At 42.7% G+C, this 72089-nt stretch overlaps 2 long non-coding RNA genes across 2 annotated transcripts; one reads left to right on the top strand and one right to left on the bottom strand.

Moving 5' to 3' along the window:
* Nucleotides 1-18053: 18053 nt before the first annotated feature.
* Nucleotides 18054-68603, bottom strand: LOC138760979 (uncharacterized). Its single transcript, XR_011356030.1, has 4 exons — nt 68532-68603; nt 53528-53674; nt 42536-42640; nt 18054-18593 (listed from the first exon to the last, which is right to left on the bottom strand). It is a non-coding gene; the product is annotated as an uncharacterized lncRNA (long non-coding RNA).
* LOC138760978 (uncharacterized) lies at nt 38536-49045 on the top strand. The gene is made up of 3 exons (XR_011356029.1): nt 38536-38718; nt 44651-44844; nt 47890-49045. It is a non-coding gene; the product is annotated as an uncharacterized lncRNA (long non-coding RNA).
* Nucleotides 68604-72089: the final 3486 nt, after the last annotated feature.

The following is a 72089-nucleotide window of genomic DNA, read 5'->3' as shown; positions in this document are numbered from 1 at the left end:
CCACCACCCAGGCCATGCCCTCTTCACTCTGCTACCATCAGGGAAAAGGAACAGGAGCCTAAAGACAAACGACACAAGGACAGCTTCTTCCCCACTGCCATCAGATTCCTGAATAATCAATGAACCAAAGACACGGCCTTACTTTTCATGCTCTATTATTGTTATTATTATATTTATTTCTTGGTTTTTTATAGTTATGTCATAAGATGGTTATAATATGTATGTTTTCCCTATGATTCTGCCAAAAAAAACACATTTCATGACTTGTATATGACATTAAATCCTGATTCTGATGAGGTGAGGTGTATGGGAAATGGAGGTGGTATGATTAAGGGCAGAATTGATGTTGGTAGAGCGGAAGCCTCATTTTTTTGAAGGAGGGCATCTCCATTGATCTGGAATGGAAATCCTCATCATAGGAGCTGATGAGGCGGAGATGGAAGAATTTAGAGAAAGGAATAGAATCCTTACAGGGGATTGTATTGGGACAGAGGTTACCAGTATCTAGCAGGAATGTGGCAATAATCCAAAGAGGCTTTGAACATATGTTTGAAGCTTCATGGTGATGAGCTCCCATGATATAGCATGGGTTTTTGGGGGTACCGTGTCAAATACATGAACAAGCACTGCCCTAGAACCTCAAAAGAAATTCAACAAAAATTCACACTTGTGTGCATTGAACATTCCAAGCCCTCAGAGCATTAAGCCAAACAAGGAAATATCCTTAAACAAAATCTGCTGGAGGAACTCGGTGGGTTGACCAGCATCGGTGGGAGACAAAGAATGGTCAACATTTTGGACTGGAACCCTTAGTGGAGACAGAGGAAATGTTCTGACAGATGACAAAAGCTTTGTCAGTGAGATGTATCTGAAGGGAATAAAAGGGAGACTGAATGATTCAAGGAGCAAATTCTAGAGTCCAGGGTCTTGGTAGCTAGAAGTGCAGTTCAGGAAGAACTGAAAACCTGAGAAGGGGCATCAACAAAATCTGGCACAGAGGAACACTTGGATCAGATGTCATGAAAAGGAAGGGGTGAGGACAGGGAGCAAAAAATACTGTGGTGAAAATGCTTGAAATCAATGTTTGTCAGCACATGGATAGCGGCCAGGAAGCAGAGCAGGAAAAGTACATGCTGGAAGTGTTTAGCAGGTCAGGCCATAGAGTTTTGAATAATATCACTTCCTGATGATAGGCCTCTGGATTTGGATTATTCTGGAAAATCCAACTCCAAGGAAAACATGTGTGTGAGAACTGGATTATATTCTGGAAATGAAAAAGAATAAAATTGATGTTCGTGCAATTGGGTGACTTGAGGTTCATATGATGGAATAGGGGATCACAGCAGTGGACCAGCTAAGGACTCATTGATTGAAGGGCCCACAGAAACCAGCTTCTGGGAACCAGGTATTGAGACCAGTATCCATGAGGATGTCAATGGGGAGTTGGCTCCACAAGGGCCTCGAGTGCCAATGGCTTCCTGATCATATCAGGAGTTCAGAACCAGGAGCTGAGGAGGGTGACTTGGGTGCCTGGAGCTCAGGTTTACCATTGGATCAGACAGGAGACAATCTGGCTATGAAAGTTATGGGGTGTGCACGAGGTGGAGGCATTGGAGAAGGTAGTCGAATCCACGGATGCTTAGTGTCTCTGAAGGGACTCTTTTGTACTTCTCTTTCTCGAATTGAGAGTGGGGCTGGACTAATGACACGTCTTTACGTGATATATCAGGGCAAACAAACTTAGTGTATTTTGTGCACATGACAATAAATGGAATCTTGAACTGGGTGGAAAAAAAGATGTGAAAGGCTCATGCAGTTCAATTTTTAACAGATGCCAGGGATTGAATGGTTCAGGAACAGAGTTTGTTTAGTAACTGAAGAAAATGGTTTCCACTAATCAAATATTTGAAAGAAATCATTGCCTCTCTGCTGTTGTGCGTCAGACAAACCTCTGGAGAGAGATTGAAAACATTCTGGCTCTAAAGCAAGAGAGATGCAAACTGTATTAAAGTTAGTATGCTTCCCATGGTGGTTATTGCTTTGATTGAGGTCTTGTATATCCATGTACAGTACAAGAGAAATTCTGCTTGGACTCACTGAACTTAACCTTTAGAAATAAACTCCCTCAAGGGCAGACGCCTCCGTAACTTCTTCAAACTGCTTTTGCATGGCCTCTCTTTGTTTACAGTCTGTGTGACTGATGTCAATGGTATGGTTCCTGCTAGTCACATGATAGATTGGAGATGATGAGCCCACTGCCTGGAATTTAAGGGGTGAATTTAAAACACAGCAAGTAAAGTTTATGAATCCTGCTTTCCATACTTCCTTCTTCCCCTCTTTTTTAGAGCCCCTTCTGCCCACTTTCACACCACAATCCAAATAATAGCATGACTCAAAGAAAGACAGCTTTTATTAACAATCTGCTCTCTGATTGACCGAACCCATCCCCTCCTAAAACAGGCAAAAATTTTTTAACTCAAGAGCCATTAAAGCAAAATGAGTGCAACGTGGAGTAGTGTTCTTCTGAGGGCACCAGTCAAGATTCGAGGGCTTAATTAACCAGGTATTAGGATTGGAATTTGTGAGGGTCCTGATGGTGATCAGGACTCCCAAAAGGCCTCAGGTGCTGACAACTTCCTGATCGTATCAGGGGTTCAGAACAAGGGGCCAGGGAGGGTGACTTGCACACCTGGAGCTTGAGTTCACTTCTGAACCAGACAGGAGGTCGCACGGCTATGGAGAATACAGGAGCGCAGGAGACGGCGGCACCAGAGGATGTGGTGGGATCCATGGACACTCGGCACTCAGTGTCTCCGAAGAGATTCTCTTTTGTATCTCTTTCTCTTCTCGGTGGGGGCAGTGGACTAGTGATGTCACTTTGCCTTTATAGGCAAAACAGATTTAGTGTATTTATGTACATAAGCAACTTTAAACTTATCCTACAGCAAATTCTCTCTCAAGTAATGCAGACGAGGGTAAGGTGATACATTTTTAAAGGACAAATTAATAAATGACATACACAGCACATTGTAGGTCACTCTGGAGAGTGGCAGAATAGAGGGATCTGGGAATACTGATACATAATTCCCTGAAAGTGGTGTCACAGGCAGATAAGGTTGTAAAGAAAGCTTTTGGCATGTTGGCCTTCATAAAATTTAGGATGTTAAAGTAAAGTTGGTGAGGCCAAATTTGGAGTATTGTGTGCAGTTTTGGTCACCTAACTACAGGAAAGATATCAATAAAGAGAAAATGTTGTCCAGACTTCAGGAACTGAGTTACAGGGAAAGGTTAAATAGGTTAGAACTTTATTCCTTGGAACGTATAAGAATGAGGGTAGCTTTGATCGAGGTATTTAAAATTCTGTGGACAGAATAAATGTAGGTAGGATTTTTCCACTGAGGGTAGATGAGATACAAACCAGAGGACATGGGTTAAGGGTGAAAGGGGAAAAGTTTAGGAGAAACATTGGGGGGAACTTCACTCAGAGAGTGGTGAGAGTGTGGAATGGGCTGCCAACTGAATTGGTGAATGCTGGCTCAATTTTCACATTTAAGAAAAATTTGGTCAGGTAAATGGATGGGAGGGGTATGGAGGGTGTTTGTCAATGGGACTAGATCAGTGGGACAAGAATAATAGTTTGGCACAGGCTAGAAGGGCCAAATGGTTTGTTTCTGTGCTGTCATGTCTGTGGTTATACAGTAATACTTAGTGTCTTTCACATCAGTCAATGGAAGTTCCAACTCACGGTTATATCACATGGTCTGAGAATAAAATTCAGCTGTGGGTAAGATGTGGTTTGAAGCTTTACTTTGGACCAATGGCAGTGCTTCTTCCACCTCAGCTGTCTTGAAATTTCCTTGCAGAAACAAATAAGCAGAAGGAACAAAATTTGAAAAGTCATCAATCATTTCATAATAGTCAACATATGGTTCTTAGTTCAGAAGAATCAATACCAAAGAAAGACATGCAGGTCTAATGGCTCAAAGCACATGTGACTTAATAGAGATTATGAGAGGCATAGATAGGGTGGACAGCCAGCACCTGTTTCTCAGGGCAGGAATAGCAAACACCAGGAAAGGGAGGGACATTTAGGGAAGACATTGGGGTAAGTTTTTTTTTTACACAGAGTTGTGGGTACATGAAAAGCCATGACAGGGATGATGGTGGGGGCAGAAACAATTGGGGGAATTTAAGAGAGTCATAGGCGCATGAATGGAAGAAAAATAGAGGGTTAGGGGATAGGGAAGGTTTAGTATTTTTTAAGTAACATGTGGCTCAGCACACCACCAACAGGTGAAGGACCTGCATTGTGCTGTAGTCTTCTATATTCATGGAGCAACCCTTCTTTAAGTATTTGGGTACTGACCTGGCATGAGATGTCTTGTGCCAAAAAATAAATGTGTTGACAATAAATTATTAAAAAGAAGGATATATTGCATTGGCAACAAGGCTTCATGATTGATTTGCTTCTTTCACTTTTCTTATGCACTCATGCCTCAAGCAACAGAAAGGGTTGAGGCATTTGCTGTGAAGCCATCAGTATCATTCTGAGCAATCTTGTCCAACTCCACCACTTCTCAGCACCCAGCGCTCTCTATATGCATGTAGACACACACACATCCCATATACCTACTCTCCAGCTAGTCTGATCTTTAGCAGAATAGTGCAGGAACTCCAGAGTTCAAATTGTACTTCACGATCCTCCACCTGGTATATAAATAACAGATGGAGTTCAAACCAGACAAGAGTTATTTTCTCTGGAGTGCTGGAAGCTGAAGGGAAACTTGATAGAATGTAATAAAGTCAGAATTTTATTTTCTCTCTCAGGGTAAAAATGTCAAATACAGTTGAGGACATGCATTTCAGGTGTGGAGGAGGGGAGGGTGAAGATTATAATTCAAGATTATTTTATAGTCTTGTAATAAAACAGAAAATATGATATTACATGAAATTTCTTATCGACTGCCATAAGGCAAAGATTCTCTATCAATAGAAATGGCCCAGTGCCCTTTGCTGACAGAGAAATAGAAGCAAAGGAGAGTCCCCCAGAGTCAATAAGAGACCATGGATTTGCCTCCAGTGCTCCCTCAACCTCTAAAGCCACACAGCCTTCAATCCAAACCACCAGCAACCCGAGCCCCAGATGCAAACCTCTGATATGATCAGGAAGTCTCCAGCACGCTCTCACACCAGAGTTCCAATACCTGGTACCCCTTCAGCCAATCTCGAGTCAGACTCCAGCAGTTCGCACACTGGTGTGAGTAAACTGCAGTCACTGGGAGCCTGCAGCCTGAATTGATTCCTTGCCTTGAGTCACCAGCAGCCCACCACCTATGTGTCCTCAGCCTCAGAGCCCCTTGTTGGTCCACTGCTGTGGTCACTGCCCATGAGTCATCTTCTCTGCTTCTCCTTCTCAAATGGTGAGGGGGGGGGGGAGCTCTCCCCTTTTGCTGGTGCCCTGCACCAGTTCTATTCTTCCCTGGAGACTGCAACCCCTTGTGGCCACTGCCGCCATCTTGGACCCAGACCTGTCCAGTTGCAGGATTTTAAAATAAACCACCACCATCTCCTTTAAAGGACCATTTAAAGTTCATATGGAGCCAACAACAGTCAGATTGCGGCAGTTAGACGCTATGGGGAAGCACTGTGTCTCCATTCCCCGCTCTCCTCAGGTCTGCAACAGTGGCAGCACTGTCCTTACAGCAGCTCTACCAGCACTGGCTTGGGTCTGTTAACCATCAGCTTTACAGCTTAAAGAGGATGTGTGGGACATGTTCTTTTTACACAGTGAGTGGTGGGTGCCTGAGTCCTGCTGTCAGGAGGAGTGGCGGAAGCAGACACTAAGCTGTGTCTCAGAAGCTTCTAGACACATATGTATAACAGAGTTAAAATGTATTTTAATAAATTTTATTCTCAATTCTGTATTTGTGAATTTTATCTCAATGAGTTATTTGCATTTACTGTTATTTTAATAATGTTTCCGATGGGAACAAGTTTTGCAGTGCACACCTATTCTGTACCTCCTAAGCTCCTCCTTTCCTGTTCCTCACACTGCTTGTTACTTGCTAAGGGTAAGTGTGAGGGAACTTTGCTGCTGGGCTATTTTAATGTTTTCTTTGGAAAATGAATTGCTTATGTTATCCATCAATGTATATTGATCAATGCTAATATTATTATGTTTTACAGTTGGTTTTGCATTGTTTTAACCATTAATGTAGGTTTTATGGGTGTTTTTATCTTACTGGTGTTTTGGTTCCATTGCCATGTGCTGGTCATGTGATCATTGTAGCTTTGCTGAGATTTCAAGCTGTCAAGTCGTGTTTATTTGTCGATCATACCATAAACTTTGCAGTGTACAGTGAAAACAAGATAGTGGTTCTCCAGACTCTTTGGCTTGGCTTCGCGGACGAAGATTTATGGAGGGGGTAAAAAGTCCACGTCAGCTGCAGGCTCGTTTGTGGCTGACCAGTCCGATGCGGGACAGGCAGACACGATTGCAGCGGTTGCAAGGGAAAATTGGTTGGTTGGGGTTGGGTGTTGGGTTTTTCCTCCTTTGCCTTTTGTCAGTGAGGTGGGCTCTGCGGTCTTCTTCAAAGGAGGCTGCTGCCCGCCAAACTGTGAGGCGCCAAGATGCACGGTTTGAGGCGTTATCAGCCCACTGGCGGTGGTCAATGTGGCAGGCACCAAGAGATTTCTTTAGGCAGTCCTTGTACCTTTTCTTTGGTGCACCTCTGTCACGGTGGCCAGTGGAGAGCTCGCCATATAATACGATCTTGGGAAGGCGATGGTCCTCCATTCTGGAGACTATGGAACTAGTTACTTACATGAATAAATTGCTTAGAAACTTTAAAAAAAAATGAGATATCCCTTATTAAATATCATTTGCATATGCTAGCCCTGTGTCCCCAGAGTTCAGGAGCCTCATAATCTGGTCATGAGGGCCCGAATGCTTCAGTACCTCTTCCCGGATGGCAGGAGGGAGAACAGATTGCAGGAGGCGCGTGTGGAGTCCTTCACAATGTTTATGGGTTTCCACAAACAACGGCCATTATAAATGTCCATCATGGCAGGGAGAGAGACCCCAATGATCTCCTCAGCAGTCCTTACTATCCGCTGCAGGACTTTCATTTTGGGATGGTAGTTTCTGAACCAGGCGGTGATGCAGTTACATCGGATGCTCTGAAAGCATCCCCTGTAGGATGTAGTGAGGGTGGAGGGTGGAAGCTGAACTTTCCTATTTCACAGTGTAAATTTTGTTATTTTGCATGTTTATGAGCCAAGAGGCAGAAAGGATAAAAAATAAGAAGGCAATTGACGTGTTGTATTGGTTTCAGCAGGTACAGATTTTCCTTGTTAAATATAAAATTTCATGTAAAATAGCTATCCCCATGCAGTTTTTAACTCACCCAACGAGTGCCAGTGTTTTTATTTCTGTACATAATTTTCATAGTTTGAGAAGAATTTAACCTTCAAAATGTTTTTTTCTGACATATTTTAATAACTCTCGGCTAATATCGTATACACTGAGTTGAGTACGCATTGAAATGTTGAAATAAAGTATCTGTGTGTAAGTTGAGGAAAAGAATGAAGAGGGACTGCTTGTTACTTGCAAAGGGAGCCAAGAGGGAGTAAGGATGAAAAACAAAAAGATAATTGATGTGTTATATTGCTTATGGCAGAGAGCGAATAAATGCTGGAAAATCATTTCGTCAGTAGTCTCTTCTTCTACGCCCTATGCAAACCCATTACATATGCAGAGAATGGTGGGACATGTATTATGTTGAGGCAGCAGTGTTAGTTTAGTTTGGCCTTGTGTTCGGTGTAGAAGGGGTTAGCTTACGAGGAGAGATTGAGTTATCTGGGACTGTACTCGCTGGAATTTAGAAAAACGAGAGGGGATCTTATAGACACATATAAAATTATGTGTTTTCAATTGTAGGGGAGACAAGAACTAGGGGACATAGCCTCTAGATTCAGGGTGGTAGATTTAGAACAGAGATGAGGAGGAATTGCTTTCCTAGAGGGTGGTGAATATGGAATTCGCTACCCATTGAAGCAGTGGAGGCCACCTCAGTGAATATATTTAAGACAAGATTGGATAGGTTTTTACATAGTAAGGGAATTAAGGAATATGGGGAGAAGTCAGGTAGCTGGAGATGACCCTATTATCAGATCTACCATGATCTACCATGATCACATTGAATAGCAGAACAGACCCGAAGGATTGGATAGTCAACCTCTGCTCCTATTTCTTATGTTATTAAGAACTGAAGGGACTGTTCTGTGATTGGAATGGAAGTAGAGTGAGCATTTTTCAAAACTCTTACGGGAAAAAAAAATCTCCAAAACCATGGAGAACACAGAACATAAATTCAATAGGATAATGCAGCGATGGGATACAACCATTAAAACAAAGTTCAAGGGTGGCAGAACTAATTTTATTGGGAAAGTTCATAGGAGAATTAATGGGCTTAATTTTATACAATCACATTTCAACTGTGAACATGGGGGCACAAGTTTCCACCTTTGGGGTGGCCTTGAATAAAGGATAACAATTTCAAATTTACACTGGCAAAATGAAAGAGGGAGTTGCATGAAATAATATTTGCATAGAGGGCTGTGTGAAAGAAAAGTAGTTGTATGTTGTACTCATGTACAAGACAATAAACTCTCACCTCATCTCAAAGCAGAAGCGGTGCAGAGTAGAGCAATGGAATTCACTCTGCGTTACTCCAAAAGAGTTTGTTCAATTGCAAAGGTATTAACCACAAGAAAGCTATTAATTTAATTGACCTGCAATCTGAAAGCATATCACTGGGGCACTGTTCTAGAGTTAAACAAGAATGTCAGCTGATGCTGGGGTACAGTGCCATACACAAATGTACTGGAGAAACTAAGCAGGTCACATAGCAGCCATAGGAAGTAAATGATAGCCAATGTTTTGAGAAAAGAGATGTCTCAATAAGAAGATGGGGGAAGGGAGAAGAGGAGGGAGGAAGGGACGGGACTTAACAGGTAATAATTTGATACATGTGGGAGAGTAGGATAAAAATGTTGAGAAGTGATATGCAAAGAGGGCATTCAGCTAATATAGCTCTATGCTTGGAAATGGGAGGGAAGAGGTGGGGAACTGGAGGAATGAAGAGAGAGAGACTTGGGGGAGGGGAGTTCAAGGGACATTTCAAGATCAATGTTATTGCCCTCTCTCTGGCTGGAGAATTCCCAGACGGAATATAATGTGTTGTTACTCCAATTTGCAGGTGGCCTCAATTTGACAATTCATTAGGCCTTAGAGAGACATATTGGTAAGGCCATGGTGTATGGAATTAAAATTCTTGCTGTTGCAGTGGAGTGAGTCAAGTTGCTCAACAAATCATTCTCCCAATCTGCAACCAGTCTCCCTGATGTAGAGGAGGCTGCATCTGGAGCACTGGATACAGATCTGCATTTTGAGTGGCTGATAGAAATAGCCTGGAAGTCAGAAAATTAGCGTGGGAGTCCAAAGGTACAGAGGGGCTGTGAGAGGTGGAAGCCACATCAGGAGCACTGGAAGTAGTAAATGACTCTTACAGATTCGCAAGTGAAGTGTTTAAAAATTTAATTTAAAAAAAATTTAGACATACAGGCCCTCTGGCCCACAAGCCCATGCCGCCCAATTACACCCAAATGATCTATACCCTAGTGTGTTTTAAATGGTGGGAGGAAACTGGAGCACTTGAAGGAAACCCATGCAGACACAGGGAGAATGTACAGACTCCTTACAGACAGAGCCAGATTCAAACCCCTTTCTCTGGCTCTGTAACAGCATTGTGCTAACCGCTACATGCCACCCTATGTTGGAAGGCTATTTGGGGCCCAGAATGGCATGCATTCACTAAAATGGCAAACCTTCACTCAGCAAATTAAAATACATCCATCAGACCTTCTGACTCTCCACCAGATTGTTACTTGCTGACAGATGCAGGCAAATTCATCAAGGCACTTGCCCAAAGCAAACTCCACGTGTTTGCTTCTTTTCTGCAGAGGTAATTAAGTAATAGTCTTGAGTTATCTGCTTTGTTAGTTGCAAGCAACAAATTAGAGGAAAGTAAACAACCTAATCCCCATATGCCAGGATAATAAGTGATTGGACATGGTTGCTATTGGAGACAGCCTTGGCTCAAGACCAAACGACTGCAGTCAATAACAGTTGGCAGGATGACACAGAACCTTTATCATATATTGACTATATTTACTAAGGCTTCTTGAAAAAGTCCTTGGTTGCCTTTCCTAAGGAGGTCAAACAAGAAGATCAAACCTTTCACACTGACAAAGTGGAAGTAACCCATATTTCTGCTGCTGCTCTTTTCTCTGTTGTATGAGCTACGCTTGAATTCAGAGGAACCACTTTTTCAAGCTGGCATTTCCACTCATTCCTCAACAACTTCTGCAGAACAGACTTGTTGGATGTATCACAGGGTGGGTCAGGATCTGCTCTGTTCAAGGTCAGAAGAAGCTGCAGAGGTTGGTGAATGCAGCTCAGAACATCGTGGATACATCCTGTAGTGGGCCGAGTGACCACGTGGTTAGATGGGCCAAATCGCCACCCCATTCGTCCGACACAAGATGTCGTGGGCCCCCTTCCTTTTCGAGGAGAAGCCCGTGTTTGACAACAGGCATTGCCTGGGGGACAGTGCCGCTTCCATGTTGTGAGCCGTCGGACAGGGAGTGACGCCGTGAAGCGCTGACGTCGCTTCCTAAGGCCAGCGCACCCCTCACAGGAAGTGGAGTGGTCTCCTCGAGCAGCGTGAGGAATTCAAAATAAAGTTCAGTTGCTGGTTCACCTCCTGCTGTATGGACGTCTCTCATTTCCGTTGCGCTGCTGATAGCAGACGCTTCAATCCTTCCCCTCCATGGTCTTCATCTACATTTCCCACTGTCTAGGAATGGCAGTCAGCATACAGAAGGACCCATAACATCCCGAGCATATTCTCTTCTTCTTCCTCCCATCAGGAAGAAGGCATAAGTGAATAATAGCCTGAATGTCCTCTTTCCTTGCAGCGTGATCTATCGTGCCATTTTGATCTCCAGTATCATCCCAGCTTTCTCCTCTGGATCTGGTGAAATTGAAGAAGGGGGATGCCATTCACTGACTGAAAAACTGTGTGGCCCATGATGAGCAGCTGAGATCCAGCACCGAGAGACTCCAGCACCTGCCGACAATAAGGAGGTTTAGCCTATTGAATAGTGAGTCTTTTGAAGCAGCTTCCTGGAAGAAGTCGTCAGCTTAATCAGATGAACTCCAGCAATAACAGTTGAGGTAAATGTAAAAAGAAATTGTGACAATGTGGGAGCTGCTGCAAAGGCAGTGTCGCTGTTGATGTGGACCTGAGGACAGCGGGGAGTGGAGTCACAGCGCTCCTCCACATATTCTACCGCCCAGTCCAACCATCAGCAGCTCCGTGAAGGTTTTAAATGGCCTGTTAAAAAGCCAATGATGTTTTATTTTAAATTCCTGTGGCTCCGGTGTCTGAGCCCAAGGTGGTGGTGCCTTGCTTGCAGCGGCCTTGAGGGTGGCAGACACCGGGGAGGCAGAGGACTGGTGCTGGGCACCAGAAAACGGGGAGAACACCCCTCATTTGAGAAGGAGGAGCAAGGAGATGACCATGGTGGCGAACCAGTGAGGGGCTCTGTGGCTCAAGAACACATAGGTGGCAGACTGTTGGTAACTCGAGGTAAGGAACTCACACATGCAACAGGCTGCTGGTGATGTGCGGTCAAAGGACTCACACCAGGCAGCGGACTGTGAAGACTGGCCCAAGACTGGCTGAAGTGGTACCAGATATCGGAACCGAGATGTGAGAGGGTGTCAGGGTACTGTAGACTTCCTGATAGTATTGGAGGTTTGGATCTAAAGATGAGGTTGCCATTAGTTTAGACTGGAGTCTGTGTGGCTGCGGAGACTATGGGAGGACTGGAGGTGAATCCACGGTCACTTAGTGATTCTGGGAGATTCTCTTTTGCTTCTCTTTCTCAGACTATAAGGGACGTTGGGCAATTTCTGCTAATGGCAAATCTTTTTCTGCCTTATGCCAGACTAAATGCAATTTCCTGTACAATCACATTTTATATTTTATTACATAAAAATAAAAGAATCTTGAATGCACTGAATCACAAGAAGCTGACAGACAAATAAACATTTCTCTTTCTGGGTACATGACCAACAGAACTGCATCACAAATCTAACCTGTGCTCTTGACTGTCCTTGGCTCCCACTCTTCTGTTGGAGAACACAAGCTTACCACCGCCAGCAATAAGCTGTGCTGGAAAGGTCTGTCCACTGTCATTCAGCTCATAGACCAATGTTGGGTGCACTCTTCTCTCTGAGTCAGTCTGTCTTCTGTTCAAAAAAAAAACACCTTCTGCTGGGGTAGCTCAGCGGATTGAGCAACATTGGAGGGAGAATAATGAATGGGCAGCCTTTCAGATTGGAACCCTTCAAAGAGACTGAGTTCGAGTCTTGTTGGGAGCTGCAAGAGCGCATCTTGGAATAAGAAGAGAATAATTTAAAAAGCACTGGAGAAGACAGGTGCTCGTTTGATTCTCTTTGTGAGCTGTGAGAGTGGAACTTGGAATGGGAAAGGTAGGTGCTTTTTTAAATATCTCCATTGGTTAAAAAGCTGTAGCCAGTAAAGGGAAGGGGAGCTAAAGTGGGGTGAGCAGTGTAAGAGTGGGGTTTTGATGGGCAGGGACAGTCAATGTGATCAGGGAACAAAAGGATTCTTTAAGGAGGGACAGGAAAGGCAGGTTTGTCCAACTTGTTTTTCTACTTCATAGACACTGGGAAAGGCAGCCAAAGTAGAGTTATGCTCCTCTTGCAGAATTTGGGTTGTTAAGGGAAGCCAACAGTATCCCTGACAACCTCATCTGTGAGAAGTACATCCAGAAGTACATCCTTACAAACTGTTTTAGTGAAATGGAGCTGGAATTGGATGAACAGATTATTTGGGAGACTGAGGGGGGTGATAGACAGGAGTTACAGGGATGCAATCATGTATGAGGCAGGAGGAAACTAGCTGGGTGACAGGCAGGAGAGAAGTGTAGGGTGTGTAGGGTACTCCTTTAACTGTTCTCAATAGCACATTTTCTACTTTGGATATTGTTGAAGGGGATTACCTACCAAGGGATAAATTAAGGTGGCCAGGTCTCTGGCAGAGTCTCTCCCTGTGGCAAAGAAAGGGAGGGAGGAAAAGAGGTGAGCTGTAGTGATACGTAGTTAAAGAGATGTTGTCAGAGGGAGGGGTCATTGTGCTTTTTCTTGGAAGGGGGTCCGGAACTGGCAGGAGGGTTTGCATCTGAGCTGGAAGGGGTCTAATATCCCTGTGAGAAGGTTTTCTCGTGCTGCTTTGGTGGTTTAATCTTAATTTGAAGGGGTATGTGAACCAGAGTGCTAAAACAGATAGTAGGATAAGGGAGGAAAAATATAATGCTAAAACTGCATATAAAGACAGAATTCAAAAGGTTATGTCTGGTGCATCTATTTAAATGCAAGGATTGATGTAGGAAAGGCAGACAAGCTTAGACCGTGGATTGGAGCAAGAGAGATCAGGTGACCCGAGGAATAGCAGCAGTTAGAATGTAAAAAGGGGGCGAGGCAGCAACATGACGTTGATTGGAGGAACAAGCTGATTGGAGCAAGAAAGGTCAGGTGACCTGAAGGGCAGCAGCAGTTAGAATTTAAAAAGGGGCAAGGCAACAACTAGAGGCTGATTGGAGGAAGAAGCTGAGTATCGCTATAAAAGTGAGGGACTGTGTAGTGGAGCCCTCATCATCTTTGACTCAACAGGTTTTTGGTGAGAAGAGATAAGAGTTGAAGTAAGAAAGAGTCACTCTACTGAAGGAACAAAAAGGACTCAGCTGGTAGGCACAGGTAAAGGCAGGTATTAGATATCATTTTTTTCCTTTAGTCATAGGCAGTGGGAATGGCAGCCAATGCAGGGGAATGCTCCTCTTGCAGAATGTGGGTTGTCAGGAAAGCCAGCAGTGTCCCTGATGACTTCATCTGCCAGAAGTGCATCCAGCTGCAGCTCCTGACAAATGGAGTTAAGGACTTAGAGGAGGATTTGGATGAATTCTGGATCAGTTGGGAGGCAGAGGAGGTGATAGACAGGAGTTATAGGGACACTATCACACCTAGGAGGCAGGAGGAGGGTAGAAGGGAAATAGTCAGGAGAGGGTAAGGGAACAGGCAGGTGGTATGGGACACCTCTGTGGCTGTTCCCCTCAATTATGTATATCATTTTGGATAATGTTGAGGTGGTGTGGTAGACCTACTAGGGATAAGCCATGCCAATCAGATCTCTGGTATGGAGTCTGGTCTTGTGGTCAACCAAAGGGACAGATAGGAGGTTCTGTGGAAGAGATTGAGTATCCTGGATGGTATGTTGTCTCCTGGTGCTAGGGTCTCAGATCAAGTTCATAGCATTTTGAGGGGGGAGGGTGGGCAGCCAGATGTTATGGTCCAAATAGGGACCAATAATGTGAGTAGGAAAGGTGAGAAGGTCCTGCAAGGAGAGTTGAGGGATTTAGGTATTAGATTGAAGGAGAGGGCCTCCAGGGTTGTGATCTCAGGTTTGCTACCCATGCCATGTGCTAGTGAGGTTAGAAATAGGAAGATAATGCAGCTAAATATGTGGATAAAAGATATGATTCAGGAGGGAGGGCTTCAGGTTTATGGATCATTGGACAGTCTTCCAGGGAAGATGGGACCTGTTGCAATGGGACAGTTTGCATCTGAACTTGAGGGTGATTAATATCCTTGTGGGAAGATTTCCTCTGGTGATTTTTAAACTCGATTTGCAGTAGAATAGGAACCAGAGTGCCAGAGCAGATAGAGGAGTGGAGGAGGGAAAAGATGATAAGATAATTGAATGCAGTGTTAGAAGTGAATGTAGTAAAAATATCCTCAGGTGCATCTATTTCAATAGAAGGAGTATTGTAGGAAAGGCAGAAGAAATTAGAGATTGACTCTTGGAATTATGATATTGTGGCCATTAGTGAAACTTGGTTGCAGGTCTGGAAGTTCAAAGTTCTGGGCTTCTGCTACTTTAGACACGATAGAACAGGAAAGATGAAAGGTGATAAGTGGCATTGCCTATCAGGGAAAATATTGCAGCTGTGCTCAGGCAGGGCAGAGCAGGGAGCTTGTCTACTGAGGTTATATGGGTGGACCTAAGTAATGGGAAAGTTGTGACCACACTCATGGGTTGTATTATAGACCTCCCAATAGTCAACAAGAATTGGAGGATCAAATCTATAGAGACTAAGCAGACAGCTGAAAGAAACATAAGATAGTGTTAGTAGGGGATTTTAATTTTCAACATATTGACTGGGACTCCCCATACTTTAAAAGGGCTAGATGGCTTGGAGTTTGATAAATGTTCAAGAAAGTTTTCTAAATCGATATATAGAGGTACCAACTAGAGAGAGTGCAATTCTGGATTTCCTATTAGGGAATGAGACAAGGCCAATGACAGATGTATGTGTAGAGGAACATTTTTGGTCCAATGATCATAATGCCATTAGTCTCAAGTTAATTATTGGAGAAGGATAGGTCTGGGCTTCAGTTGGGATTCTAAATTGGAGAAAGGCCATTTTGAAGAAATGAGAAAGGATCTAGAATGCTTGGATTGTGATAAATTGTTTTTGGTCACGGATGTTCAAGGTAAGTGGGGAAAGGTGAAATTTTTAGAGTACCTGTCAGGATTAAAGGTAAGGTTAGCAGGCATAGGAAATCTTAGTTTTTTAGGGGCATTGGGAAAAGAGAGAGGTGTATTGCAGGTATAGAAAAAATAAAGCAAATGAGGTATCTGAAGAGTATAAAAATGCAAGGGGTCATGGGAAGTAAGGAAAATAAGCAGTGAGGTCATGGACCAAATCATATTAAAGAAGAGGCAGTTGTTGTTGACTTAAGGCAAATAAGGGTGGATAAATCCACAGGTCTTGACAAGATATTACCTCTGACTGTGAAGAAGATGAGTGTAGAAATTCCAGGGGCTCTGGCAGAAATATTTAATATGCCCTTTGCCACTGGTGGGGTGCCATTGTTTTAAAAAGGCTCCAAAATAACCCTGGAAATTATACACCAGTGAGCCTGATGTCAACAGTAGATAAATTATTGGAAGGTGTTCTAAGATCAGATATACAATTTGGATAGCCAGAAACTGATCAAGGATTGTCAACATGCCTTTGTACATGGCATGTCATGTTTAACTCATCTTTTAGAGTTTTTCAAGGAGATTCCTAAGAATGGTGATGAAAAAATGGCTGTGGATGCTATCTATATGGCCTTTGACAAGATCCCACATGGGAGGTTAGAGAGGATGTTTCAGATGCTAGGTGTTTGTGGTGAAGAAGTGAAATGGATTTGACAATGAGAAGCAGTGTATGAGAAGCAGTCAGACTGGAAGTCTGTAACTAATGGGTGCCTCAGGGATCAGTGCTGAGACCATTGTTGTTTTTCATCTATAATCAATTATCTGGATTATATCTGGTAAATGGAATCAGAAAGTTTGTAAATTACACTAGATTGGAGGCATTGTGGACAGCGAAGAAGGTTTTCAATGCTTGTAGAGGGATCTGAACCAGCTGAAAAAAATGAGATGAAAAATGGCAGATTTAATTTAATGCACAAATGTATCAGGTGCTGTATTTTGGAAGGGCAAACCAAGAAAGGATCTACATGGTAAACATTAGGGCACTGAGGAGTGGGATCTGAGGCTACAAATACATAATTCTGTGAAAGTGGCATCACAGGTGAATAGGGATGTAAAGAGAGGTTTTGTAAAGAGGGGGGGGAAGGGGGGAGGAAGGGGGGAGGAAGGGGGGAGGAAGGGGGGGGAAGGGGGGGAGGGGAAGGGGGGGAGGGGAAGGGAGGGGGGGAGGGGGGGAGGGGGGGAGGGGAGGGGGGGAGGGGAGGGGGGGAGGGGAGGGGGGAGGGGAGGGGGGAGGGGAGGGGGAAAATGTGGCATGTATCAATCTTTATTCTGTTCTGAGCAGGGTGTTTGGCCAATGCTGACACTGAGTCATTTAAATGTGCCAATGGTAAGGTGTGCACTAATTGGTGGCCAGAGTCCAACCTTGATTGGCAAGTGATGTGAACTTCAAATATGTTCTAGACAGGGAGCCATGTGACCCCCCCCCCTTCCTCCCACAATCCACACATAACACGGTGCTCTAGTTTCCTCTCACCATTCAAAATGTACTGTGAGGGTAGGTCAATCGGGTGTAATTGGACAGCACAGCTCATGAGCTGAAAGGACCTGTTAACATGCTGTACCTATATCTAAATTTAAATTTTAAAACTTAAAAAAATGCAACAATTTAAATGTAATTATAAAGAAAGTTGGCTTTGATATTCCATCAAACTGTACAGATGCACAGTTGAAAGTACCATCTGGTTTGGCAATGTTAATCCCCAGGAATGCAGAAGGCTGCAAAAGTTGGCAAACATAGCCAGGTCCATCATAGGGGCCGACCTGTCATCCGTATGTGAGCTGCAGTTCCAGATTAAGGTATTGAGAGGCCTGTAGCATAAATTTTAGAGGCTGTAAATTGTGCCAGTTGGCGCATGTGTGGCGAGGGGGGGGTGGGGGTAAAGCACTAACACGTACATTACACTTGCACTGAAATTCCTCCCCTGTTAAAACTCACTTACACATTTTGTTAAAACAAAACTTATTTACGGCGGTGGCGACTGGCTCAATGTGGGAGTCAGTGCTGACACTGGCAGAGTGGTTCCAGCTGCGTGGAGGATTATGGGTAACAAAGACGGCCATGGCTCTTGCATTGAGCCATCTCTGTAAGCTGCTCCAGTGAAGTCCAGCAGTACTACACCCCTGCTGCTACGTCGGGAGTTAGAGGGAGGGGGTGCATGATGGACAGCTGGAGCTAGGAATGAGGTAGTCAGACAAGGACAATGGTGCCCCCCCCTTCCAAGTGGTATGTTACATCCTTGAAAGGTTATAATAATTTTTGCTACCACCCCTTTAAGCTTTCATATTTTATTTCCCAGTAATTGTGCAGTCTGCAGTGGCTGTGATCTTTGGCTTGGCTTCGCGGACGAAGATTTATGGAGGGGGTAAAAAGTCCACGTCAGCTGCAGGCTCGTTTGTGGCTGACAAGTCCGATGCGGGACAGGCAGACACGGTTGCAGGGGAAAATTGGTTGGTTGGGGTTGGGTGTTGGGTTTTTCCTCCTTTGCCTTTTGTCAGTGAGGTGGGCTCTGCGGTCTTCTTCAAAGGAGGTTGCTGCCCGCCAAACTGTGAGGCGCCAAGATGCACGGTTTGAGGTGTTATCAGCCCACTGGCGGTGGTCAATGTGGCAGGCACCAAGAGATTTCTTTAGGCAGTCCTTGTACCTTTTCTTTGGTGCACCTCTGTCACGGTGGCCAGTGGAGATCTCACCATATAACACGATCTTGGGAAGGCGATGGTCCTCGATTCTGGAGACATGACTGTGATAAGTCTGTGTTAATAACCCTGATTTCAGGTGAACAATTTAGCCAATTAATCGGCATTATTAACACAGATGATCAGTGTGGTAACTCCGTGCCACTACACAAAGAAGAAAATGAAAAGGTTTAAGTTCATAACTTATAGGACAGTCATAAAACATGGGGCCCTTTAAAATGTGGGGCTAGTAGCATGTGCTTCTTTCACTACTACATTAATCCAGCCCTTATGAGCCGGTGCTGCAAGAAGACAGTTAACATCATAAAGGACCCCCATCACTCTGGTCACTACCTCTTCTCACTGCTACCTTCAGGCAGAAGATAGAACAGTTGCTTTCCAATAGCTATCAGACTCTGGAACCTCCTCTTGGTACACTAATCATGGACTGCTGTCACAAAAAAGGATGTACCTTTATTTTTTTCTTTTAATCTTGCACAATGATAATGCCACCTTGTTTGACACTCAGGTAAATGAATATTTATTATTTGTCTTTTGTGTTTATTTTCAATGTAATTTTGTGTACTATCATGAAGTACCTGTTTGGATGAAGAAAGTAAGATTTTTTGGTGTATACATGTATGCTGTATATGACGACAAACTCATTATCATTATTGTCTTGGACTCGGTGACAAATAATTGAGTTATAAAGTAACACAGAACTGAATGAATGTGTGTTACTTCTTTCATGGAGCAATTAATTTGGCTCCACTCGCACGTTTGTTCACTTTGTTCCTGAAATACATTTTAAAATATGTTTTCCCTTGATATATTTGAATCCTTTTAATTTGAAGGTTTTTATTGCACCTGCATCCACTGTCCTCTCATGATAATATTGTGTCACAGGGATCTGTATTCTTGCAGCTTAGCATAATTAAATAGTTAAATAACAACAAAACTGAAACACATTTCATTCTGGTCTGCTTAGTGCCAATGGAATCATGTGACCTCAGTACCCTATTCCTGGTTTCTCTCCATAATCCTATCTTACATCTTACTCCTTTTTGTTCTTTAACAATTGTGGTTTTTTTTCAATTACAAGAAATCACATTGATACAATATTACAGTACCTCAGTTACACACTATTTACAAGTTACAGGGTCATCACCATCCAGATTGCACTTGAGTTTCTGTGGAGCCCACTGGTCTCAGAAATCCCCCTTTGTAACTGTGCACACTATGGGCTCCTTCTCTGGATGTAATCCCAGAAGATGGGGAGGCAGTCTGCCTGGACTGAACCCTCAACTGCCTGCTGCCTTGACCTATGTATGATCAACTTGGCCAGACCTAGCAGCAACCAACCAGGATTGCCTCCCAGTGACCCACCCCCCCCTCCCCCCACCACCACCATCACACCCCTTGGCTGGGTAACAGGAGCCAGAACTCAAGGAGAAGATTTTTTATCTATTCAAACAGAGGCTACCATCTCTCGCTTCATGTATATACAGTACATAATGTCTTCCCGGCCACAGAAATGAAAAGTGAGTCGGTAAATGACTTGGACAGCTGTTTCAGGGTACAGCTGGGTGCAACATTTCCAACCACAGTTCTTCAATGTAAAAGAGAAGGTTTCTGTCATAGAGACATCCACTGAGAACCTCCCTCAGCTCCGGTTGTGGTGAAACAGACCACCAGGGCATGCCTAGACAGAAGATGGGGGCAAGGAGGTGTAGGGTGCAGTGCTGGATTAACTACCACCCAGGCCCCTAGGCTGAGCTTTAGTAAACCCCCCTGGCCTTTCCCTTTCCCCATGGCCCCCACCATTCATAGGGGAGTCAGTAAACAGTGCAATGGGAATGGTTGTAAACACCTCCATCAAATTAAGAATGGGTTTTTCTGTTCAAATGTAGATTTGTCTCTTCCAATTAAATGGTAGGCTATTGAGATGTGCAGAGCAACAAAGGGATTTAGGAGTGGTGGTAAATAATACCCTCCAGGCTGATACTCAGGTAGATGGTGTGGTGAAGAAGGCATTTGGAATGTTGGCCTTCATAAATCGGAGTATTGAATTCAAGAGTAGGGAGGTTATGATGAAATTGTACAAGGCGTTGGTGAGGCCAAATTTGGAGTACTGTGTACAGTTTTGGTCACCAATTTATAGGAAAGATATAAAAAAAATAGAGAGAGTGCAGAGAAGGTTCACGAGAATATTGACAGGATTTCAAGGTTTGAGTTACAGGGAAAGGTTGTGCAGACTGGGGCTTTTTTCTCTGGAGTGTAGAAGATTGAGAGGGGACTTGATAGAGGTGTTTAAGATTTTAAAAGGGACAGACAGAGTAAACGTGGATAGGCTTTTTCAATTAAGAGTGGGGGATATTCAAACTAGAGGGCATGGTTTAAGATTGAAGGGGGAAAATTATAAGGGGAACATGAGGGGAAATTTCTTTACGCAAAGGGTGGTAGGGATGTGGAATGAGCTTCCGACAGACGTGGTCGAGGCGGGATCATTGGTTACATTTAAGGAAAGACTGGATAGTTACATTGATAGGAGAGGACTGGAGGGGTATGGACCGGGTGCTGGTCAGTGGGACTAGGAGGGTGGGGATTTGTTGCGTCACAAACACTTCCAGATCACTCTCTTCTTGCATATTCTTTTAAGTGGAAGAATTTTTCAAATTTTATCAAACCTTTACAAATATTTTGCAACTTTTTAGTCATTCTCCTCCTTGCAAATTTTGGCAGAACTTCCTTGCTGACCTTCCTGCACTTTATTCCAATAATACAGGCAATCCAGCAGTTATTGCTAGTCTCTCACAGCTCAGATGACCAGGTGCAATCCTGTCATAGCTTGATGAAGGGCTCAGGCCTGATATGTTAGTTACAATTGACTTTCTATGGATGTTGTGTGACCTGAGTTTCTCCACACATTTGTGTATTGCACTCGATCCAAGCATCGGCAGACTTTCCTGTTTAACTGGCCATGTGGTGTTTGCATGTTCCCCCATTGCTCTGAATTCCATCTCATCACCCACCAAAAATGAACTGGTCTATAGGTGAATTTGACTGCTACGATTTACTCCAAGTGTAAATTAGAGTTAGCTGATTCAGGGATATTGGTTGGCGATATTGGGAAAGTAGGGATGGAATTGGAATGACATGAGAAACTGCAGATGCTGAAATCTGAAGCAAAAAAGCAATCTGTTGGAGGAACTTAGCAGGTTGAGCAGCACCACTGGGTGAAAAAGAAATGTCAATGTTTCAGGTTGGAACCTTCATCCAAACTGAGAGTGCAGAGGGGAGATGGCCAGTGTAATGAGGACAGGATGGGAGAGGGTTAAGATTGATAGAATTGCACTGAGAGCTAATGGAGGCTGAATGGAATGAATAGCTTCTTTCAATATCATTATTAAGTAAACTCAACAACATTAGAAATTAGAGAGCAAGAAAGGCTTGGGCCTGCTCCTCCATTCAATGAGATCAAGTATAATTCTTTAACTCATTTTCCAACCCAAAGATCTTCTGACGAACTTAATCTCCAACTCAACAAGTTCAAAGTTCATGTTCAAGTTTATTGTCACATGTACCAATCTACAGTGACAGTGGTGGTTTTGCAATCAGATCACTGGGACATCACACTAGCATGAAAAGATTTCTATTCACATCAATCCGAAATGTGTATACTGTTAATCTGAAGTTATTCCCCCAGTTCTAGACTCTCCAATGTGAGAAAACTGCTTCTCTACATCTTCCCTGTTAGTTCATTTTAGAATCTTGTATGTTGATGAGATTATTGATAATTTAAAGAATAGTTAAGTTTTGCCCAATTCCTCTTCACTGGTCAATAATATCTTCTGTTGCCCAGCAAATTCTTTCCCAAGCTTTAGGATCCTTGACTACAAATCTAACAGACCACCATCACACTCCACACCAGCGCTCCTCAAGGATGCATACTCAGTCTCCACCCCCCCTCCCAAATACTCTGTCTTGCACCCATGACTACACAGCAGAATACCATTCTAATTCCATCTTCAAATTCCTCCATAATTCCATAGTGTTGGCATAGGTATCAAATATCGATGAAGCAGAATACAGGAAAGTGATTGAAAGTCCAGTGGCATGGTGCAAAGATAACAACCTCTCTAAATGCCAAAAAGGTGATCATTGACTTTAGGAAAGGGGGCAGAGTCCACACACCTGTCCACATTAATGGTGCTGAATTCGTAAGTGTAGATTATTTCATTCCTAGGACTAAATATCTCCAATAACTTGCTGTGGGATAATTACAGTGAAGTGATTGATAAGAGGTTGATCCAATGTCTCTGCTTTCTTCAAAGACTAGGGAAGCTCCCTGTACCTCAACAACTTCCACAGGTATACCATTGAAAGCACATTTCAAGATGTATCACAGTGCATTTGGGATCTGATCTTCTCAAGCTTAAAAGTTACAGAAGGTAGTGAATGCAGTTTGGAACATAACAAAAACTGATCTCACTTCCAAGGACTCCATCAATATCTGTAGTTTAGAATCAGGATTTATTGTCATGAACAAGTTGTGAAAGTTGGTGTTTGCAGCAGCATCGAAGTGTAAACATTCATATTATAACCATCTTACAACATCACTATATATAAAAAAAAAATAACAATAGTAGAGCATGAAAAGTAAGGCAGTGTCTTTGGTTCATTGATTATTCAGGAATCTGATGGCAGTGGCGAAGAAGCTGTCCTTGTGCCACTGAGTGCTCACCTTTAAGATCCTGTACCTTTCCCTGATGGTAGCAGAGTGAAGAAGGCATGGCCTGGATGGTGGGGGTCTTTGAGGATAGAGGCTGCTTTTTTCAGAAACCACCTCATGTAGATGTCCTCAATGGAGTGGTCTGGTGCCTGTGATGTTGTAGGCTGAGTTAACAACCTTCTGAAGTTTATTCTTGTCCTGAGAGTTGGGACTCCATACCAGGTAGTGATGCAACCAACCAGAATGCTTTCCACAGTACTCCTGTAGAGGTTTACGAGACATACCGAACCATCTCAGGCACCTCAAAGTATGGCCACTGCTGAGCCTTCTTTGTGATTGTATCAGCATGGAGGCTCCAGGATAGATCCTTGGAGACATTGACATCCAGAAATTTGAAGTTCTTGACCTTCTCCACTACTGAGCCCTCAGTGAGGACTGGGTCATGTCCTCCTGAAGTCCATAATTTCCTTCTTGGTTTTGCTGATGTTGAGTGCAAGGTTGTTGGTCATAACGCCATTCAACAAACTGATCTATCTCCCTCCTGTACGCTTCCTCATTGCTGTTTGTGATCCTGCCGACTATCATGGTGTCATCAACAAACCTGTCGATGGGATTGGAATTGTTCCTGGTCACACAGTCATGGGTGTACAATGAGTAGAGCAGTGGGCTAAGCACGCATCCTTGGAGTACACCTGTGTTGATGATCAGTGAGGAGGAGACGTTGTTTCCAATTCGTACTGAAAGTGGTCTTCCAATGAGAATGTCAAGGATCCAGTTGCAGAGTGGGCTACAGAGGCCTAGAGTTTGTAGGTTCTTGACCAGCACTGTGGGAATAATGATATTGAAGGCTGAGCTGTAGTCTATGAAGAGCAGCCATATGTATGAATTGCTGTTTTCAAGGTGTTCCAGAGCTGAGTGGAGAGCCAGCAATGTTGCATCTGCCATGGAGCGATTGTGATGATGGGCAAGTTGCAGTGGGTCCAGATCTATACTTAGGAAAGTGTTAATTCTGGCCATGACCAATCTCTCAAAACATTTTATCACATCCTGGACTCCTCCCTCCCCTCATGGGGAGAAAGCTTAAGAGCATAGAAGTGCACTCCAACAGAATTAAACACACTTTCTTCCCTGCTGCCATTAGATTCCTGAATGAACTCCATAACAGTGCCATCCTGCTGCCCCTGCTTGGTGTTAATTCACCTTCCTTTCCAGTGTAATCCTATACTCTGTAATATGTGCTAGATGGAACCTGTTGGTTTGATTGCAGAAACATCCTTTACACTGTACAAGGCAATTAGTGACAAATAATCTTGCACTTGAAACTTAAAACAAACCATGTTAAGGTTTACTCCCCAAGTCAAGAAGACTTAGTATTTAAAGCAATATATTTACAAATAGTTGGTCAACTGGCAGAAAACAAAGTATAAAGGTAAACAGGTAATTTTCAGCTTGTCAAACTCTTTGGTACAGTGCCATGGCAATCAATGCTGAGGGCTCCTGTTTAGAAGTTATGTTCATAAATCCGATGAAGGTACCAAGTGCATTGTACCTGTGTTTGTGAATGATACAGAAGTGAGGAGAATATCAAGAGTCTGCAGGAAAATGTGGACAGATTAAGAGAATGGGGAACAGAGTAACATGTGGAGTATTGGATGGGGAAATTTGAAGTTGTCCTCTGGTCAGAAAATTGGAGATATGGAGCATGATTGAAGTAATATGAGGATAGTGAAAGTTAGTGACCAGAGAGCTTGGGTGACCTTGGGCAGATGTCACAAAAATATAGCATGCTAGTCTAGGAACAATTCAGAAGGCAAATGGCATGCTGGGGAATCCCCAAGAGGGACATGGGACAGAGAAGGCAGGACTTGCTACTACAGGGTCCCCAAGTTATGACCAATCTGAGTTACAACCAAAGAGTAGAGCAGTGGGTTGCAGGTGTGGTCACACTGGAAGTGATCTCGTTACTCTAGCAAGTAATTCTTGCTTTACAGGCTGTTGAGAGAAAGTTGGTCATCAGGACAGACTGAGTTCACCGAAACAAAGGTTTTCTGCATTTCCAAAGCATGAGAGATGTTATTATTAGAAAACCAAATTTTAATGTTTTCGCCTGTTGGGGGAGTCCGGAGCTTGGAGACATAGTCTTTGAGCAAATACTTCCCCACTTAAGGTAGTGATGAGGAACTCCTTCTGTCAAGAAATTATTTCTCTATAGAGTTGTGGAGGAGGTGAATTCAGAGCTGAAATATATTTTCAGACTTTGTGGTCCAAGAATCATGAAAATTAAGTAGGAAAGTAGGCACAAGGTCCTCATTTTATCATCCCATCTGCAATTGTATGGAAAGGTGGCTCCGAGGCTATACAGCCTACTCTTGCTCTTAGTTCTGTTATGTTTTGAAGGTATCCGGTTTGGTGAGCTCACAGAGAGACGAATCTGGACACAAGTTACAATCACACGTAACTGTACTTGATGACTATATTACTTAAACAATGATATAGAGGTAGTGCCCAATTTACAACTTTAATTGGGACCAATGGATTGGTTGTAACTCAGATTGGTCATAACTTGGGGACTGCAGGCTACCGCTGGGAGCAGGGACCTCTGGCTGCTGCCAGGAGTGAAGACTGCTGTATTACAGTACATTTAATACAAAATATATATTTGTATAGTAGTTTTAATAATTTTTAAAAAAATCTGTTCTATGTGCAGGTGGACATAACTCACGTAGGTTGGAAGTTGAGGACAACTTGTAGACATTCACATCAGACCTAGGTTTGACTTTGATACCAGTGGCCACCGGTACTCAACACACTCGTACATTTGAGTATGCACTCTACAGACAGGGATTTTCACATACGCACTGGGTTCCCTGTACCAACAGGAGTGCGGCTCTCTGCAACTACTGATCTATTGCAGTATTATGGCTCGTGTCCACAATAGCGACCTGGCATGGAGCGATGTCCAGGGCTTGGACTACAAGGCAGTGAGAAATAATATTTTATACAGTTCTGATCTGGGTGTCTGGACAATAATGACCTTGGGTGATTTAAATTAGCCAACAGCAAGATATGCATTTATGGATGGTCAGAGTCCAACCTTGATTGACAGGTGATGTGACTTCAAATAAGTTTCAGACAGGGAGGACACGTGACCACCTGCAATACACAATAATCCAGACAGGCAGGGAGGCCACACTTTCCTCCTCAATCCATATATAACAAGTACTTATTGTCCCAAAAAATCCTTGTATTCAAAATCTCCAAGCAATAATGACCAGCTATCCTTTTCCCTTCCAAATATATCCTCTACCAACATGATTGCCACATGCACCAAAATCCTTATTTGTTGCACTGAACAGGTAAAAGAGTTCAAAGTTCAGATTTATAATTTTTAAAAATTTTAAATTTAGGCATACAGCACAGTAACAGTCCCTTTTGGCCCATGAGACCATGCTGCCCAATTAACCTACAACCTCCCCCCACCCCCCCCCCCGGTACGTTTCTAACAGTTGGAGGAAATCAAAGCCCCGGGGAAAACCCAGACAGACATGGGTAAAATGTGCAAACTCCTTTCAGACAGCGCAAGATTTGAACCCCAGTCCCGATCACTGGTGCTTTAACAGTGTTGGGCTAACTGCTATGCCAACCATGCTGCCCCATTTATTGTCAGAGTATGCATGACATTGTATACAACCCTGAGATTCTATCTGGTGCAGGCCAGACAGAATTCTACTTAGCAGTAGTGCCAAAAATCTGTAGTCAAAACAAGATACATAATTAGAAGATATAAATGTAAACAAACTGACTATGCAGTATAGAATAAAAGATATTTAGTAATAAAATAATGTGCAAAGTAAAAGTTCTTGGATGAATCTCTGATATACTTGTTGTTTAGGAGTCTGATGGTGGAGGGGTAGCAACTGTTCCTGAAACTAATGTGAGTCTTGTGGCACCTAGACCTCTTTCCTGATGGCAGCAGCCAGTACAGAGCATGTTCTGGGTGGTGTGGATACTTGATGATGGCTGCTGCTCTCTAGTGGAAACATTTCATGTAGATTTTCTGGATGGTGGGGAGAGTTTTGCCTGTGATGTCATGGACTGTATTCACCACTTTTTGCAGGCCTTTCTGCACAGAGGTATTGGTGCCCACAAAACAGGTGGTGATGCAGCCAGTCAGCACATTTTCCACTACACATCTGTAAAAATCTGCAAAAGTTTCCAATGTCATAAACAAACCTCCGAAAACTGAGGTGTTGACGTGCTTTCTTCATGGTGACATTAGTGGGTTTTATCCAGGGAATATCCTCTGAAATACTGACTCCCAGGAATGTACACTTGCTCACCTTCTCCACCTCTGATCCCCCAACGATCACTGGATTGTACACCTCTGGGTTTCCCTTTCTGAAGTCTGCAATCAGCTCCTTGGTCTTAGTGACATTGAGTGCCAGGTTGTTGTTGGTACACCATTCAGCCAAGTTTTCAATCTCCCTCCTGTATACTGACTCACTAGCCCATTATATACCACCCACTAACATGGTATTGTCAGCAAATTTGTAGATGGTGTTAATATCATACCATGCCACATAGTAATAGATGTAAAGTGAATAGAGCAGGGAGCAAAGAATGTAGCCCTCTGGTGCTCCAGTACTGTTGTAGATTGAGGAGGAGATGTTCTTACCAATCCTCACTTAGAGGTCTGGAGGTGACGAAATCCAGGATCTAGTGATACAGTTGGGTGTTAAGGCCCAGGTCTTCAAGTTTGGTGATTAATTTTGAGGGGATGATGGTGTTGAATGCTCAACTGTAGTCAGTAAAGAACCAGTGAGATGACATAGAAAATAGGCCATTTGGTCCTTCAAGCCTACACTGCCATTCATTATGATCATGGCTGATCAGTAGCTGGTTCCTGCCATCTCCCCATACCTCCTAATCCCCTTGGTCACAAAGGCCAAATCTTAAATATTGACAGGGAACCGGCCTCAATTACTTCCTGTGGCAAAGAATTCCTCATATTTACCACTCTCCGAGAGAAGAAATTTTTCCTCATCTCTGTCCTAAAAAACTTCCCCCTTATCCTTAAACTATGGCCCCTGGTTCTGGTTTTCCCCAGTATCTGCTGTAGACTTATTGCTGCTGTAGGCAAAATGGAAAAGATCCATGTCGCTACTCAGATAGGACCTGATATGCCTCAGATTCTCACTGTGGATGTGAGTGCTACTTTTTGGCAGTCATTTTGGGCACCAGTATAATTGAGGTTGTTGAAGATATCATTGAACACATTGTCAAGTTGGTCAGCACAGGTTTTCAGTACTCGGCTGGATACTCCTTGGATTTATTCTCCTGAAGGCAGTCCACACACTATCTTTGCATATTTGCATTAGAGTTTCATCAGGGGATATAGGGGTGCACAAAGGTCTTCTTTGTTCTGGTTGTCAAATCGGGCATGGAAGGCATTGAGTTTATCTGTGGGTGTAGCTTACATGAATTAAGGGAAGTTAAAAAGAAAAAAAAAATGTAAATGATAGATAAATAATAAATATTCTCAGTTACCATGGTGCACAGGAAAAAAAAGCAGTGTTACAACACAATGGAGTTTTGTGGTGTTGGAACAGTCATGTAATGAACAGAGGTTCAAATCAGTAATTAAATTTGAACACCAGATACTCTATCCATGATGACATTCCTGTGCGCACGCAGCGACCGCTTCAGTTTTCTTTTCCCCACGTGGCATGTACCTTTAAATAAAAATGAGGGGAAAGAGGACTATTTTGCACCAGCAGTTTTAAGATTTGGAATTGAAAGGTGTGATGATCATGTTATTACTTAAGGCTCTTATTTCCAAGGTTAAGGACTTCTGGCTGATTTGAAGGATGTTTTTATGTCAGGAATAAATTAGATTAAACTTAAAATATTAGCAAATATGTCGCTAACCTAAAGCATAGAGGACTTAAAAAAAGAACAGTGGAGTAAAGGAAGCAATGGAACATGACACAAGTCTGAGTACAAAGCTGATATGTGAAATCAAAGTGGCTTGATTTAATTTCATCAAAGACTTTATAACTGCAACCAATAAAAAATTATTTGTGCCAAGAATTATTTCTATTTGAAACACATGTTGGACTGTTCCTGCTAATGGTGGAGGTGCAACAGGATTACGGCATTGCTTGCTCACCAGTAAAACTTTCATTGAATTTCAATGAACGTTGTGATGAATGAATGGTACAAACGTTTTGGAGTTTCCTGCTGCTGTTCAGTGTGATCCTACATATCAACGTGACAGATTGTGCTAACCAGATCCCCCAACCTAGATTCAGTAGGTGGCCAGAAATGGTCCCATTGGTGGATCCCTCCAGTGTGTTTTATGCCAGGGCACTCTTATCCACCTGGGTGTCTCATTTTGGTCTTCCCTCCCACGTCACCTATAACAGAAGCCCACAGTTTCCCTCAGCTCTATCTTGACTGTTGGGAACATGGCTCTATTGCTCACCAGCCTACCATCAGCAGTCCAAAGGCCTGATCGAAAGATTACACAGGCACCTAAAGTGCACATTGAAGGCCCACCTCCAGAGACTGGACTGGCAGATAGACATTCCTTGGTATACAGACTGCACCCAAGGAGGATCTCCTGTCATCATCGGTAGAATTGGTATACAGGGCTCCGCTCGTCGTGCTTTAAGATTTTGTACCAGCAACCTGAGGACAGGAAGAGCCACCCTCTGAGTCCTAAACAAACTGCTGGAGTTGCTCAGCAAACTGGCCCCAGTTCCCACGACGCAACAGGACATCATGACATCCTTCGTACTGAGAGACCTAAGGCTGAGAATTTGTGTTTGTGCATAGAGGTGCGGCTGGACCACCCCTGCAACAGCCTTATGAAGGTCCATTTAAAGTACTGCGGCATAATGGCACAACCTGTGTGCCGAATATAGGTGGGAGATCAGAGACATTTACAAATGATCACCTTAAACCTGCTCACCTAGACTTGGACAAGCCTGTAGCAGTGCCACCAGTGCCCAAATGAGGGAGACCACCCAAACACAGGAGGAAGGCAGAGACAAGGACACAGGCATTAGTGCCTACAGAAGTTGGTTCTGGGGATGAGGGTGGGAGGAGGAGTGCCATATGGCAGCTCACTTGCCAAAAATTCAAACCGGCTCGGGAAGCCTCAGGCAGCGCGGTGACATCACCTTCAGCTATGTGTGGCGTTGGGGTGGCTGGGATACCGGGGTTTTAAAAAGTGGACTGGTCCAACAGTAAACTGTTGTTTTCTGTTTGAACTCAACTCGACTACAACTCTTCTTTTTGCACTGCAATTCAGCAACCACTTTTTTTTTTAAAGATGGTATAGCTTCCCATGGTTAATGAAGTGTCATGACAATTGGTGCCTAATGTCGCTCATGTATACATAAGTATTCCAACATGTGCTGCACGTACATTTCGTTAAGCCCCATATATTTTACCAGGTTGGCTGCATTATACTGTACTAATAATCCACAAGCGCAGAAAATAAAAACATTTTTATAGATCTTTTCGAATCTTCAAGTTTCTTGCTTCATCCAGCTGACATTTCATGGGGTGTTGAGGTCTGTCGGGGTTTTGATGATGTGTATCTATAGTTTATAGTCCAAGGGAGGCTTGTGTTTGGATCTCCCCACAGCACAGATGAAGCCTGAAAGTCCTAGACAGTTTTGTCCTGTATTAGTAGCAGGCAGCCTGCAGACACGTTTCCCTTCTGTCTTTACACTTGAAAAAATAATCAAGCTGTCTGATGCTTTCACCTGGTCCTGGAAGCATACAGTCCCAGTATTTTGATGTGGACTGATCAAAAGGATGCAAAGAGAATGAGAATCACTCACTTACAGGGGTTCAAACACCATTAAGTCATGGAACTTATCGACCAGTCTGCGGTGGTGAATGGACTGGATCAAATGATGTAAGTTGTTCTACTGCCAGACTGTCAAATATTTCAACTTTTCAAATGTAAACAAAGCGAAAAGGCATTGGGTTTAACCCAGGCATCGTCAGACAAGAACGTATTGGGTGAACCTTGCAGTGTACTTTGAGTGGTAGCAGGTTAGCCACTGTCTCTGGCTTTGTTTTGATTGAGAGAATTGGAAATGAAAGAAATCAAGTGAGATGCCTGCCTCATAACCAGCTGCTTTATTGTATTGTATAAAAGCAAAAGCTCTCACCCAGCCATCATTGATGTGGGGTTCTGGTGAAAGGCAGATGTGTTCTATATGAATGTGTGACCCCTACATACCACAAATGTCAGACAAACCACACATGGAGACAGGAACAGGCCATTCAGCTTCCACAATCCTCCTCTGTAATTCAACAAGATTGTGATTAATCTGTGGGTCAGCTTCATCTTCCCATATCCTGACCATGTCTCTTATCAGACTGTTAATCTCAGTTTGAAAATTTTCATCTGATATATCCACCCCCCTATCTTCCACCACAAGATTTCCAGGGAGCAGGTCAGGCAGGATAGAAGTGATCAATTATTGTTTTGGCCTGGAACCCTTAATTGTGACACAATAAAGCATACCAACCCGAAAGATTGACTGACCATTTCTACCCTACCTGGTCAGCTGAGTTGCTCCTTTCTGGAAATCTTGCTAAGTACCTCCAGATGCTCATTATTCTCTGGAAGGGAGTGTCAGATTTGGACATTGGAGCATGAATGGACAGTGAAGGATAGAAGCCAATTGTTTTTTGCAAGCCAGAAAGGGGAATTCACCTAGTTTCTCCAAAAATGCACAGACCATAGTACTAATTCTCTATCTTCTTGTTCTTGGAAATAGTGTGAGAGTTTTAAAGTCTAAAGAGCAAAGCAAAACAAATGACAGTTATGAAAATTATTGAGATTTACATTTACCAGCAATAATATAGACCTTGGATTTCTCCCACTAGATCAGCTTCAAGCTATAATAGAGCTCTGGCTAGACAGTCTTCCCTTTCTCCAAAGGTGCTCAGCAAGCTCAGGCTATCTCTATGCTGCCTGCTGTCAGGCAGGTCTAAGGTCTATTCTGGTCCACCAATTAAATGCCCCGAACCTTGCAACTGGTGATGAGACTAGAACTAAGGGACATAGGAATGCAGGAGGCTGAAAAAGATAGCATACATAGCGATGTCCATTACTGGTCCTGACCTCCTGTTGCAAACATTTATGCGAGTCGCTGCCTCGAGGAGGTAGCCAACACCATAAAGGACCACCATCACCCTGGTCACAACCACTTCTCAGAAGTCTAAAGACCAGCCCCTTCAGGTTCAAGAACAGTTTCCTCATCAGACTCTTGAACCTTCCATTGTTACAGTATTCAGAGACTGCTCCGACAGCTCAAAAAGACTGCACTATTGCAATTCACTTTTTTAAAACCAGGATCACTGTGAATATTATTATCTATTTATCTTGTGTATTTATATTCTCTTTTAATTCAATTAAATTCACAAGTATAGTATTTTAACAAAGTACTTTTTAGCTGCAGAATTTAACAATGTACATGTGCCCTGTCAATAACAATCAACATGACAGAATCAGAATTTATTGTCATGAACCAATCATGTAATTCGGTGTTTTGCAGCGTTATTATAAATTAAAAAAAAAATAATAATAGTGCATGAAAAGTAAGGGCAGTGTCTTTGGATCATTGATCATTCAGGAATCTGATGGCAGCAGAGAAGAAGCTGTCCTTGTGCTTTTGTGCTCTTGACTTTAGGCTCCTGAACCTTTTGCCCCCATGGTAGCAGAGTTAAGAGGGCGCGGCCTGGGTGGTGGGGGTCTTTGAGGATAGAGGCTGCTTTTTAAGTGCCTGTGATGTCGTAGGCCAAGTTAACAACCTTCTTGAGTTTATTCTTGACCTGTGATTTGACGCCTCCATATCAGGCAGTGATGCAACCAGCCTGAATGCTCTCCACGGTACACCTGTAGAAGTTTTCAAGAGTTTTCAGTGGCATACTGGAGCTCCTCAGACACCCCACAAGGTATAGCCGCTGGCGAATCTTCTTGGTGATTGCATTTCCTCAATTAAAGCTCTTGGGAGAAAGGCAGGTAGGTGCAGCTGAGTTCATGGTCAGTTCAGCTGTGACCTTATTGAAAAGTAAAACCGGCTCGACTGACCAAATGACCTCCTCCTGTTTCTATTTTTTTTGCCAAATTACACCTTCCTATTCAATACAGTAATTGAAGATTTCCAACAATTTATCACATTTCTTTTAATGTGATATAATTTCTCTCCATTGTGAATTAATTTTCCCATTTAGTATGTAGAATGAGGATGAAATAATTAATATCTGTGACATTAAACCTGTTTGGTATGTTCACTGCAGGCAAATTCATCTATTTGGCACTTGGTGGCAATGTAGCATCAGTGCACACAAAGACAGGAGCAGTAGAATTTGTGCTTGGGCTGTACTTCTGCCTCCCTGCCTACCTTATTGCTGTCAGAACGGTTTAAAGCTATATTTATAAAATAATATTGAAATTCTTCCATTTCCAAAGCATAACCAAAGTTCCAACTTAATGTAAGTGATGACAACACTTGACTGGCTTCTGGAAAAAGTTTTTTTTATATAATGCTAGTGAGTTTATTGCCAGATTTTGTATGTTTATTGCACAATGTACACATACTTGAGATTTCTTTCTTGCTCCATCTGAACAGGTACTTTTGTTTTAAAAAAAAACACAGCTCCAAAAGCAAATAAATAGTTGTTATCAATATTTTCAGAGAGAGAAAATAAAAACAAAACGGCGGATGCTTCAAATGTAAGACCTTGCATCAAAAGGTTGAAACTTGAAGTGTTAACTCTGGTCCTCTTACCCCACCAGCACCCTGCTCTGCTCAGTGTTTCCAGTATTCTCCATTTTGGTTTAGGGTGAGTGTGTAACTAGAAGGGAAGCTCGAGTTAAGTTAAGGTGAACATACTCTTTCAAAGAATGCTTGTTAGTGAGGAATTAAAATGGTTGGGATGTGATCAATGAAGCTTCTCAGTGGAATTTCTTTTCCAAATTGTTTGACCAAGATGCCTGCCAAACAAAATACTGGACAAAACAGTCGCTGAAATTTTTACAAAGGACAGAGACAGAAATGCAGCCTCAGATCTCATTCATGTTTGAGACAATTATTAAAATAAATACAATTTGATTCTATTCCAGGTCAGTGAAGACCTGTGATCAGTAAATTTCTACATATTTCATATTCTTCCTTTCCAGAAATGAATACACAGCATAATCTTTTTAAGCCTATTTTCAAAGTGTTCATATCACGCTCCCCCCCACATAATCTTCTCTTTTGTCAGACTTAGCCGTTTGTGTTCGACATCCATTTTATGTTGAAGTTTGTTATTCTACCTCTGTCACCAGTGCCTGGTTCAAATATTTGTGATGGATACTTTTTCCAAGCTAGGTTCTCAACAAGATTCAATAAAAACAAATCCTGCTTTTGCGGTCAATCAAAACAGTTTTGAGATTGTTGTGAGAAATTTTGCTACCCACATAAGGCGACTATATAGTGTAAGCATAATTAGAAAATAGTCTGGATTTGTTCCTTGCTGGGTGAAGCCTCTTGGTGCAAATTAAAAATGTCCTTCTAATCTTGATTGCTTCCATTATAAAAATTTGCTCAGCATAAACCTAAAGGGAAAATACTGGATATACTTAGTAGGTCAGGCCACATCTGTGGGAAGAGAAACAGAGTTGACCTTTCCAGTCAATCAGCTGTGACTTGTCTCTGAAACAATGGGAGATGCATTTGAGAGCACTCCAGATGCACCAGAAGTCTAGGGTGACTAACCAGTACATAAAGCTATAATTTGTAATCAATTCTTAAGTCGATTCACAGACTCACCTGCCACTTGTCACTTCTGCAGCTTGGATGAGACTGTATTTCATGTATATGGAGTGCCCATGGTTGCAGCCCCTCCTCACATACTTAAAGGTGTTGTTCCCAGGGGTGCAGTGCTGCTTGAGCTCACCAGGCTGCCTCTCTGGCACCACATGGGCTGCTTCGGCACATCATCAATCCAGGTGATGGTGGTGACAACCCCCCCTCCCCACCCAGAACTATTCTGGACATACAAAGTAGCGACATGTTTCTTCCATGATTGGTCATCCTCGTTCCTCACCCTACCATTCACCCTCAATTATACAATGCCAAATACGACATTGGCGGTCACCAATGCCAGGACTCGCGAGTCCTCCTTGTCACCGTTTTTTTGTGAACTCAGGCACCTAAAAAATTAGCACTGCACCCCTGAAGGCTCCTCAAGTTCTGTTTCCATTTCAGCCCCACGTGTCTGATCTTGAACACAGAGTACGGGAAGGGTTGGTTGAGGGATGTCCTCATTTGGTCTGAGTCCTGAGCCTGGCTAAGATTTCCATCCATGGGTCCAGACAGTGGGCAGTTGAGGGTTCATTTCCAGCTGACTGCTTGCACCTCTTCCAGGATAACCCATGTGCTGGTGAAGAAAGAGTGCACAATACTCATGGGCACCTTGGAAAGTTTCCAGGAATGGTGGGCTCCCCAGGAGTTTGACAGTGTCATTGAGAGAGATAATCATGCTTTACCTTATAATTTTTGTTCCGTGTGCATAATCTGAATTGAAGAATAATGCCGTACTTATAGTGTTTGAATACAAAAGATACTAATTAAAAATCAGGTTAAAAAAGACATGCCAGTGTAGTACACCATGGTTGGAAGTGCTATCCATTGCAAAGTATGTCCAAGCCCCCTCGGCTGGGCCCAAGCCCCCTCGGCTGGGCCCAAGCCCCCTCGGCTGGGCCCAAGCCCCCTCGGCTGGGCCCAAGCCCCCTCGGCTGGGCCCAAGCCCCCTCGGCTGGGCCCAAGCCCCCTCGGCTGGGCCCAAGCCCCCTCGGCTGGGCCCAAGCCCCCTCGGCTGGGCCCAAGCCCCCTCGGCTGGGCCCAAGCCCCCTCGGCTGGGCCCAAGCCCCCTCGGCTGGGCCCAAGCCCCCTCGGCTGGGCCCAAGCCCCCTCGGCTGGGCCCAAGCCCCCTCGGCTGGGCCCAAGCCCCCTCGGCTGGGCCCAAGCCCCCTCGGCTGGGCCCAAGCAACCTGGCAGCTCCATTTTGAAGGCCAGGGATGCCATCTCTTGAGTTATGGGTCAAAATTCATTCCTCCAATCAGTCATGTGGAAGATAACTGGTTGTCATGTTTGTAGGAGTTTGCAGTTCTGCTGCATTTCCCGATTATAAATGTGATTACACTTGAGTAAATATTTACCTCTGGAGCACTTACTTTGGACTTTGAGGCTTTGTTATTTTAAATGATGTTAAACTTCCATCACAGATATTCCAATTCATGAAACACGTGTAAATAAGTGGGTTATGGAACAGTTTGACTTCAGCTGCAAGAAGCTGTATCTGAATTGCAAGCAAAGATCAAGTAATATCAGAACAATATTTAGCATAGAACACAGAAATCTATAGCAGAGTACAGGCCCTTCAGCCACTGTGTTGTGTTGACCTATGCTATTCTAACAACTGTCTAGAATTTCCCTACTGCATAATTCTCCATTTTTCCAAGCCCCATGTATCTCAAGTGCAAGTTCAAATTAATTGTCAGAGTACAAGCATAACGTCACAGACAACCCTTGAGATGATCTTTGCTGCGGGCCAGGCGATAGTTCTACTTATTGGAAGTGGAAACTGCACTCAAGTAAAATATACCTATACAAAAGAAAGAAATGTAAACAAATTGATTGGAAGTACAGAAAAAATAAATATTCAGTAATAAATAATGTGCAAAGTTAGAGTTTTCAATACATCTCCAATTAAGTTTGTTGTTTCGGAGTCTGCTGGTGAAAGTCTTGTGGCACCTATACTTTTTTCCTGATTGGAGTAGAGAGAATAGAGCATGTTCTCGGAGGTGTGGATCCTTGGTGGTTGCTGCTCCTCTCTGACAGCAGCGTTCCAGGTAGATTTTCTTAATGGTGGGGAGAGTTTTGCCTGTGATGTACTGGGCTGTGTCCACTAATATTGGAGGGCTTTGAGGTATTGGTGATCCCATATCCGGTCGTGATGCAGCCAGTTAGCACACTTTTCAGTATACTTCTGTAGAAATTTGCTAATGTCATTCCCAACCTCTGCAAACTCCTGAGTATTTAAACATACTGACATGCTTTCTTCATGATGACATCCGTATTATGGGTTTGGGAAAAGTCCTCTGAAATAGTGACTCCCAGGAATTTAAATTTGCTCACCCTCTCCACTTCTTGATCCCCCAGTCATCACTGGATCATACACCTTTGGTTTTTCCTATCTGAGGTATACAACCAACTCCTTTGTTTAGGTGACATTGCTGTTAATACACCATTCAGCCAAGTTTTCAATATCCCTCCTCTCTGCAGATTCATAGTCCCCTTTAATACATGTGGTATGGTCAGCAATTTTCTGAATGGTATTATTGATCTAATAGTCTCTCAAAGGATCCTATTGCACCTGCCTCTACCACCACTTCTGGCAGCACATTCCATGCACCCATCAAACTCTTTGAAAAATATACCTCTTGCAATCTCTCCTGTACTCATTCCAAAACACCTTAAAACAATGCGCTATCATGTTAGCCATTTCAGCTTTGGGGAAAATGCCTTTGGCTAACAACATCCTTGTCGATCTCCTCTGCTCCCTCATTATAGCAACCCCATCATTACTGTCGTGAGGTGACCAAAACTGAACACAATATTCGAAGCGGGATTTAACCATGGTCTTGTATAGCTGTAACATTACCTCATTCGCATGAACCTGATCCCAAAGTTAATGAAGGCCAACACATCATATGCATTCTTAACCAAACTGTCAATCTGTGCAGCAGCTTTGAGCGTTCTATGGACAAGGACCCCAATATCTTCCGGTTCATCCATACTGCTCAGATTCTTCCCATTAATATTTACAATGGTGCATAGTGCAGTACTTCACTGACAGACAAGGTGGCTGAACTCTTAATGCAAAAGAGAAGTTCATGATTTTAATATGGCTTGATTTTGACTTTGATTGACTTTCGCTTGCCTCATTTCAATATAAAACCACGTTGAAGTGAGGAAGGCTTGTATTGCAAGGAAAGGAAGTTCTGCCAGTCTCTTTTTGTAGCTTTGTTTGCAATACCTTATTTTCCACTTTCTGCATTTACGTGAGATCCATGTTATCAGAAACAGAAACAAAAATAGCCCCAAGAAGCTCAGTTCAATATTGAGCCTCAGTCAATGGTTTACTCTTCAACCCCGCCAAGGTCCCTTTTTGCCATGCATTAAAGTGCTCCTTTAACACATTTATGTATTGCTCTTGACCCCAGCATCTGCAGATATTTTTGTTTAACTCCCAGGAACCTGTTTGATTTCTTTAGCTCCACTCTTCCATCTCTTAAAGCTGTGGGAACAGACAACATCATTGACACATCGCCAAGTAAAGCCTTTTCCTGTTCATGTGAGGTCTAACAACACCGTAAAAGGGATTGGCAAGCAGTTCCTGTGAGAAAAAAAAATATACTGGAGGAACATATTGCATCGAGGAGCATCAATGGGAAATAAAGAATGGTCACCATTTCAGGTGAGGACTCTTCGTCAAGACTTGTGTGGTTCCTGCGAGAGATTTTTGTTTTCAGGGTCAGGTTGGTATGGCTCTGATATTTCTAATCTCATTGCAAGCATGCTTATTGGTTTCTGTGACTCGGCTGTGTTGTATTTTAAGAGCCAGAACAATCTTAATACCAACAAATGGTAGATCACCAGAGCGGCAGAGACAATATCAGCCATGAGGTAAACCGCTGTATACATGTTTGGATGTACTAGAACACACCCCTTGCTGACTGTGCCTGAGGCTCCTACCACTGACCCCTGAATAAAGGTGATTGTACCACAGCCCTCTCCTCACTTCAGGGCAGTCGACCAGCATGGATGTACATCCATTCTGTAGTCAATAAAAGCCTATCAGTTTCTCTACAACACCTAGTCTTTGAAATTATTAATGGTGCATCAATTTCATTAACTACATTTCTTTTGTGATAATGGAGCAGATCCTTAAACCAGAAAAGCTGGACCTTGACCCACAATCGTCCGTCGCATCCAATAGCTTTGAACACAGGATGCGTTGCTTCGAAGCGTTCCTGCAGGCTTCCTCTTCTATCGTCCTATCAGAGGACAACAGGCTGCAAGTGCTGTATTCCCTGGTCGGGCCCCTGGTATACTTGATGATCAGGGATGGCGAGTCGTAGCAATGGACAATCTGAAAAGTCAGTACTGGAAGAAGGTAAACAAGCTCTACGCAAGGCACCTTCTGGCTACACATAAGCAGTGACCCAGGGAATCAAGCGGCAAGTACCTCTGGGCCCTGTGAGCCCTTTGAAGGACCTGTGACTGCTAGGCTATGACAGACGAACACAGACGACTTGATCCGAGGTGCCTACGTTGCAGGCATAAAGTCCAGTTACATCTGCCAGAGCCTCTTAGACCAAGGTAAGCTTAATTTGCAGAAGGCGGTCAAGCTAGTGGACATGCTTGAGGTGGCCCTCCAAAATATGGATGCGTACTCTGCCTACAATGTGGTCACCTCGTGGTTGCCGCCATCTTGGGAAGTTGGAGGACTGCAGGCCTGCGGAACGTCCTGTCAGTGACCTGACTACGGTACTCTGTGAGCACCCGAAGTGTTACCTCTGTGGCATGTTAAAACACCCAAGAAAACACTGCCCAGTGAAACACTGCCCAGTTTGTGCTAACTGTGGGAAGAAAGGATACTACACAAAAGTGTGTAAATCCGGATCACCCTCCAAACCCAGTAGCGCTGCGTGTGGGCCATGGGGGTGCAATTTTGGATGCCGCCATCTTCCCAACCCAGCAGTGCCATGTGTGGGCCTTGGCAGCCAACATATTGGAACTCCATGCCCAAACACTCCACCATATGTATGAAACCGGACAGCAACTCAACATTGGCCTCCATCATGCTCAACCATGTTGATGATGAACATCAGAGCAAACAGCCATGTGACAAGCAGCTTGTTCAACAGTGGAAGCATGGAGAGCTTCATCCACCCAGACATGGTGCAGCCTTAGTCCCTCGCAATAAGGCAAGTAAACCACAGTCTCCTTGGCCTCAAAGTGCAAACAGCTGATGTCCGCTGCTACCGTGTAGTGACTCTGACAGTATGGGGCACAGACTGCAGAAACTTTAAACACCTCGTGACACCGCAGCTTTGTGCTGCCATGATGCTGGGGCTGGACTTTCAATGCCACCTTAAGAGTGCCACGATGGAGTACAATGGGCCCCGTCCCTCCTGTCACTGTCCATAATCAGCAGTTTTTAAACCAACTACTGTGATCCACCTATGGAAACCCCTGGCCTCTCCTCCTATCTTTTCCAAACAGCAACCAGCCGATTTCCCACCATGCATGGCTTGCAGTCTCTCAAGATCATCCTCCTGCTGTTCACTAACCTCACCCCCTCAGGTCGGATGTACAATGGCTTCTGAATGAGGGGATCATTGAAGCCAGCACCAGCCCCTGGAGTGCCCAAGTGGTGGTAGTTAAGAATGGGGGAAAAACACAGAATGGTCATCGACTACAGTCAGATCATTAACAAATCTACACAGCTGGATGAGTACCCTCTCCCCCATATATACGACATGGTAAACCAGATCGCCCAATATCAGGTATTCACCACCATCAATTTAAATGACACCAAGCTCCAACAATTACTCCAAGCTGCCAAACTCCTTAACCTTACTTTCGATAAGGATAAGTGTGTGTTTCACACAACTTGCCTTGGCTACATTGTGGAGAATGGAATAATTGGCCCCGATCTTGACTGCATGCGCCTTGTGTTAGAACTTCCCCACAGTTTCGAGGCCCTGAAAAGGTACCTGGGATTCTTTTCTTGCTATGCCCAATGGATCCCCAATTATGCGGACAAGGCCCACCCCCCTCGTCAAATCCATCTCTTTTCCCCTGATGTCAGAAGCCTGGGTGGGTCAAAGTGGACATTGCCAAGGCCGCAATGCACGATGGATGAATCCATCCCGTTCTAGGTAGAGAGCAATGCATCCAGCTTCATCCTGGCCACCACACTTAACCAGCCTTTTTCTCCCACATCCTCTAGGGCCCTGAAATGCAACACTCCTCTGTCAAGAAGGAGGCAGGCCCAGCTCATTGTTGGAGTGGTTTGGGACTGGAGACTCTACCTTGCCAGCAACTGATTTATCCTGCTGACTGATTAATGTGCACTTGCCTTCATGTTTAACAATCAGCAATGGGAAAAAATTAAAAAACGACAAAATATTGAGGTGGAGAATCGAACATTCCACCTACAATTGCAATATCTTGTATCAGCCCGGAAAAATCAATTTCCAGATGTCCTATCCCACAGAATGTGCCAGCACCCCAATAGACTGGGTACAGGCCCTCCACAATGACCTCTTCCACCCTGGGGTCACCAAGTTCTACCACTTTGTCAAAGCCCCAACTTACCTTACCCCCTTGAGGAGATCAGGACCATGACCAAAATCTGCCAGGTCTGTGCGGATTTTAACTACAATTCTATAGACCAGACAGAGGGCACCTGATAAAGGCTACCCACCCCTTTGAATGTCCGAGCATCGATTTCAAAGGGCCCCTTCCCTCCTCCGACCGCAACGTGTACTTCCTCAACATAATTGATGAGTACTCACTTTTCCCATTTGCCATTCCCTCCCTGGACATGATGACTTCCACAGTTATCTAGACCCTGCGCAATCTCTTTATCCTATTTGGGTACCTTTGCCATATCCATAGCGACCAGGGATCCTCTTTTATGAGTGATGATCTGCATCAGTACCTGCTGGCCAGAGGCATTGACATGAGTGGGACCACCAACTACAACCCCCGAGGGAATGAGCAGTTGGAAAGGGAGAATGTTACCATCTGGAAAGCCATCCTCTTTGCCCTGAGGTCTAGAGGCCTTCTAGTCTTCCATTGGCAAAATGTCTTCCCCGATGCGCTCCACTCAATCAGACCACTGCTATGCACCACCACCAGTGTCACTCCACATGGAAGGATGTTTTCCTTCCCCAGCAAGTCCGCTTCAGGGACCATGCTGCCTTCCTGGTTGGCATCCCCAGGGCCGGTCCTACTCTAGAAGCATGTGAGGAGCCATAAGTCTGGCCCACTGGTCGAAAGGGTCCATCTCCTTCACGCCAATTCCCAATACGCCTATGTAGTGTACCCCAATAGGCATGAGAACATGGTCTTTGTTCGGGATCTGGCACCTTCAGGAGCCCCCGAGAACGTTACTGACCACCCTGCAGCCCCTTCATCTATCATTATCCACAATGCTCCAGTGTCATGGCATGTTACTCCTGCCCGAGTGGATGTCATGTCATATCCAGCACCATGCATACCTCAAGCCAAAACCAACGGCAACATAAAGGTGTCCCAGACCAATCAAGATTCCTCACGGGCACTGCAGCCAGAATTACGACAGTCGCAGCGGCAGACCAGACCACCTGAAAGATTTAATTTATAAGAACTTTTAAATCACTTCACCCCATCGGACTATTTAAAAACCAGGGGTGAATGTGGTAAACCACTGTATACATGTTTGGATGTACTAGGACATGCCCCTTGCTGACTGAGGCTCCTCCCACTGACCCCTGAATAAAGGTAACTGTGCCATAGGCCCCACCTTAGTTCAGGGCAGGTGACCAGCATAGATGGACATACATTCTGCAGTTAATAAAAACCTATCAGTTTCTCAAGTTGTTGAGAAAGTCTTTAGGTGTTTTTATGCTTGGCCTCTGTCTTGAAACCAGCTCCATGACGTAGAAAAATTTGAACTTACCATTTTATGGAACAACCCTAAAAGCCTGCTCCTGCACAGCTTCGATGAAGACCGGTACCTTGTAGCATCCTCTGGAGCTTATGGAAGCAGGATGAGTGGTGCCGTAGTGCTGCCCATCGCCATGAGGTCTAACAAAGGTGCCGAGCAATGGCAATCTTCGTTACATAATCCTCCATGCAGCTGGAACCACTCTGTGTTTCCCAGAGCTGTTCCAGCTGCATGGGGTATTATGGGTAACCCCTGGTTTTTAAATAGTTTTAAAATATATGCCTGGCGCTGCCTCTCCAGTGCTTCGCTCCCCTTTTGAATCCATCAGACTCCCCAGCTCTGCTTCTCTGTCTCCACTCCTCACTATCTATCCTCCTTCCACCCAGGCCATGGAACTCAACACCTGAGTCCCTTCACCCTCTGGTCCTGGCCCCTTGGCAGGCTCTGACTCTTCTTGTCCCCGCTGGGCCTCCATAAAAACACCTAAAGACTAGAAGTTGTTGAGAAACTGATAGGCTTTTATTAACTGCATAATGTATGTCCATCCATGCTGGTCACCTGCCCTGAACTAAGGTGGGGGCTATGGCACAGTCACCTTTATTCAGGGGTCAGTGAGAGGAGCCTCAGTCAGCAAGGGGGTCCTTGCTACTCTCCTGCTCATTGGTATTGATGGCCTTGGTGAAGGAGCAAGGGGTGGAGGGCAAAACTAGAAGGGGACATTTCTGGGTTGCAGAAGGGAGTTCTAACCCCAGCACCAATCACCATGGGAGACCTGGGGGTTTCTCCTGGGTCATGGGCTGACAGCATCATCATCCCACCCCTAGCCAGTCACCTTCAGCAGTAGTACATTTATGATGTGTGACTCAAATATGGTTTAGAGTATGTCAAGTGTGTTCAGAAAAGTTTTCTAAATCAATATATAGAGGTACCAATGAGAGAAGATCCAATACTTGATCTCCTACAAGGGAACCAGAAAGGTCAGATGATAGAAATATGTGTCGGTGAACATAATGTCATTAGTTTCAAGATTATTATGGATAAGGAGAAGTCTGGTCCTCAAGTTGAGATTTTAAATTGGAGAAAGGCCAATTTTGTAGAAATGAGAGAGGATCTAGGAAGAGTGAATTGAAATAAGTTGTTTTCTGCCAAGGATGTTATCCCTTCATATTTTCAGACATCCAAACTCTGGAAACCCTGAAATAAAAATTCACAATTGATCTCAGAAAAACTTCCTTTACAAAATAAGCTTTGTGCCTCCTCCTTGAACAACAAGAACTACTTCCTAGTCTACCTCACTAGATCCCTATTATATCTTGGACCTTAATGATGAAAATGCTCCATAAATTCCCATAAATGTGGGCTGTCATTTTTGTGATTTAATTTTTGAGTTTCAGTTGTCATTCTGCATTCCCTGCAAAATGTGATCCTTCGGAAGCCTTTTAGTATTGTTGATATCTAATTATTGTTTCATTTTAATTAATAAATGTTTATTTTTGTTCTTTGTGAAGTACCTGTTTGGCTGCAGCAAGAAAATTTTTTAGTGCATATGCACATTATATGATATATATGGCAACAGACTCAGTGTCATTATTGATTCACCCAATGTGTTTGCATTTTGGATTGTGTTGGATTTCACCAACAGCTCTGCATGGAATGGCTGGCATTCACCCCTCATTTGTGTTTACAGGTTCTGAATTTCCTTGTGGATGGGGGCAATACTGAACTGTGCTTTTCTGCTGAACTCTGCTGGACCCAACAATAGACCAGGGGCCTGAGAAAATTCCTCAGAACTGGGATTGAAACTCATGCTTTCAGATCCTTCAATACACAAAAGTTCTGGAGAAGTTCAGAAAGTCCCACAATGTCTATAGGATGCAAAAGGTAACCAATATTTTGGGCCTGAGCCTTTTGTCTCTCTCACTGCACCCCATCTGCAATCTCTGCTGCTCTCAAGTCATAGCTTGTCAAATAGCTCAGGCCCAAAATATTGGTTTTATTTCTATAATTCCTATAGTTGCTGCATAGCCTGCTGAGTTTCTATAGCACTTATGTGTATTGGACTACAATAATAGCATCTGTCGTCTTTGCTTTTTAACTCTTACCAGGTTGTACCATGTGCAGAATCTATGTGCCCATTCACATTCATAATGATGGAGTAGGGTGCCATTCAGGCCTTCAAGCCCATAGGGGCCCACAGAGTAGTCTCATTTCCCATTATTTTTTTTACTATAGCCTACTCCCTGTGTTCCCAACATCTCCCCCTAGATTTTGCTGTTCACTTGCATGCCAGGGGTAATTAGCAGTGGTCAATTAGCCTTTCAGTCCAGATGATGCTGGTGTGGTCCTAAAGGGCAATAGGCACAAGAGTGTTAGGCAGCTGCACTTCAAACCCTACTGCAACCCAAGGAACTGCCTCCTCTATCACTGGCCCCCTTTTTCTTTAGCAATCCCAATCCAATGGCTTGGTGGGGGATGGGGGGGGGGGCGGGGCAGAAGGAATCAGTGGTGAAGACGATTAGGATTAAGTTTTCCAGAAATATAAAAGAGAATACCCTTGTTCAGATTCAAAAGGGGATAAAATAATCTCAGCATAAATGGATACTGGCATTATTGTCTTCCCTACCCTCCTCTGTGAAGCTCTCCCCTAGTCACATTAATGTTGGTATCATTATCTGCTCCTGTTTCTGTTAATATCATGTCTCAGGACATTATTATTTTATTATATCCCAAGCGACACCCATCCACTTGTTAGGTAGGTAGACTTTTTGTATGTTGGCAGCCACGGTTGACTGTAAATCACAAGGGACCTTCTGGAGCTACCCCAGAGAAGGGCATATCAACAGCAGGTTCATTAACCACTGAAAAGCCAGCTTACACACTTGTGCTATTTTGTCGGCAGCTTCCAGGTAACCCTTACCAGCATGCTATAAATTCAATTTTCCAACTGGTCTCCACTGCCTAGGTGGCAACCTCCAGGTAACCCTTACCAGCATGCTATAATTTCATTTTTTCCAACTGGTCTCCACTGACTAGTTCATCTTTTCCACTTGATGGGAATCTCCAAAGAAATCGGTGTTACACATTGCATGGGGTGGTGGACCCATTCATCCACTTCAGTGTATGGGGAAGCAGCAAAGCCTCACATTAACTGCTGGGAAATTATGATGGTTTTAAAAATACTTTACAGGCCACAGGGTCTAGGGCTACAAGTGCAACTGAATGATTGTCAAAAAGACCCATACAAACAGCCACCAAACTCTGCCCTGATAATCCAACCACCCTTTGAAATTGTGAATGTGGGATTTATGATTGAATGACTTTGTCACCTCAGGGTATGGTGGGAAACATTGTTAAGCCCCTTCTTTTTGGCTCATTGACCAAGAAGGATATGTGTGGGTAGGGGAGTGACAAATGACGATACTCTTACAACATAAATGCCCTCCTGAGTGGTTAGTGCAACATCTTTACTGTGCCAGCGTTAGGGACTGGGTTTCAAATCCCACACTGTCTGTAAGGAGTATGTATAGTCTCCCCATGTCTGTGAAGGTTTTCCCCTGGGGCTCTGGTTTCCTTCCACCATTCAAATCCTACTGGAGGTGTAGGTTAATGGGGTGTAACTTAGGTGGCACAGACTCGTGGGCCAAAATGTCTTGCTACCATGCTGTATGTCTAAGTTTAAATTTAAAAACAAAAAATTTAAATTTAAAATTTAAAATCTTAAGGTGATGCTCAACCCTTAAAAGCTTGTCAACTTCCCTCCTTGGTACCTGTTCATTTGTGGGCAGCTCATTCAGCGGAACCATATTGAGTTACTCTCAAAAATAAAGCACCATTGCCCATCATCTGATAATACCGACTGACACCTGAAGCTGAGGGCAGTATTTCTCTGGTGATTAATACCTTGATAAGCCAGGGAGTGACTTTTGGCATGCAAAGTCCATGAAATACTCCTATCTTTCCCATCCCTAAGCTGGAGAAAAAGAATGTGCCATTTCATCTTTATCTTGTACTGTAAGGGCACTTGGGAGAACTAATGGTGCCTTATAGCAGACTGAAGGAAATTTCAGTAATATTGCATTTTCTTTATTATTTCATGATGATCAAGGAATCTTGAATATATTCTCTTGGTGGGTGAAAGCTTATCCAACTGAAAGAGATGATACTCGAACAGTAGTAAAGGTCCTAATGAAAGAAGTGATTCTGCAATCTTGTATATCTTGGGATTAATAGGGATCAGGGGGTTCCATTTTTCTAATATGTTAGTAAAAGGCCTGACCAAAGCTCTGGGATTCAGTGACAGATCTCATACAAGCATCAGTCCTCTGGAATAGTACAAAAGATGAATGGAGAAATTAAGGAGGCGTTAAGTAAGATTCTTTCACACCTTAAGCTCAGCAGGCCAGCTGGCCTGCCCATCGTAGTGGAATAGGCAAAATAGGTGTAGAGCTCGTCGAAAGAACCAAAGACTTGTTGATCCAAACCAAGGCTTTTATTAGCAAAAGACAGGAGCTCTTCACAGGTGGCCGACCAGTCCGGAATGATCCGACCTGGCTAGGGACACAACCCTTTAAGGCCCAGACAATAGGCGTGGCTTAGCTCTCAGCCAATCGCTGTAAGCACAGTCTAGATACAGTAACTATATAGACTATGTACATTGGTGATAGATCCGTACTATCACAATAGGTCAACAGGGCTAACCCATTACGAGATATTGATCAGCTGAACCATGACTATCGAATCTAAACCTCCTGTTACTCCGAACAATGAAACCTTAATTTGTACAGATGAGACTACCCTAAGTTATGTCCAAGAAACGGGCCAGAAAGTTTACTCCAGGGTTCAGGGTACCAGAAATCATTGACGGTGGGAAACATGCTAAGTGATTTATGATAAAGTCATTACTCGTGACTCTTTCTCCTCCTCCAGGTGGAAGGGACCCTACTTGGTGTTGTTACAGCTGTGAAAGTGAAGGAGAAATCTGACTGGATTCATGCCACTAAATGCAAACTACACCACAAGGAGATCGACTGGCGAAAAGGCTGTGCAACTCAATCACAATATTAGTCATTGCTTTTTATCTACACCTGTATTGTATTTGGTCATTTATTTAAGAAGTAAGATGTGGGAGGAAAGGATGCTGGTAGTGATGGCCAGAATATTCCAATTAGATGATGTTTATACCTGTATATGGGAAATGACATTCCACCCCTAGCTTGCCACAGATATTGACATGAAACCAAGAAAAAAAGGAAATCCCGAAAAATATATTTCTCTATATGAGTTATTTGTACGCTAAAAGACAGTAGCTGCTAGATATGTACATCTGCTCCAGTACATACGGAAGGTGGGATCCCAGCACAACCAGTTCCATTTAGCCTATACAATACTGCTGAATGGCTAATGTGCCAAAACACTTCTGGTGACCTTTCAAACACCACAGAGGTACAGTAATGGTTTCAGCAGAATATTGTCTCACCGCATTCCAAGAATGGTACCAGCCTCATTATAATAGATCTAAGTAGCCCCTATCATAATGTTAGGACACATCATTGATGAACTAGTGTAGGCTTTGTGCGAATGGTCCAGGCTAGAAAAGCGGTCAGCAGTAGCAAATGTGAAAACAAATGGAATTGTGAAGAGCCTATTTATAACCTTACAAATAAAGAGCACCTAATCACTAATTGGGCTGACATCATTAATAAAGTAAGCCAAATTCCCTGGTATAGAACTATCACACCATTGTGGGTGGGAAGTGATAATAATTTCACTGCTTATAATGGCACCTATTTCATTCGAGGGTCTAAAGCATACCCTTGGATCCGGCATTGCTGGAGTACATCCTGCTACCTTTATGTTGTCCCCTACATGTGTCATGTGATGATCTATATAGTCCTAAAATGAAAAGCACAAGAAATCAGTGCTACTGGACAATCTTTTGCCCTTATGGTCTCTCCTCTTGGGATGATCACATGACAATAACAGTCTGGCTTCCATCTGAGAGCAGGTAGCCAAAGATATGGCAGAGGCCAAACAAGATTTAAATGATGAAATGGTAACTATAAAAATGGCTACTTTCCAGGAATTACACTATATTATTTGCTGGTAGAGAAAGAGGTTCTTGTGCCTCGATCGGCAAGGAATGTTGTACTTATATCCCAGATAGTTCTGAAAATATTGCCAATTTGGTGAACTATACAAAGGAACAAGCTACTAAGATGCAAGTACACATTTCAGAGGATGGTGGGATCATTTGTGGCATTGGTTTTCTGGCTTTGGGACCTGGCTCCCACACAGGATTGTAGTAATAATTTGTTTTATTCTTTGCTGTGCTATTAACATTGTCAAAATGTGTTGCCAACCAATTGCTAATCACATTATAATGGCTACTAACAACCTCACTCCAATAGCAGTCAGGGCCCAAAAGGAAGTAGTAAAATACTATGGCCCAAATGAGGCAGAAGAAGATCATTGCAACGAAGAATATCTAATAATGTGCCCATACCCTGTAGATTATAATCTCCCTTTTCACGACGAAGCATTAATAAACCTGTAGAATGCAGAAAGTAGGATTAGGATAAGGACAAGTGAAATTGAACTGAGACTCCCATACTTTGAAAGGGCTGGATGGCTTGGAGCTTGTGAAATATGTTCAGGAAAGCTTTCTAAATCATTGTCTTGAAGTACCAACAAGAGAAGATGTAATAGTTGATCTCCTATTGGGGGGGGTGGGGGGGGGGAAAAGAACAGGTCAGGTGACAGATGTATGTGTAGTTGAATATTTTGGGTCCAATGACTATAATGTCATTAGGTTCACGTTAATTATGGAAAAGGATAAGCTGGTCCTCATGTTGGGATTCTAAATTGGAGGTAGGAAAATTTTGAGGAAATGAGAAAAGATCCAGGAAGATTGGATTGGGATATGTTGTTTTCTGGCAAGTGTGTATTCAGTAAGTGGATGGCCTTCGAAGGCAAAATTTTGAAAATACAGAGTTTGCATGTTCCTATCAACCAGTTTACCTATCTCGGCTGCACCATTTCATCAGATGCAAGGATCGACAATGAGATAGACAACAGACTCGCCAAGGCAAATAGCGCCTTTGGAAGACTACACAAAAGAGTCTGGAAAAACAACCAACTGAAAAACCTCACAAAGATAAGCGTATACAGAGCCGTTGTCATACCCACACTCCTGTTCTGCTCCGAATCATGGGTCCTCTACCGGCACCACCTACGGCTCCTAGAACGCTTCCACCAGCGTTGTCTCCGCTCCATCCTCAACATCCATTGGAGCGCTCACACCCCTAACGTCGAGGTACTCGAGATGGCAGAGGTCGACAGCATCGAGTCCACGCTGCTGAAGATCCAGCTGCGCTGGATGGGTCACGTCTCCAGAATGGAGGACCATCGCCTTCCCAAGATCGTATTATATGGCGAGCTCTCCACTGGCCACCGTGACAGAGGTGCACCAAAGAAAAGGTACAAGGACTGCCTAAAGAAATCTCTTGGTGCCTGCCACATTGACCACCGCCAGTGGGCTGATAACGCCTCAAACCGTGCATCTTGGCGCCTCACAGTTTGGCGGGCAGCAGCCTCCTTTGAAGAAGACCGCAGAGCCCACCTCACTGACAAAAGGCAAAGGAGGAAAAACCCAACACCCAACCCCAACCAACCAATTTTCCCTTGCAACCGCTGCAATCGTGTCTGCCTGTCCCGCATCGGACTGGTCAGCCACAAACGAGCCTGCAGCTGACGTGGACTTTTTACCCCCTCCATAAATCTTCGTCCGCGAAGCCAAGCCAAAGAAGATAAAGATAAGAAAGATTAGGATTAAAGGCAAAATGAACAGGCCTATGGAACCATTGTTTTCAAGGGATATTTGCAATCCAGTGTACAGCAGGTATAGGCAACAAAGAGTAAATTAGGTATTTGAAGAGTATAGAAAATGTAACAAAATAATTAAAAAGGAAATCAGGAAGACAAAAAGAAGACAAGGTTGCTTTGGCAGATAATGTGAAGGTAAACCTCAAGGGGTTCTAGAAGTATGTTAAGAGTAAAAGGATAGTAAGTGACAAAATTGATCCTTTAAAAGATCAGAGTGGCCATCTATGTGTGGAGCCTCATGAAATGGGGGAGATCTTTAACAGTTTATTTTGCATCAGTATACTCAAGAATTTGGCTTAATGTATAAGAAAAGAAGTGAAATAAGAAGTAGTGGCATGTAACTTATGGAGATTAAAGAGGATGAGGTCCTTGCTGTCTTATAGTGAATACAGGTAAATAAATCCCCTTGGCCTGACAAATTATTCCCTCAGACCTTGAGGAAGATGATTGTAGAAATTGCAGGGGTGCTGGCACAAATATTTAGAACATTCTTATCCACAAGTAAGGTGCTGGAGGATTGTTGTTCCATGTTTAAAAAGGATCCAAAAATAAACCAGCAAATTATAGGCTGGTGAGCCTGACATAAGTAGTAGGTAAATTGGAAGGAGTCCTGGGAGATAGGATATATAGGTATTTTGGGCTGATTAAGGACAGTTAGCGTGGCTTTGTGCATGGTAGGTCGAGTTTAATGAATCTTGTAGAGTTTTTTGAGGCGGTTAGCAAGAAGCAAGATGAAGGAAAGGCTATGGATGTTGTCTACATGGACTTTAGTAAAGCCTTTGACAAGGACCCACATGGGAGGTATCCATGGAGAGGTTGTAAACTGAATTAGAAATTGGTTCTATTGTAGAAAACAGAGAATGGTAGTGGAAAATTGCTTCTCAGACTGGAGGCCTGTAACTAGTGGTCTGCCTCAGGGATCTTTGTTGGGACCATTATTGTTTGTTATCTATATCAATGATTTGGATGATTATGTGGTAAATTAGATCAGCAAGTTTGCTGATGTCAGCGAAGAAGATTTGCACAGCTTGCAGAGGGATCTGGACTAACCGCGAAAATAGGCCAAAATATGCACACAAGTGTGAAGTGTTGCAATTTGGAAGGGCAAACCAATGTAAATGGTTGGGCACTCAGGAGTCTGTCTGGAAGAGCAAAGAGATCTGGGAATATAGATACATTGTTCCCTTAAGGTGGAATCTTGTTGTAAAGAAAGCTTTTAGCATCTTGGTCTAAAAAATAAATCCAAATGTTGAGTATAGGAGTTGGAATATTATGTTGACATTTTTAAGACATTGGTGAGGCCAACTTTGGAATATTATGCACAGTTCTGGCTGCCTATCTGAAGAGAAGATTTGCTAGAATGTTGTCGGGTCTTCAGGAGTATAGTTACAGGGAAAGATTAAACAGGTTAGGACTATAATTCCTTAGAGCAAAGAAGAATGAAGGAAAAATTGATAGAGGTTTACAAGATTATGAGAGGTATAGACAGAATAGATGTGTGTAGGCTTTTTCCACTTAGATTGAGGAAATAAATATGAGAGGTCATGGTTTTAAGATGAAAGGGGAAAGGTTTAGGGGGAACATTAGGGGAAATTTCTCTCAATGAGTGGTGGGAGTGTGCTGAACGTGGACTCGATCTTGAGTTTTAAGAATAATTGGATAGATACATGAATGAGAGATATCTGGATGGTTATGGAATGGGAGCAGGTTAATGGGACTAGTAGAATAATGGTCGGCACAGACTAGAAAGGCTGAATGGCCTGTTTCTGTGCTGTAGTGTTCTGTGGTTCTATAAATGAAAGCAGAAGTAGGCTGGAGTGTTTAACAAGGATTAACAAGGTGGGATCTGTGGAAGAAAGTTCATACAGAAAAGTTGCCATTAACTCCAGAATAGTTGGCAAAGAGCCTTTTTTTACTGCAGTGCCTGGACCTTTCTATTTATGATCAGTGAGACATATTATTTGGAATCTAACTTGTAGCCTTAAATGAGGTCAAGGAAGCTAATGACATTTTTCTTACAATTAGACAAAACTAAGATTTTAAGAAGAAAAATTATAGTAATTGTCTAGATGTAGTTTGCAACAGTTTTATTCCATAATGTGATCCTAATTTCTGTAAAAGCTTGTTTATTTCTCGACCTGAAGATAAGTGCTTACAGAGGGAAATTTTGGAATTAGGATGCAGTGGAGAGTGCTGCCTGCTCTCTTTGATATATAATGTCTGTGAAATGATACTCAAGATCTCTGAGACATTCATTTCATTGATAGCCCTCTAGTCCAGAAATATCTCACTGGTTCTACACAAAGAATTGAACACCTAGACAGCAAAGATACATACATCAGGATGCACTTTATCAGCATTGAACCCCACCATCCCCTCAAAACTGATGTGCAGACTCCAAGACCTGGGATTTAACATCCTACTGTGTGATTGGATCTGCGATTTCCTCACCTACAGACCACAATCAGTGAAGATTGATAAGAACATTTCCACCATAATCTCCATTAGTATTGGAGCACAACAGGGCTCCCTGCTCTCCTCACTTTACACCTATGACTATCAGAATCAGAATTTATTGTCATGCACAAGTCATGAAATTTGGTGTTTTTGTGACAGCACCATAGAGCAAACATACATATAATAACCAATTTATGACATTACAATATAAAAAAAATTAAAATACCGCATGAATAATAAGATCATGTCTTTGATTTGTTGATTATTCAGGAATCTGATGGCAGTGGGGAAGACGCTGTCCTTGGCTGCTGAGTGCTCGTCTTTAGGTTCTTGTACCTTTTTCCCAATGGCAGCAGAGTAAAGAGGATATGGCCTGGGTGACAGGGGTAGAAAATCAATAAATGGTGGTTGGGGTCTCTACTTTTTCAGTCTTTTTGCACCTCTGCTACTGTTACTCAGTGAATCATTGAAAAAGGATAGAGGCTGCTGTTTTAAGACACCGCCTCATGTAGATGTCCTTGATGGAGTGAAGTCTAGTGTCTGTGATTTTGCAGGCAGAATTAACCACCCTCTGGAGTTTATTATTGTCCTGAGAGATGGTGCAATGATGCAACCGGCCTGACTGCTCTCCATGGTACACCTGCAGAAGTTTACAAGAGTCTTTGGTGACATATCGAATCTCCTCAGACACCTCACAAAGTATAGCCACTGGTGAACCTTCTTGGTGATTGCCTCAACACGGAGGCTCCAGGACAGATCCTTGAAGATGTTGACACTCAGGAATTTGAATCTCTTGACCTTCTCCACTACTGAGGCCTCAATGAAGACTGGGTTGTGTTCCCCTGACTTCCTCCTGAAGTCCACAATCATCTCCTTGGTTTTGTTGGATGTGGCTTGGTATGATATCTACAAATTCACTGACCTCAGTAGTGGGTTGTATAAAAAGAGCCAATGAGTCAGCATACAGGAGGGAGAATGAAAACTTGGCCGAATGATACATCAACAATAACCTCACACTCAATGTCATCAAAATCAAGGAGCTGAATGTTGAACTCCAGAAGGAAAATCCTGATGTGTACGATCCAGTGATTATTCGGGGATATGAGGTCAAAAAGGTGAACAAATTTAAGTCCTTGGGAGTCACTATCTTGCAGGATCTTTCCTGGACCCAATACACCAATGGCATTGTGAAGAAAGCACATCAATGCCTCTACTTCCTCAGGCGTTTGCAGAGGTTTTGTATGACATCGGAAACTCTGGCAAATTTCTACAGATGAGTGATGGAAAGTGTGCTGACTGGCTGCATCACCTTCTGGTATGGGGACACCAATACCCCCGAGAATTCACACACACACACACACACACACACACACACACACACACACACACACACACACACACACACACACACACACACACACACACACACACACACACACACACACACACAGAGTTACGTATCCCTTAACATCTATGATAAGTTCTGTGAAATAAGACGTTGTGTGATTTGGACATTGTGCAAACACCATATTATATACTTAGCAAAGCTATATGGTATACTGTAGTAAACCTGTAAACTTTTTATTTGTATGTAGCGATTAGTATGGGGACTGACACGTGGCTGTGGGGAAAGAGTGGGGCAGTGGGATCAGTGTGGGGACTGACATGGGGCTGTGGGGAGAGAACAGGTCAGTGGCATCGTGTGGGGAATGACACGGGATAATGGGATTAGTTGGGACCGATACAGGGCTGTGAGGAGAGAGTGGGGCAGTTGGATCTGTTTGGGTTTACAGTATACAAGTGTCTATAATTAGCGATTCCTTTTTCTAAATTGCTGCTGTAATGGATTTATGTTAATCCTTAGTATAATGTTAAAATTATATTTTATCTAGATATGGTTTAATAAGTTAGTTGTAGGTGGTACAGGGTCACACACACATCACAGCACATTTATAGAGATTCATTGTTTTCAGAGGAGAGTGTGTTCATTCTTGGAGTCGCAGTGTCTTGGACAAACAGAGCTAATGGATTTCAAGTGGGTCTTAATTATTCAAGAACTGCTGAGAAACCATCTGTTTTTAATCAAAGCCATTTACGTCTCTTGAACAGAGATGAATTCAGAGGTTGTTATGGATATGGAATGATTTTGAAAAAGGAACAGAATTTTGGTAGAAATAAAAGTGATGGTAATGTGATTTCCAAGAATTGGGACTCACCTCGGTGATGATGTAACAGTCACATGATTTTTAAAAATATATTACTGAATTCAGACATTTTGAGTTCAGTTTTGGAAGAGTTCAGTTTGGAGTGTACAGAAGTCAAAACCCCTGTGACAAAGGGTTGAAACCTTGTGAGAGACAGGGTTGAATTACAATAACCAGAACTGGTGCTGCTGTTGTGTGTTACTCCTGGGAAATGGGGAACACAGAATCAGTGGCTTTTGAAATAAGGAAGATAATTTGACTGTCTTTTGGATTTATTTTTGTATTGCCACTTTATTTAACCCTTGTCTGGTTTGTGAATTAATCATGGAAGGAAATAGCCATGTTGAGAGTAAAAAGAACTGATGCTTAAAAGCGCTTTATAATTATTTCTGAACTGAGAACATAAGACCTTCGAGCAGGACTAAAATGATGCTGAACTGTTAAAGATTGACTTTTCAGAGTGGAACTTTAATTATACACCCACATTTGTGCATAGTGGGATTAAATTTAGGGTTAAGTAAGTTTAGAAATAAATAAGAAATGTTATGTTGTTAATAGTTTAATTAAAAACTATTATTTTGAATTTACCATTGTCTGGTGAATTTTCTATTGCTGTTCCTGTGTTAGTGTTAACAAAGTCCCATAAATAATTGAAAGGGTTGTTAGTTTGTAACACTGCAGACTTTTTCACTGTATCTGAATAATTATGGGATTGCGTACATGCACGCGGTCAGACGTTGCCCGAACAAACATTATGTGGCATGTGTGTGTGTGTGTGTGTGTGTGTGTGTGTGTGTGTGTGTGTGTGTGTGTGTGTGTGTGTGTGTGTTTGTGTACCCAAATAGGAAGACTGGAACACTTGAGCAAAACACAAAATATCTGAGGCTTTTGTGTGTATGTTGCTGCAAAATAAGAGAGATTTCTTTTATGGATTGGCCAAAGTATGTGATGAATTCCTGTGTTGTTTTCTTAGAATGATATATTATTGGGTTAAATTGGTAATGGTCTTTCCTAAATTGCTTATTGTGCAATGGAATTATTATTGTTACTAATTTTGTTGTGTCTCATCTCTTGGGGAAGACGATTTCATGGGAAAGAGAGAATTCCATTCAAATGGAAAATGAAGAAGTTCAAATGGAAATTAGGGCTTTAAATTTAAACAAAAAAAATTCCAGAAGTATAAGAAATGGATTAATATGTAGATGGGGGAACTTCATTGAAAAGTATGCTGTTGATAAGCAACAACTAAACTCCAGTCGATAGATGTTTCATTTTGGAGCATAAATATTAAAGGATCAGAGCTTACAAATGAGGTGCAGCATTGTATTAGATCCAAGGAGGGAGCATATAAATTTGCTGGAGAGGGTAGAATTTAACCAAAGGACCGAGTTTTTGATGAACAGATTTAAAATGGTTATGAAAGTGGAATTGTGAGGAACATCAGGGTACAAGCTTCAACAAATATATAAAAGGAAAAAAAGATGAGTGAATACAAATGTAAGCCCCTTAGAGAGAAATTGGAAGCTATAATTGAGAACAAAGAAATAGAGCAATTAAACCAACATTTTTAAATTTAAAAAATCTGTAGACATAGAAAACAAAGTGGTGGAGAAATGCAATATACAGATGTGCTGGAGAAACTCATCAGATCACACAGCATCTATGGAAAGTAAAGGGCAACCAACATTTTGGGCCTCAACCTTTCACCGGGTATAATCAAAAAGCAGGCAGGTTCCTTCATAAAAAGGTGATGGGAAGAGAGGAGAGGAGGGAGAAGAGAGCAGGGGGAGGATTGCAGGCTAACCACTAATTGGTGGATATGGATGGGAGGGCAGAATAAACCAAAAGCAGAGAAGTGATGGGGAGAGGTTAGCTCTCTGAATAGAGAGGGAAGGGGTGGGGAGCTGAAGGAAAGGACACAGAGGGATAGTGAAAGAGAAACTTTGCAGTTTGGTAGCATGGTTGGTATAATGCTATTACAGTGCCAGCGACCAGGCACAAATCTGTCACTGTTTGTATATTCTCCCTGTATGGGTTTCACCCTGAGTGCTCCAGTTTCCTCCCACCCTCCAATGCAAAAAGAGTTAGTAGGTTAGTTGGGTGTGATTGGGTGGCATGAGTTCCATGGGCCAGAATGAGCTTTGACCATGCTGATTTTTTTAAAAAGAAGGCAGAATTTGAGGAGATAGGGAAATTGATGGTTCAGATCAAAAACACTTCATCAGAAGAGAATCTTCAAATGTAGGTGTGTGTGGAGGAAACGTGGCCTCCCAGCCTGTCTGGAATATGTGTATTGCTGGTGGTCATGTGTCCTCCCCATCTGGAACTTATTTGAAAGTCACATCACATGTCAATCAAGGTTTGACTCTGGCCACTAATTACTGCACACCTTGTCATTGGCTAATTTAAATACCTTTGTAATCAACTTAACCTTGATGGCACCGAGCCATTGTCACCCAGTAAATGACCTGGGCTGGATCCTCCAGCCTTCCTGTACATAGCCTAGGGCCATTGGCTGTTGTAATCATTTAGTTCCTACTGGCACCAAGCCATTGACACTCAGTAAATTACCTCCACTGGATCCCCCTTGCCCTGCATTATATAAAGGTCTCTTTGTGTGCTCGGCTCTCCTCTTTGCCATCTTCAAGAGACCATCCTGCTTCACTCCAGATCGAGTACCATAGAATGGCATTGGTGAGATGTGCACTGTTAAAGGGTTTAAAAGTATTTTAGTTAGTGTCCCTAGTAGCATAGTGCCTGTACTGGATCTAGGGGTGGTAGGTATCGTATTGTTCTTCCTTGATTGTATGTACCCAGTTCATTGTGTGTGAGCATGTGTATTTTATCCCCAATGCAAATTTCCCCCACTCACTGTAAGTTGTGCATGTGTGTTTTATTCCTGGTGCAATTTTCCCATGTTTGACATTCAATTATGTGGGTGCGTGTTTTATTCCCATTAGCATTTTCCCACGCTCACCATGAATTGTGGCTGTGTGTGTGTTATTCCCATTACCATTTTCCCTCACTCGTCTTTCATAAATAAAATCATTTACTGCCAGACAGTGTTCAGAGTCCTTGGTTTTAGAATCTGTTCTCTCACTCACAACAGTAGGTTGAAAGATTTCTTTTGTTTTCACGTAATAAATCATTAAAATGTAATATGCATTATATACTTCAAATTTTGTCTGCAGTAAAGCAAACAAAAAATCACCAAGAACATTGCCCAGCACCCCTAACAATAGGAGAAAAGAAGAAAAAGAGAGCCCCTTCAGAGTTACTAAGTGTCCATGGATTCACCTCCAACTCCTCTGTAGCCTCTGCAGGCGCACATGCTCCATTTCCAACTGTCAGCAACCTGAGCTCCAGATCCAATATGATCAGGAAGCCTTCAGTGCTTGAAGCCCTTCAGGAGCCCGTTTTGCCATGAGATCCCTCTCAAATCCTACTAAATGGTTCCCTTGAGCCAGTCTCCAGCACACCACAGTCATTGTGAATCCTTGGACTGTGTGTTGCCAACACCCTGTGGCCTTTGTGCGTCCTTCAGCCACTGAGCCTTTTGGTAGTCCACTGCTTTAATTAACTTCCCAAACATACCAAGAGGCTAATGAAAAGATTAAAGTTAAATAGAATGAGTTTAAGAAATTGTGAAGGAATTTATGGGATTAAAAGATGATAAACCTCCAGGACCTGTAGGTCTGTATCACACAGCTAGAGATATGTATGGAATTTGTGGATGTTTAATGATCATTTTTCAAAATACTAAAGATCAAGTAACACCCCTTTTAGATTGAAGGATGGAAATTTTACAACAGAGACAAAAGAAAGAACTACAGACCAAATGGTCCAGCATTAGTTGTCAGGAAAAAGCTGGAGTTTTTATAAAGTACATGAATACAGGGGAGAAATTTTCAACAGGATTACATAGTAAATGTGGATTTATGAAAGTCTAAGTGGAATTATGTTTGATGAAGCCACTGGTTTTTGTTTGAGGATTTAACATGCAGAAGAGATAAGTGAGAACCATCAACTTAGTATTTTCAAAAGCATATTATTAAGGAACCAAAAATTCTGTTGGCTTAAATTGCAGGAGATTTTGAGGACAGGAGTAAGGGTGTCTCACTATAGTTATACTGAGCTTTGGTGTAATTATGCCCAGGATGCCATTTGGATAGAAATGGGTTGGAAGGATATGGATCATATCCAGGCAAATGGGACTAGTCAACTCAGAATGATGAGGTGGGCTGAAAGGTCTCATTCATTCTCCGTGACTCTATGGCACTTTCTCCAAGAGGAAGGATATACTTTACAGAGAGCGAGTAGAAGTTCTACTGGACTGATCTGTGGGATGGTGGAACTGTCACGTGAGGAGAGGTAGTGAAAGCAAGTTGACTTTGGGGTTCAGAAGAATGAGAGGGCATCCAACTCCAACTTAAAATTCTGACAAGACCAGACAAGACTAAACGTGAAGCATTGGTCAAGAGGTCAGAGAGGGATGGTCAAGAACAAAGGATCACAGGCAATTAAGATTAGGAAAGGTTTGTTCATTTAGAGAGTAGTGATCCTGTGAAGTTGTCTGCTGTGGGCTGACTTGCTGAATATAATGAAGAAGGAAGCAAGATTTCAAGACGCAAAATACATTAAGGGATGGGGTTGGGTGGGGGTGGGAGAGAGAGAGAGAGAGAGAGAGAGAGAGAGAGAGAGAGAGAGAATATGATTGAGATAGATGATCAGCTTGGATCAGGTCCAAGGAGCTAAATGACCTACTCCTGCTCCAAAGTTTGGATTTATTATCAGAGTACATTTATGACATCATATAAAACTCAGATTTCTTTTCCTGTGGGAAAGTGGTAGTGCAAAAAACTTTACTCAAGAAGAAAAATTTTAAAAAATTTTAAAAAAGAAGATACATAAACATGTAAACAAATAAAGAAATGTAAGCAAACTGACTGTGCAATATTGAAAGAAAAATATAGTAAAGTGTAAGAGATCTTAAATCAGTCTCTGATTGTTGTGGAGGATTCTAATGGTGTTCTCTGTGTTTCTCGATGTTTCTATATAAGCCATCAAGGGCATTGTGCTTGTCTCTGAGTTGGTGGATTGTGGGCTTAATCTCCCCCACAGTCCATTGACAACCACCCTCTCACCTACCACCCAGGCCTGACCCACCACAAATCCTCAAAATGGCACCATGACCAGAAACTGCTGGATTAAGTTTTATAATTATTTTATTGTCATGTCATAAAACAGACATAATATTATATGAAATTGCATTTTCCAGCTAGTCTGCTGTAAGGTGCCTTTTAGAGTAAAAGAGGAACAAATGAGAGTCTCTTCAGAGCCAGGGATTCACTCCAGTGTTCCTGTAACATCTGCAACCACAAACACTTTAGTCCAAACCACGGGCAACCCGAGCTCCAGTTCCAAACCTCCGACATGGTCAGGAAGCTTTCAGCTCCCTAGGCCCCTTGAGGACCCCTCCCGCCCTCGGCACCCTTTCTCAAACGGGTTCCGATACCTGGTACCACTTCAACCAGTCTCCAGCGGTCCGCAGCCTGTCGTGAGTCCTTTGACTGCAGGTTGCCAGTAGCCTCAATTTGAGTCACCAACAGCTTGCCGCCTGTGTGTTCTTCAGCTGCAGTGTCCCTCACTGGTATGCTGCCATGGTTACCATTCTATAGGGTAATTTTCTCTGCTTCTCCTTCTCATATGGGGGCATTCTTCCCATTCTCTGGTATTCTTCACCAGTTCTCTTCTTCCTCTAGAATCTTCAACCACTTGAAGCCACTGCCAGCAGAAACATTATTATCTTAGGCAGAGATGCTGCGGTCACAGAATTTTAAAATAAGACTCCATCTGGGAAAAAAACTCTCAAACTGGTGAATACATCTTCAATATGTGCCCGGCATTCATTAATCCAATTCAAAGTGGTGCATCATGTTCACATCCAAAGATAGGCTGGCTTGTTTCTTTTCTAATATTAACCGTTCTTGTGACAGATGCCAATCTGATATTGCTACATTGACAGATATGTTTTTGTCTTGTCCATCCTTAGAAATCTATTGTAAAGACATTTTTTATAGCTTCTCAACTGTATTTCAGGGGGAGCTGCGACCCAATCCAATAACTGTTCTTATTTGGGGTTTTTGACCCAGACGTAGGGAGCTTTTCTGTACCTGCGCAATGTGTGGTGACCTTCTCTACATTGTTGGCTCGAAGAGCCAACCTATTCAAATGGAAACACTCTAGACTCCAACAGTGTTTCAATGGTTCTCTCATATTATGTCCTGCTTAAGTTTAGAAAAAAATCAATATCATGTATTTTATTCATTGGTGAAATTTGAAGGAACATGGTGACCTTTTATGTCTTATTTTACTTTGATGTAAGTATTTTTAATGTGATTAGATGTACCCACTGATCCAGATGAGATCCAGTCTTTGTTTTTTGATTCACGGTATGAATCAAAAGTTACAAAATGTATGTAACCCTCAGGATAAGCTGCTTGGTTATTTTTCTTTTTTTAATAGAGTAGGTTATGTGTTTTTTATATAAATATATAATATTTTTGATGTCTTTTCCAGTGGAGTGGAGAGGGGACTAAGATTATACTGTTTGAAGTTTTATCCTAATATATGTGATACTGCATTTTCAACTTTGTTCCCTTTTCTTCATTGTTCTGGATTTATTATAAAAACCAATAAATAAGATTGAAAAAGAACGAAAGACTCCATCAGGTCCTTTAACAGGCCGTCGGTAGAAGATTTGGGTGGTAGAATCCTGCGGAGGAGCACTGTCTCCGCTCCCCGTCCTTTCTGGGCCAGCACCAACGGTGCTATTTTTTTTAGATGATGTACTCTCCATCTGGAGAAGTATTCTGAAGACCACACGTTCTGTCAGATGGATGCAAAAAGGACTCTTGACACACTCTCACAGAAGAAAAAGGAGTTCTGACGACATCAGTTAAACAAATGATCACTTCACTCTCCACTTGCTCTTGGTAAAGCAGCAGCTGTGAGATCACGGATGTGCTTATCCTGAGAGAGAACATCTGAAATAGAAATTGCTGTTAACTTGTAAACTGGTTCATGCTGGTTTTATTTGGTGTTATAACAGCATTGATGTTGTCAACATTGAATGATTTTTTTTTCAAAAGAACTGCAGGTGTTTGGAATCTGAAATGAAAACAGATACTCAGGAGCTCAGGTTGCAATTTTAGATAGGGAAACAGAGTGAGTGTTTCAATATGAGGACTTTTCATCAAAATGGAGCAAAGTCCATAAACAATAGCTTAATCTGTAAGGCAGGAGGAAGGATGGAGATGACAGGCAAAGTCCGTTTGCAAACCAAGGGCGACAGAGTCTGAACGACATAAGCAGTCCTGGCACTGGCTGAGAGAGGGTTGTGTATGTTTGTTAATCATAACTGATTTGTTAATCAAACAGAGGAGATGAATTTGAATAGGGGAAAGGGAGAATTATGATGGAGCTTACAAAAGGCTGCAGAGTCTGGGAAATGGAAATCACAGAGAATGCTGGAAACATGCAGCATCTGGAGAGAGTGAAATACACTGAGTTAATGTCAGGAAGTACATCACAAATTGTTACATGAAGGTGCCCTGTCAAAGAAATTACCTTAGACTGCTCAAAGAAAAGATTTGCAGAAAAAGGTCATTCAGCCCTTTAAAACCTGATTCACTATTCAAGGGCAATCAGACAACCTTGATACACACTTCCTGCTTTTTCTCAAAGCTCCTTGATCCCTTTAGCCAATGTGGTCATATTCAACTGCTTTTGAATCAATCTATTGAACTGGCCTCAACAACTTGCTGTGGTTGGCAGTTCCATAAGTTCACAACTCTCTACGTGAAGAATTTTCTCCACATCTCAGTCCCTTCTCATTCTTCTAAATCCCAATGAGTATATGTTGTGTGTGGAGGAAGCGTGGCCTGCCTGCCTGTCTGGAATGTGTGTATTGCAGGTAGTCATGTGTCCTCCCCATCTGAAACTTATTCGAAAGTCACATCATTTGCAGGTCAAGGTTGGACTCTGTCCACTAGTTAGTGCACATCTTGCCACTGGCTAATTCAAATCACCTAAAGTCATAATTTGCTAGCAGCACAGATTAGCACAGTATTTAGCACCAGTGCAGAGCACATTCACTCTCTCTGCCTTGTGGTCCAAGCCCCAGACACTGCACCATGCTAGGTCACTACTATGGACATCGCTGGAAGTGTCATGGATAAGGTATGAACTACACTGAAGCTGAACTGTTGTATTGGGATAGATCAATACGTAGTAGAGCCACACCCACATTGATGAGGGAACTGGAAACATGTGTATGAGTCCCTGTTTATAGTGTGTGAGCAGGGTCAAATAGAGATTTACTATTGTCGGATACTAACTGATGTCTGAGGTGAATGTCTGCATCGTTGCTTATGTGAATGAGTAATTGTGTACGTTTTAACGTTCTCCCTGTTTGTTTCCTGTGTTAATAAAAGTTACGTGTGATTGTAACACTTGTGTCTAGACTCATTTCTCTGTGAACCCACCAAACCTAATAATCTTTCAACACGATAATTCATATTATGAGTATAAAAACTGCGAAGTAAAATAAAAGAACAAAAAGATGTATTTGAAAAAAACTCAACAGTAATTAAGCAGATCAATATATACACAAGTGCCTTCCATATGCTGGACAAGGCACATAATCAAATTCAATGACAGTGCCTTACCAGCTCCCCCTGGACCAAACAGGATCTTTGTGTCACCGATGAAGCAGGGTGCTGTGGGATCCACTCCCCAATGTGAGGGGGGAGGCTAGAAAAAGGAATTTGTTTGATCACTGATTCGCATACTTGGTTTCTTTGGTTTGACTTGCAAATGTGAGCACCCTTACCACCAACATCTGCAAGCAGGCAGTGCATGGTCATCCATCAGGTACCAGAGCCCTCTCTTGGCTTGCACATACCGCGCCTTGGCCTGGGACTTGGGCGCTTTCTAAGCACAGTACCAAGATGTCCATCGCCATGCTATCCCTTGGTGATGCAGGGGACAGGCCGGCTGATGTACAGTATATCCAGGGTGTACCCGGGTCCCTGTCGGTGAGCAGATACATAATCATACATGCACTCAGCAGGATGCCCACACACAACGTTATTAAGACTCCATGTTTGTCCAGTCATAACTCTTTGAACCCTGCTCGCAGCGCCATTTGTTGTGTTGAGAAAAGTATTGGGCTTGGTGGGTTTACAGAGACAAGCCTGGATGCAAGTATTTCAATCACATGTCACTTTTATTAACAGGTAGAATGTTAAAACGTACACAGTTACTAATATATCTATATCTATATCATAGTCAGTGATGTTATTTATGAAATCTCAAAGAATTTACCTTCCCTTTTAATGCTCATTGAACTCTGGATTCTAACTAAACTGACACTCCCATATCCTTCATCTCATTAGTTGCAGCCCACCGTGCCTTCTACAACCAAGCTCCAAGATTAGACATTTTCTCTCAGCCTGTTCCGCCCAATTACCCCCAGTGGATTTACAACTCTGGTACATTTTGAACAGAGGGACAAAACATTCTGAAAACTAGCCCATCCCCTTATCAGCTCAGCTTTTTACCCCTGCCCTCTCACTCATAGCCACCTCTGACCTCTTTCCTGTTGGCCTGTGCACCACCCCCCACCTTTTTATTTAGGCATCTGTCTGCTTTTTGCTCACACTTTGACGAAGGGCTCAGGCCCTAAACGTTGGTTATATTCCCTTTCTTCCTATGAATGCTGTGTGACCTGCTGAGTTTCTCCAGCATTTTGTGTATTCAGCAACAATCACAGCATCTGCAGACTTTCTTGTTAACTCCTAATGTTCCTGGTCTGTTATCACATGTTCACCAGAGGCCTTGATTTCCTGCTCTTCTTCTAACAGTGCCATATAACTGTTTAAAATAATGCAAGAGCTGCACCATGAATGGAGGAGCAGGGGGAATGGGGAATGAAGACCTTCGGGCACAAGTTCCTGGTTCCAGGGATGTGGTGACAGAGGTAAAGAGAGTGATGAGGATTGTATCCATGGGAGTTGGGATATTGGTGACACTGTAGATCAGGCCACACTTGCACTATTGTGTGCAGCTGCCACTTTAGATGTATGATGTGATTAAGCCAGAGAGGGTGTAGAAGAGAGTCCCAAGAATGTTGCATGGAATGGAGTTATAGAAAGGGGTTGGATAGGCTGGTACTGTGTCCCTGGAGCAGAGAAGGCTGAAGGTGACCTCAAGAAGGTTAATAAAATTAGGTAAGATGTTGATAGATTTAATAGTTAGAGCTTTTTTTAAAAAACACTGAAAGCTAATGGGCATAAACTTAAGATGCGGGGCAAAAATTTAATTGGGGATTGAGGGATAAAATTTTCACACCGAAGGTGATAGATATATGGAGCAACTTTCCAGATGAGATGTTGAGGCATTTGAACAGGTACACGAATAAGAAAGTTCAGGAAAAATATAGTTCAAAAGCATTCAAGAGGGATTAGTATGGATGGGGAGTTTTGGTCATTATGAATGAATCGGATCATAGTTGCTTAGTTTCTTGCTGTAAAACCCCATGAACCTATAAATCTGGTGCAATACTTCACTTAAAGATTGGCACCTCTCACAGTGTCATGCAGAAATGTGATCAACTCCTAAGGGTCCCAACTCAGAGATGACCATGACCTTTTTCAGCTAACGCTGACACTTGAGGGCAGTGTAGGTAAAGTCTTTCAATAAAACATTGCACATGTCATGAAAATGATGACTGGATCAATCTCAGTTCAAAGACAGTCTATCGGTAGATATAATCTGTTGGTAATCATACCCACATCCATATATTTTCCCACCAAATCCATGAGACTCATAACAGGCTATTGGACAGCATTCAATGCTGGAAAGTAATCATTCCATTAAAGGAACTATCCAGATAGTAATGGGTCAGTAATTTTTTTAAAAATAGCCATGTTCAAAATTTAACCTACTTCATACAACAAATCCCCCTTCCCCCAATCAGAATGTATTTTTAGTTAAAGCATATAAAGCAGTTTTTTTTTCTAAATCTTGCTTTAGAAATTGCACAAAGAAAATCACATCAGATATTCCTTTATGGTTAAATATTTTTTCCATTATGTAACAACATAATAAATAGGAGCAGGAGGAGCCCATCTAACCTGCTCCTTCATTCAGTAAGATCATGACTGATCTGGCTGTGGCTCCACCTACCTATGCCTTTCCCCATATCCCTTAATTTTCCCGCCATGCAAAAAAAAAACTGAATACTGGTGCTATTACACAGTAGCTAACAACGATTTGATAAGCATGTAATATGATTGAATTGTGTGGCTGAGACACACTGAAGAGGATGATGAGGAATGCTAAAATATCACTGCAAATTGCAAGGGGTCAGGGCTGCTGGCAAGGATGTGTAGCAAGAGGTTTATAGAGGTTTGCCTCGGTCACTTCAAACTGTGTCCAAGTTTCTATCCAGCGTCCTCTCCTCTGACAATAATATCTTGGCAACAAGGGAGCTTACCAAGGTCAAAAAAGCACAAGGCTGGAAATATGTGAACAAGATTCCAATGACAGCTGCATCAGACCAGCATGCAGCTAGCCAAATGAGATCCAGGTGGAAAACCAATATCATATTCAGAATCTTAAAACCAGTAACAGAACATGATTATGACATCCAAATGTACAGAAACATAGATACAGCATTTTAAGGCTCAGGGCCATCCATTTGAAGTGAAACAATTATTTTCAGAATGTTTTTATATGAAGGGCAGAAAAACTAAATGTATTTGCAAGTTGAAAGGATTATCCATGTAATATAAAGAGAGTTGTGACACGATACCATTGTTGAAACCCTTTCTCTTCCCTTTTGCCAAAACCAGTTGGCAATCAATCTGCGTAACTTACGCAGCAAACCTGTTTCACAGCAGCCAAAAAATACGATCTTACTTCAGTAGGAATGGTTAGTTGTTTTCTGAACATCAATTTAAAAGATACCCATCTGTTTCCTTCAAACAGGATGAAAATAAACTCAGTACAGAATCATTTTGAGCATTCATTGTGTGACATGCTTTCTTTGTCACACGATGAATGCTCTTATTAAGGCAGAAAAACCAAGTTAGCAAAACCACAGGGGTTAAGAATACAGCAAAGACACACCATGAAAAGAGAAAGCAAAAAAAATGTCATCATGACTTTCCATATTAAAACCATGAGAAACTGGCAACTTGCCCAAAGATAAACAGTTTTAAGAACTCCGTCAGCATGAGGAGGAAATCCCAGAGTATTATGTTGCTTAAAGGAATAGGTTATTAAAAAGTAGATTTAGAGAAGGGGGAGGGGGAGGTGGGTGTGCAATGGGATGAAGTATAAGGTCATATAATATCTTGACATTTTAATGATATATAATTGGGAAGAGATTATATTTTACGAGGAGAGCTGTTCTGAGATATTTAAAAACTCTTCTAATGCATGTAACCAAGAGTTCAGATCCTGACAGAAGAGACACAAAGTCCAAACACGATCATAGGAGATCTCTCAAAGAGCTACTGATGGATTTAGTAAGTTTGTACAACCCTAGATCTTTTTACACGGAGTAATCTTACATTGTAATTTACCTTGGAAAAGGAAAGGAAACAAAATTTTAAACAATAGCTGTGTGCCAAAACATTGGTTTTGTGTGATACATATTGGCACTGAGAGTGCACAATTTATGCTTTGGTGTTAATGTCATAAATCTAAAATCACTGAATAGTGAAAATAATGTCAAAAAGAAACCTAAATAAAGGAACACACAACAATATCAAATTTTGCATATATGAAGTGCAATGACCTGAAATTATCACCTTTTTTTAAAATCAAGAATATACTTCATTCACAATATATTATTTACAAACAAGACAACCGCTCAAAGTCTTTTTACATTCATAATTGTCAGTCACATATTCTCATCAACATACTGTTACATTTGTTCTCTGAATACACAGTTACCTCTACTGTGTCACCTTCATGATTCTCCCCCCTCTGTTGGTTGAGAGACATCTCCTCAGACTCAGCCCATCATTCCCACAAATGGGAGGATTCTAGACTGTTGTCCTTCCCTACAACACCCTTGTGTTGGCTGCACCAAGCCTCTGTGAGTCCCTCAGCATGTACTCCTGCAGCCTGGAATTTATTTTTTCCCCACAAATATACTTTATCACCATAAATTATTTACAAAACAAGAATACTGTTCAAGAATTTTTACATTCATAGTGTCAGATATATTGATACATTCTCATCAATGTACCTATTACATTAGTCTCTCGATATAACATTAAGATCTCTGTGGCACCTTTTCGTTTCCACACATCGTCATTAGACATAGTTTGTCTAGAAAATAAAAATATTTACAAACAAGAAAATTGGTCGTCTTTTTACACTCATAATATCTATACATTGTTACATTATTATATTTGTTCTCTCAGTACTGCATTACCATTACTATAACACCTTGTTGTTTCTCACCCTCTCTTGGTTGAGGAGCTTCCCCTCAGTGTCGCCCCTCAGTGCCCGGTAATGTAATGATTCTACATTGTGCTCCTTCCCCACAGTGCACTCGCATAGGCTGCACTGCCTTACTGCACCCCTCAGCACATACTCCTGCAGCCTGGAATGCACCAGTCAGTAGCATTCCTGTGCCGACATTTCAGTATTTTGAAAGACCAACAGGTTTCAGGCAGACCAAAGTCTGTCTTTTACAGAGTTTATTGCCTTCCAGCAGTTCTTGATGTTGGACTCAGAGTGTGTCCCCGGGAACAGTTCATAGATAAAGGAGTCCTCTATTACGCTGCCACTGGGGATGAATCATGACAAAGCTCTCTATATCTTTTTCCACACACTCTTTGCGAATCTGCATTCAGTAAAGAGATGGGTGACAGTTTCCACTCCATTGCAGCTGTCGCGAGGACAACATGCATGAAGGGTGATGTTCCTGTTGTTCAAGAAGGATCTCACTGGGAGAGTCCCGCTCACTGCCAGCCAGGCCAAGTCCTGGTGCTTGCTTGTGAGCCCTGGTGATGAGGCATTCCACCAGATGACCTGGATGGTCTGCTCAGGGAACTATCCCATCATGCCCTCATCTCTCAGCTTCTGCAGGACATTCTGTCCTGACCACTGCCTGATAGCCTTGTGGTCAGAGGTGTTGTTCTGGAAAAACTTTCCCACAAAGGATAGGTGGTGTGGCCAAGTCCAGCTGACTGGGACATTGAACGGCACTGGGACCAGGCCAATCCTTCACAACTAATTTGTGTTACTAATAGAAAACTATGATAAACGCATTTGCTCACGATTAATTAAAAGCAACAGGTGGAGAAGGAGATCAAAGGAGATGCATTAGGAAAAGGAAACAGTGATCTCCTAGAGCATTTCAACATTTAGAATCTGTTCAAATTTTAGCATTTTTACGGCACAGAAACCAGTCTCTTTTCTTTTTAAAATACTTTTATTAATTTTAATAAAGAACATACAAACAGGAAAAAAGGGTAAAACTCAATAAATTGATATGAGCCATTACACAGAATAAATAAAACATTTCTTATAACTTTAACATGCATACATTGTAACTCACATCCATAATTCTTTTCTTTTTAAGATTATTTAAAATCTTATTTAAACCATTAACAATTAAACATCTCAATTATACTATGTTCTAAATATAGATAAGATATATTCTTAAAATATAAAGTATATTCAAAACTCAAAAGTACATTGTTAATAGTGTATCACCACATACTAGCAAAAAAAAACACGGTCAAGGGGAGAAAAGAAGGAAAAAGAAAAGTAACAGAGGAAGAGCATAAACTTTTCAAGGAATTCATAAAATATCCCTTATTTAAAAAAAAGGGAAAAATTTCACCTTCTAAGAAACAGGTCAACTGAGCATACCTACTTGGATGTAGACCTATTTTCCAGCATTCAGCCCACATCCCTCTAAATTTGTTCTATCTTTTGAATGCAACATTTGTTCCCGCTGCTATCACTTCCTCTGGGAGCTTGTTCTACACACCCATCCCTCTCTGTATGAAAAAAAATGCAGGCTGTTTTAAAATCTTTTTTTGACTTTCGACTTCAATCTCTACCATCTTGGTTTCCCTGAGAGGAAAAAAAATGGTTCTGATGTTCTATCTTATCAATCCTCCTCATGATTTTGTAATCTCGATGAAGTCCCCCTGAATCCTTTTGCGCTCCAGGGAGAAAAGTCACAATTCATCAAGTCATACCTGTGCACCTTCTAGTTCAGTGGTTCTCAACCTTTCTCTTTCCATTCACATACCACTTTAAGTCATCCCGATGCCATCGGTGCTCTGTGATTAGTAAGGGATTGCTTAAGGTGGTATGGGAGTGGGAAGGGAAGACTGAGAATCACTGCTCTCGACCCAATTGTTACTGAAATACTTTGCTTGAGAAAAATTGCCACTGGCCCATTTCCTTTGGAGTTATGAAACCGTGCACATAACAAGTCAATTAGGTACGATTAAAACAGTGGTTTTCAAATTTTTTCTTTCCACTCACAGACCACCTTAAGCAATCCTTTACTAATCACAATGTACCAATGACATAGGGATTGCTTAAAGTGGTCTGTGAGTGGAAAGAAAAAGGTTGAGAACCACTTTTCTAGCTGATGGTAACAGTGAAAAGATGTTGTGACCTGGGTAATGTTGGGTGCCTTCTTGAGAGAGATCTCCAATAGATGCCTGCAATGGATCAGTGGACTTGGCGAGGTGTGGTGCGCAGAGGTAGCAGGAAGCAAGCACAAACTCAGAATAGACTGTAAAAGTCTGAACACCAGTTCATGCCTTAGTGGCTCCCTGTGTGACTGGCTCAGGAGGGACCGGCTCAGTTTATATTCAGGTCAGCTGATTGACAGCCGGCCTGATGGAGTCAGGCACTTAGGTGGTCTTCCTGCAGGTACAGATCGCTCCTTGCAGTAGGGTGGTGGCCGTATCACCACCGTCACCCCCTTCTTAAAATTAAGTACTGGGGCGGGGTGTGTAAAACAGTGCCGGATGGTATTTACAAATTAAGGTGGTCCGGCAGCCATCTCTGGGACCATCACAGGGTTGGCTCCTGGATAAAGGCCAGCGAGGGTGTGGTTGGCTGAGGGTTGGCTAGGTCCGTGTAGCCGTGGTGGGTGTCAGTGTGGGCATAACGGTGTCTATCTGTATGTCTGTTTGTTGGAGGGGGGGGTGGCCAGATGGGTCTGGTCTGTTAGGAGAGGGGCCTTCTGGAGGGGCAGAGGGAGGAGGTCAGCTCCATAATTCTGGGTGGGCCATGGTGGGGAGGTTGGGCCAGGGAGTCCTGATGCAGGTGCTAGATCCCTGGTTGAGATGATGACCTCACAGCCATTGGGGTACCTGACATAGATGTAGTTCTGGTTGGCGTGAAGGAGGCGCACCTGCTCCACCAGTGGGTCGGACTTGTGGGCCTGCACGTGTTTGTGGAGGAGCACTGGTCCTGGAGATGTGAGCCAAGCTGGGAGGGAGACCCCATTCACCGATTTCCTGGGGA

This window comes from Narcine bancroftii, chromosome 4 (genome assembly GCF_036971445.1).
Source record: "Narcine bancroftii isolate sNarBan1 chromosome 4, sNarBan1.hap1, whole genome shotgun sequence".
Classification (NCBI taxonomy): Eukaryota; Metazoa; Chordata; class Chondrichthyes; order Torpediniformes; family Narcinidae; genus Narcine; species Narcine bancroftii.
Note: the sequence above shows the minus strand (reverse complement) of the source record. Positions and strands in the feature narration are given on the sequence as shown.